Source organism: Dasypus novemcinctus, chromosome 31, assembly GCF_030445035.2.
Source record: "Dasypus novemcinctus isolate mDasNov1 chromosome 31, mDasNov1.1.hap2, whole genome shotgun sequence".
Classification (NCBI taxonomy): Eukaryota; Metazoa; Chordata; class Mammalia; order Cingulata; family Dasypodidae; genus Dasypus; species Dasypus novemcinctus.
Window position 1 is genome coordinate 14,445,946 of NC_080703.1, and position 72,089 is coordinate 14,518,034.

The following is a 72,089-nucleotide window of genomic DNA, read 5'->3' on the forward strand; positions in this document are numbered from 1 at the left end:
CTGTCTCCATAACTTTATTAAAAGGGAAAACTTTCATTTACTTGGAGATAGGTGCAACAGCTGGCCTTTTCTTTGATAAATTGACCCCATTTCTGTCTTGTCCTATAGGACCAATTCCTGCTGTGTGAGATTTCTAGATGGTTTCAAGTGTGGAAGGCATACAAATCTTAATATTCCTTGATTCATTTCAAGGGTTTTAAAGGGCTTAGCACGCACAATAGCCATTTGATTAAAAAGTCTGAATCTCTGAACTCTAAAAATCCTAATTATTTCTGAGTGCATTTTTTAACCAAGTCAGAAATTTCACTCTTCTCTGGTAGACTTTATTTTAGGTGGTATCTGTGCTATAAAGTTTCCCTCTCATAAACTTCACAGCACATCTTTTTTGTGTGATTGGAAATAGTCCCAAAAGACTTCATCACCTTCTGCTTTGTCCTTCAAACTTGACTCAGGATCATATTCTGGTAAAAGGTAAAGAAGTGGAAAGTCGTTACTCTTTTCTTTTAAAACATTTTTAACAATGCCAAGGCATATAAACACTAAAATTAGTTAACCCCAAACACCTCCCTTCCCTGAAATAACAAATTTGTAACTGTGCTTTCTATGCCCAACATACACAAATATATAAACCCATTTTCTTTTCTCTATATGTCCAGTATATCATATAATTTACCATTATGTACAGTATACATAGACCTTCCTCAAGACCAATGTATGTGGAACAAATACGTTCTTCCTCAAAGTGGTGCAGTATTTTATGGGACTTACTCACCAGTTTCACAGCTTATGATCTTTCAGGTTCTTCCCAACTTTGGTCTCTATCAGCAGTGCTGTAGTAAACACCCTTGTGTGTCATTTTACTGCAGCCCATGTTCCTTTAAGCTGCAGACTAGAATGTTAAGAGTGGGACCACTGGTGTAATGTCAGTAGTGACTCTGAATGGTAGATGTCACACCTCCCCAGCAGTGAGTGAATGTGGCTGTGTTTCTTTAGTCCTGTTAGCTTTTGCCACTCAGTTCAGTGGAAAAGGGTGTCTTGTCATGTATTTAAATAGCATTTGAGTGAGCAGTAATGAAGTTGAGCATTTTGTCAAATGTTTTTGGCCATTTGTATTTTCTAGGTATTGCCTTCCTACTCCCTTATTCATCTTTCTATTGCTTTGTGTTTTTAAGTTTTGTGTGACCAAATCTACCTGTCTTTTAATGGTTCCTGACTTTTCCATCATGCATAAGATTATTTCACCAAATATGTGTTAGTGCAAATATTTACTAATTTTTCCCCATTGGATCTTTAATCCACCTGTGATTTATTATATAGGTATACCTCAGACATTTGGCTGGTCGAGTTTCAGGCCACCATAATAAAGTGAGTTACATGCATGTTTTGGTTTCCCAGTGCACGTGTACTATAGCCTTTTAATATGCAAAAGCATTATTTTTATTTTTAAATGTATATACCTCAATTAAAATGTGACACAGATGAAGAAAGCACACATTGTTGGAAAACTGGAACTGATAGACTTGCTTGACCCAGGATTGCCACAAACCCTCAGTTTATTTAAAAAAACAAACAAACACAATATCTGCAAAGTGCAATAAAGCAAAACTCAGTAAAAGGAGATATGCTCATAGTCTGATGTTTGGTAGGAGTTTAACTCTTCTTTACTAGACAGATAACTAATTTTCCAGCACTAGTTGTTCCATTGCAATCCTTTATTTATTGAATTGAGATGTCAGTTTTATCATTTCTTCTTGAATTAAAAATTTTAACTGAGTGTCCTCCTTAAAGCAATTCTGAGAGTTTCAGAGAGGTTTCTTGAATTTGACAGCATTGTCATGATGTTTATTGTTCTTTTTTCAGTGACTACTTTTAAAACACATTTTAAGAATATGTTGAGCTATTAGACTTTAACTATAACAAGAATATTTTTCATTGCTGTGTTAAGAAAGTTATCAGTCCTAAGTCCTAGAAAAATATCATTCATGAAAGGAATTTTGTATCAAACTTTTATACATAGGTAACTCACTACCTTCACTTTATTCTCTGGTTTTGTATCTTATTTTTCTCTCATGTTTGAATATATGATTTTTAGGATCCCAAACTCCTTCCTAAATATAAAATGAAATCATTTTTTACTCCATACCATTCCCTGGAGACCCCTGTGGATTTTCGCTTTCATAAATCTATGGTAATTGAATTGATCGACCTTTTAGGTGCAAGATTCTACTTTGCTTCCAAAATGTTAATAACCTATTGGTATACAGTAGGTAAGTAACAGGGGATTTATTTATAGAACCTTAGTGGTTGTTATCTCTTTGGGAGACAGGTGGAGCTTAGTAGCCACAGAATGCAAAATGGAATCTTCCCTGCCCCACATGAGGCTCTAGAGTGTAGATGGTAGAATATAGTATATAGACTGTATTTGAATCCAGCTTGCCACAGAGTAGCAGAATGTCTTTGCACAGTGTACTTACCCTTTTTAACCTTTTTCTGTTTGCTTCCTCATCTGTAAAATGTGATTAAGAAGAATATTGACCTCAAACACTTATGGTAAGAAGGAATAAATGAGGGAATAACACAGTAAGTGCTCATGTCTGTTTAGCTGCTCTTAGAGTCTAGGCCTGCACTGTCCAGTATAGTAGCCACTAGTGCAGATGGCTACTTAAATTTACATTAAACATAAGTAAAGTTTATAATTCATTTCCCTAATCATATATCACATTTCAAGTGCTCCAAAGCCTCCCATAGCTGGTGGCTACCACATTATCACAGATATAAGCACACATATCCTCCCAGAAATAGCTGCTGAACTATGCTGACTTTGAGTCCAAGTCCTTCCTTTCATCAATTAAAAATCATCTCAAAGAGAACCATCTCTGATAGGCTTCAAATGGTCACATGTTCCACCTTTCCTGCTCTCATGGTCCTTTGTACAGAAGGAATGGCATATACCAGAGGGCTGGGAAGGGAACTCCAGCCACTCCCCTTGGCCACATGTTGCAGTTGTGGGGTGCCACGGTCATGGGCTGCATTAGCTGTCAGGAGACATGGAAGAGAGGGATGTGTTGAGCTGCTTAGTTGTCTAATTTTGCTGAACTTAGAACATTTTCTTCACTGTCTGAATTGAAAGTGTGCTCCCATTTGTAAGGAGAAGGAGGAAGTGTGTGGTTCCTACTGCTCCCCTGTTAATTTGAGGACCTACTCCTTGCTTTAGCCCAGGAAGCCTCCTTAATTTCAGGCTGACAGGCTTGTTCTTGAAGCTGAGTGAGTGAACATCCTCATTTGGTTGTGGTCATTACTTTGCAGCCTTCTGTCCTATTGGTAAATACAGTTTGGAAGAAATCAAAACAGAACAAAGAAGTAAAGGAAGATAGTGTTTGTGAGGGTATCACATGAAGAATTTTTTCCTTCTCTCACTAGATATTGAAATTAAATTAGATAAAGGATTTGTATTACCTTTTACAGTTGATGAAGATGTACACAAAAGATAAAGAAATTGTTCTAGTTTTTATATTAAAAGGCCTGTTGAGGTGAATAGGAAAGGATCATTTTCTTAAAAAGGTGAGAAAAATAGATGATTCCAGAAATTAAAACTACATTTCAGGATATGTTTTCTGGAAATTCCTTGTAATATTTTATAAACAGCATCATTAATTAAGCCAAGTACTTTTTCAGTAGACTAAAGTGTAACACATTCATGATTGATGTGAGAGTACTGGCCATTAGGAAAAGCCACATTTTGAGTAAATTTTGGCCAAAAAAATAATGTTTTGGATTGTTATAAAAACTAAGTTCATTTCTCTTTGATTTTTTTTTCAGAGGAGCACTATGCATTAATGGCCCCAAAAGAGTTTGCTGGGGTAGAGGGCAGACTTGAGTTTTCCACCCACGCCTGGCTGTTGCTGCTGTCAGGGGTAAGGAAAAGGGCAGACTGGATTTTTCTGCCCACACCTGGCTGTTGCTGCTGTCGGGGGAGGGGAAAAGGGCAGACTGGATTTTTCCGCCCACGCCTGGCTGTTGCTGCTGTCAGGGGAGGGGGAAAGGGCAGACTGGAATTTTCCGCCCTGCGTCTGCGCAGGGAGAAAGAAGGCATCTTGCAGCGCTACCCGGGAGGAGGGGCAGCCGCAGAAGCATGGCTGCCGAGAAGGGGAGACCCGAGGACACTCTGCGCCCATGCCGAGCTCCCTTTGGGGGTGGCGGTGAGTCTGACCAGCCACCCTATTATGGGGGCAGCAGCTTGGCCTGCCGTGGCTGCTCCCCCGCCAGACCAGCAAAGCACACTTCAGCCGGAGGGGTGACCGCATTTCCCCCTTCTTTTCAAATAAAGGCCAGGATGGCAGCAGTAGCAAATAGCCAAGGCCCAAGAGGCAGCAAGGAATGAGGGAAGCAGGGCTGAAGAGGGAGATGAGTATGCTGGGGATATAAATGTACAATTTGGGGGGCGGTATCTTGCCATTGCAAGCAAGGGTGGCCAATGTCCAATTCTTGTTGATCTCGGCGGCTATAAGGTCTGTCTGCTGTTAAAAGTCCCGAATGACAGCGCGTTACAGGTAGTTGATCTCTTCTTGGTGGCGAAGAGTGGTAGAGGCAGACTGTGTGATGGGCTTGGCCTGCCGTGGCTGCTCCCCCGCCAGACCAGCAAAGCACACTTCAGCCCGAGGGGTGACCGCAAAGTGCCATGAGTTGGGTGGCTAAAAACACCAGAAACGGCTCTCTCAGCCCAGCAGGCTGAAGCCGCGAGTGCGTGGGCCATGCTGGTGTGTCAGTCCTGGCCACTGGGGCGCCTGTCCCTTGACCAGCAAGCCTTGGGTTTTCAGTGCCTCCTCAGTCACCCTATGGCCTGCTCTGTCTCTTTTCCCATGGTGCTACCGCCCCCCACTTTTGTCTGTGTCCACACCCCCCTCTAAAGACACCAGCCATCCTGGACTAAGGGTCCACCCACTGCAGTCAGCCTCATTCAATTTAAATGATTCTGCTTGCAATAATGCTTTTGCAAAAAGTTCGTGTTCCCAGGTACCCAGGATTAGGACTTCAAGGTATCTTTTTGGGGTACACAGCTCAACCCATAACGTGGAACACAGATTCCATTGGAAAGGAAGTTAATGGTGTATAAAATAATCCCACAAAATGCCTCCTTCCTCTTCTCCTAGCCACCCACAATCAGTGGTGCCCAGGTGAGTCCCCAGTTGAGGTCAACTCTCGCTTGAGTACTGATGGGAGGCCCCTTGAGTCTCATGAGCTTCACTTCACACACAGAAGCGTAGTTTCCGGTTGAAGCAACCATGGCCCTCAGCCTGCCCCATGGGATGTCTCTTGAATCTGAGGTACCCCTCTGCCTGGCTTCTAGTGTGTGGAAGAACTGGAAGGAGGAAGGGAACTTCTGGGGCCATCTGACAAGGTACCTGTCTCTGCTGGCTGTTAAAACAGGAGGGGGGTGGAAAGGAAGGGTTCCTGACCTGTAAACACACACCTCATCTGTTTTCTTCCTGTGAGCAATAGCTTTGAACAACTGTAAATAGTTTCACTACTAAGTGGGGTTTACATTTTGAGTCTACGGTACCTATGATACTGCCAGTGAGTTGATGGCCATCATGAGATAATAGTCAAAAAGCCAAGACTCTTGGTGTATGAAGTTGTTCAAATCTTCTTTATCTAGAGAATATAAACTTCATCTGGATTTTCAGAATAAAAAGACAGTTCACACTACACTGTTTTGTTTGTACCTTTGAGGAGTCCCTTTCCATAAGGTGGACTGTAGACTGCTCCTCGATGGGGTGTCACTGATGGAAGGTACCGCTGAATACTGCACAGTGGGGCTTGTGGATTCTGAAGCTTAAATGTGGTAGAAATGCAGAGCAGAGCCCCTGCCCCCTGCGGGCCAGGCCCAAGAGGGAGAAGGGCAGATTGAGCCTGAAGACTCAGTGTCTCCTTCCAGAATTTGGCAGTCTGATAAATGGCCCCGCCTTCCAGGGCTAACTGAACAAGGGACAGAGAGGGGCCCCGAGGTAAGAAGTGACCAGGGCTCTATCTCTTGGTGGGACATCAGGAATGAGCCATAAGCACACTTTTCTATATGACAGGGTCGGCAAACTAAGGCCTGCAGGCCAAATCTGGCCGCCTGCCTGTTTTGATAAAGTTGTATTAGAACATACCCACACCCATTCATTTCTCTAACATTCCTGTGCAGGATGTTGGGGTTGAGTGATAACGACAGAGCCCACAGGGCCAGAAGAGTTCCCCCCTGGCCCTCCAGAAAGAAAGTCGCTGACTGCTGCTCGAATGCCTTATTGCCTCCTGAAAAATGGGAAATGTCTTTATTTATTTATTTATTTTTGTCTTTACTTTTTTAATATTACATTCAAAAAATATGAGGTCCCCATATACCCCCCACTCCCCTCACCTCTCTCCTCCCCCCATAGCAACATTCTCCTCCATCATCATGAGACATTCATTGTATTTGGTGAATACATTTTGGAGCACTGCTGCACCCCATAGACTAATTGGCTTTGGCTAGTGATGGTCAGTGCCCTTTTGCTAAGGACTGGGTCCACTGGGCCAAGCCTTTCCTTCCTGATCTGACCACTGTCAGAGAGGCACATGATAGAACCTTCAACCTGGGGGCTTAAATAAGCAGTTCTGGGGCATTGTCAGACTAACCCTGGCAAACTGAGACAGTGGCTAAAAGTAAAGATAGACTTCCCATGCCAAAAGGTGTGTGTGTGTGTGTGTGTGTGTGTGTGTGTGTGTGTGGCAGGGAAGCTCTGCCCAGTCCAGTCTCAGGAACCCAGGTGGAGGGCGGGTCACCAGTCAGGCTGTTGTCCTTTCAGTGTAAAGTCTTTGGAGCTCCTGGCCATGGGTGCTTACATGCTTCTGCCTGAAGAGTCACACATGGCTCCTTGGTCACATGCAAGCACCTAGCAGAGGAGCAGGGACGGTTACTCCTGTGGGTGACCAGGAGTGGAGGAGAATTGGCTATTGGTGCCATCTACCACTCAGCCGATCCTGAACAACGCTCTGGGGTTGTGTCTCTGGCTCCACTTCCCACTGTTAGAAAGCCCTTGCTTCTCTACCAAGTGCCCTTTCTCAGCCAGCAGCTCTACCTGCAGTACCAAGGTCTCCTCCACTGTCACGTCTGTTTCCTACCCCCAGCACCAACAACCTCAGCAACCCTCCTTCTGTGTCACTCTGCACTTTGTTCACACCTCAGCTATTTTCTGAGGGAAAACTGATGGTAGACAGCAAGGGCCAAACCAGTATCAGGAAACACTGAATTTCAATAATACTCAAAACACAAAGGGCCAAATGGACATCAAGAGAGAAAAGTAAGTGGGGTTCTTTTTGCTTTGTGTTTTAAAAGCAACATCCTGTGTGAAATAAGAAATCCCTTGAGAAATGGTAATAATGAAATACCAATAAACCCAGAAGCTCCGTTTTGTGGTAGCATGTAAATCTGGGTCGGTTTTATTAATGACATTCTGCTTCAATCCATAAGGTAGTGAAAGAAAAAAAGAGGAAAGAAGAAAAATTGGTGAAACAAATCAAGGAAAAGCAGATTTTTCAGTTTGATTAGTTTTTGGAAATGGATAGTCATGTTACTAACTGAGGCTGGCTGGTGATGAATATTTTTTTCTTTATTTTTCTGTGATAGAAAATTTCATTTTGTTCTGCAAAAGTTCTGAATATGCGAAATCCCCACAAAGAAGAGCTGTCTAAGATTGTGAGAGCATCCACCAGCATTGCTAAGGGAAGTTATTCTGAGCTATGATAGGCTCCTGGTAACTAATCCAGGGCTTGGGGGACAGGCATTGCTGCTTACTCATCATTCTTACTTTAAAGAGAGTTTTAGAACTCATTTGGAAAAGAAATGGGCATTTTTCAATAATGTTGCATATCATACTCTATTATGCTGGTTTTCTCCAGCTTAGGGAACAAAATAAAGTGCCATTAGCTCTTACATTCAGTGTAGGGTAATTGCATGTTCTGTTCTAGAGTCCATCCTTCCCATTTAGGATCTTTCTCTCAGAATAAGAACCCTAGGGGTTAACTCAGCTCAGAAGGGTCAGAGGAAGCACAAGCCCAGCCTTTTCCATGAGGATCTTCTGTTTCCTTGTTCCCCTGCTGTTAGTGCTGCCCCCCTGCTGGCTGCCCTGCTGCCCTGTCCCCTTTGGCACCAGGCTTTCATGTGTGAGAGAGGAAGGTGCCTCACACCTCTCCACCAGGTGTCTGGAGACCTGGTCTATGTGTTGGACCCGTGGCTCTTCTCCAGCCACACATGTGTTCCACTGGTGGGCTGGCCAGGAAGGACTTAAGCCACAGAATGACCAGGGGCCCAGCTTCCTTCTAAGTCCTTAATTTACTAGGCATATGGAGGTGGTGTGAGTGATGGGGACCATGTTATCTTTTTTTCTTTCCAGCTGGCCTCAAGTGGGCTGGGCAGTAACTCTGAACCTCAGAGGAGAGGGTCTGGATTCCAGAACTTTCCCTGACAGGAGACCAAGTTCCTCCTTTGGAGAATTGACCTTGTATCATCCCAGAAGAGTGGGTGAGCTGCTTGGGCTTCCTTGGGTTCCTGAAGGGCCTTCTGATCTGGGGGTTTACCTACAAAGTTTCCTTGAAGAGGACATAACACTGCCAGTAAGAGGTGACTCTCGGCCAATCAACATCCTACGTTATGTATGTTAAAGATAATGTGATCTCTCCATGGTGTATTACATTTCTTAAAATGTTGGATTTTATTTGATTTAATTCAAATATCTTTAATTTTTATATAGTATAGCCATTTGATACTGTTTATGAATTCCAAACATAGATATTGGATTATGTTTGTAAACTGGTCTCTTCCTATGGGCATAATAGATTGTATTAACTTCAGAGGTTTCACTTTTACTTTGTTAAATTATGATCAGGGGTTGAAATGGCCCATGTCAGTAGGACATTGAGACTTCACCCCCTTGGTGGGCAGGGACTCACTAAGAAAAAGACATGGCAAAGGAAGTAGTTGGAGTTTTGATGCTGGATCCCAGGGAAGTAAACACACAGGAGAAGAACACAGAGGAACAGAGATGGCTCTATAGACATGGCAGAGGCCTGGAAAGAGAGAGAAGCTGATGGTCTACTGTTGACCTTGTGGTGACACCAGAGCCGCCAAGCCCATAAAGAAACAAGCCCCAGACAGAGAGACAAGCCTTATGCCAGCCTACAGCTGAGACCAGAAGAAGCTGGGACCATGGAGTCTGAAAAACAAGGCTGAATCATCACAGAGACCAGCAGCCATCTTGCTCCAACATGTGGCAACAGACTTTGGTGAGAGAAATAACTTACACTTTATGGCCTTGTGACTGTAAGCTTCTACCCAAAATAAACCCCCTTTGTCAATGCCAACAGATTTCTGGTACTTTGCATCAGTACCCCTTTTGTTGACTAAGGCATATAGTCAAAGTGTTTGATATTTTCTTTTTGATTTCTCCCCATTGCTTTGATGATTAAAAGGCCCTTAGAGCTGTTTTTTCACTTACCTTTTAAAATCCATCCAGAATTTTCTTTTGTCTGCAATGAAGTGGGAAAATACAAGTTTATTTTTAACCCAAAGAGCTATCCAGTTTTCACAGTACCAAACACTGAAAACTTTATCACTGGCCATGGTTTGGGCTTCTTGTTAACCTAGGTGTGTAGGAGCCATACTGGAGGTGATGCTTTCCACAGAAGTGAAGGCCACAGTGGACCAGGGCACCCTGTGACCATGCCAGAAGTGGACAGGCACAGTGGACCAGGGCACCCTGTGAGCATGCCAGAAGTGGACATGCTTGAAGGCCATAGTGGGAGGAAGATCAGGTGTGGTGGGCTTGTTCTGGCCAGTGGTGGTGTGTGAGCAGGAACCCTGAGCCCATACTGGGAGGTTTTCTGTCCTCCCCATCCTGTAAAGTGACTTGGAGCACAGGCACACCAGATTTTCCAGCAGCTGTGAGACAAGTTCTTTTAGCATGGCACTCCTGGAGTTCTTAAGAACTTTAAGACAATACTAAGGATTACCTTGCTGGCCTTAGCAGGGTGGCTGTGGACAACAACCAGGCTGACTTATCTTCACACCTTTCTCAGAATGATGAGGTGTCTTGCAGAGGATGGAAGGTGTGTGAAGGGTCTGTAGAGACTCAGTTGAAGCTGCTTTCACCCAGTCTGAGTTCCTGGAGTCAGTGAGCTTGGGGGTTACTGGGTTTTCCAACATACTCTGCATATGTGCTGCATTCTCTTAACTGTACTTTCTACCTTGTGCCTTGTAGTTGGTAGAAATGCTTCCTTTTGTTACCCACCTGGAGGAAAAAAGTAAGGCAAAAACAAACTTAGGCAACCTGGCATTAGGTTCGAGACCTGATCCTGCCCAAATCCAGCAAGACCACGTGTCTGAGTTCACTGTCGGGAGGATATAAGCAGCCAAAGTGATATACATGGCTAACCAGGGGAGGATTAAAGAACAGCTAGCAAGTGCATTTCTTCATCTTTTTTAGATAATGAGGCAGACGTACTTTCCCTTTAAGGACAAGCTGGGATGAACAAATGGAGATATTAAAAGATGATAGCTGATGGGTGGGGCAAGATGGCACCTGAGTGAATGCACTTCATAATTGTTCCTGCAAAAGGCCGGCTGAGTACAGTTGGAATCTTGCTGCAGTGGGCTGTTTCGGGGACTTGCAAGGCAGGAAGTGTTTGGACATTGATTTGGAGAGACTGGAACAGAAGTCGTGCTTGCTAAGGGTAGAATTGTGGGTTTCTAACATTGAGGTCAGAAGTTGTGGAGAGGTGGGACTCTTCCCCCTAGGGCATTCCCTGAACTGTTAGTAGTGTGGCAACATTACCAAGCCCTGTGTTCCCCAGAAGAATGGTCCACAGTTCCATGACCCCTAAGCCACCGCAGCCCACATTCCACAGACCCACAGGCCCCAAGTGGACAATATCCCAGACTTCGCGCTCCCAAATCCAGCGCTCTGCCAAATCCAGTGCTCTCTGCGGTAAGGGAATACACTAGCCATTCAGTTTTGGAGTGACTCTGTGAGTTGGAGGGTTTTGTTGGGAGGTGCAGAGGGGCCAAATGAGATGGGGGTTCAATTTTCAGGTCCTGACACCCCCCCCTCTTTCTTTTTTGAACTGGCTTGGGGAAAACTGGGGAAGAAAGGAAAGGCAAATCTGCCGAGAAAGCCCAATTTACCTAAAAGTGCTGGGATCGGAAACTTGGTCTGGGAGAAGGTGGAGTCAGAAAATCAACTAGGCATCAGACTTGGCCAGTTGTTATAGTGTCTGCCTACCACATAGGAGGTCTGCGGTTCAAACCCCCGGGTCTCATTGACCTGTGTGGAGCTGGCCCATGCGCAGTGTTGATGCAGGGAAAGAGTACCCTGCTAAGCAGGAGGGTCCCACACATAGGGGAGCCCCATGTGCAAGGAGTGTGCCCTGTAAGGAGAGCCACCCAGCATGAAAGAAAGTGCAGTCTGCCCAGGATTGATGCCGCACACACAGAGAGCTGACACAACAAGATGATGCAACAAAAAAAAACACAGATTCCCGTGCCCCTGACAACAACAGAAGCGAACAAAGAAGACACAGCAAATAGACACAGAAAACTGGGGGGGGGGGTGGGCGAAGGGGAGAGAAATAAATAAATAAATAAATCTTTAAAAAAAAATTCAAGTAGCCCTCCTGTAGTACAACTATGGGAGATGGACTGTAAGATGTGTTTTGAAAACTTCCATTAGCATATTTGGTTTTCCTGGTGATGTGTGGGCACGCTCTCTTTGGAAATTAAGAGACATTGTTTTCTCTGGTGATTTGGTTCACCAAGGACCCACTTGATTCTCCTACTGGACAACTCACACAGCTTTCCTGTGCCCTGGGAGAGAGAGAAGGGGAAAAGGGAGAAAGGGGGAAGGTCAGACTCCTAAGCATTTTATTTAAATGCAAAGAGGATTCCTTGCTTGAAATGTTGGTCTTTTTTATTGGTTTATTTTTTTGTTTTTCCTTCCTCTTTATAACCCCACAGCCCTTTCCTCCTCCCCCTCCTCCTTCTCCTCCTCCTCCTCCTCTTCTTCTTCATCCCCCTTTTCTTGCTTGAATTTCCACCCCCACTTTTCCCCCTTTTTTCCCTTTCTCTTCTTTTTTTTATTTTTTATATTAGGTGTGGCAGGGAGTGATTCACATTTGCTGTGTTTCCTCATCCTCTATTTCCTCTTTTCTGTGTGTACTGATTTTGGCTACCAATACTTACCCCTTTCCTCTACATCTTTCTATCCTCCACCATTTAGTGTTTCTCTTACATTCCACTGCTCTTAATTTAGCCCCCAATTTTTATTTCTAATACCTTTGTACTGTTTTCTGTCTTTTATTCACTCTCTATATTATTGTCCTTTCCTTTCTCTTCCCACTTTCCTGACCACACTGGTCTTTTAATTAATACGATATTCCTCACCATATTCAGGTTACTGTCTCATTATAGATACTCCATTTTTCTTACTGTTATAACTCTACACAGCTTACATGAGTCTAATACCCATTCTTTTAGATCTCACATGGTTCTTCTTCTAATATTTACTAACAATACTACTATTATACTTTTTTCTTTTCTTACACTTTTTGCTTTCACTTACCCTAATATTTTCCTTCAAGTGAACTTAGCCAACAGGACAGAAATAGAATAAGAAGAACAAAATGGCAAAGAGAAGACTTAACACACATGAAAAGCAGCAACTAATTAAACCCTGACACTAGACAAAGAAGCTAATCAACCCACCAAGATAAAATGATGACCAGACAGCAACAAAAAACTACAAACCAAACCAATAATCAGGAAAACATGACCCAATCCAATGAACAAACTAAAAAGTAGGAAGAAGAGCAGAACATCAAACAAGTAATTAAAGCTCTCAAAACATTTAATAGGGGCCAATTTAATGAGGTGAAGGACGAGATAAGACTATGAAGAAATACTTAGAGAGCATACAGAAGAAATTGCAATCATGCAAAAAAAAAAAAGACAATGGATATGATGGGGAGTAACAGCACAATCCAAGAAATCAAAAATACACTCTCAGCAAATAACAGCAGATTTGAAGAGGGAGAGGAAAGAACTAGTGATGTACTGTCTTCCATTATGGAAGATAGTATATCCTAAATCAAACAGAGAGTAGAATTGATAGATAAAAAGAGAGAAAAAATTCAACAGGGACTTTGGGACCTGAATGACAAAGCAAAATGTGAAAACATACGCATTATAGGCATCCCAGAATAAGAAGAGAAGAGAAAGGGAACAGAAGGGGTGTTGGAGGAAATAATGGGTGAAAACCTCCGAACCTATTGAGGGAGATGAATGTCCACATCCAGAAAGCACAATGCACCCTAAATAGCATAAATCCCAACAGGCCTACCCAAAGACATATACTTGTCAAATTATCCAATGCTCAAGACAAAGAGAAAATTCTAAAAGCAGCAGGAGAAAAGAGAAACATCACATACAAAGGAGGCTTCATAAAACTAAGTGCTGATTTCTCATCTCAAACCAAGGAGGCAAGAAGGCAGTGGTATGATATAGTCAAAGTACTAAAAGAAATAATTTCCAAAAAAGAATACTCTGTCCACCTAAACTGACATTCAATATGATAGAGAGTTCAAATATTCACAGACAAACAGAAATTAATAGATTATACCAACAAGAATACTGCACTTCAAGAAATACTAAAGGAAGTTCTATAGGAGGAAAGATAAAAAACAGGAGAGACAGAGTTGGAGGAGAGTATAAGAACAATAAAAAGACAAAAAAAAGTAAAAAACCAAACAAAATATAACAAACACAAATCCAAAGAAGATATGGCTAATATAAATAATTCCTTGAAAGTGATAACACTGAATGTCAATGGATTAAACTCACCTGTCAAGGGACTCAGACTGGAAGATTGGATAAGAAAGTATGATCCATCTATATGTTGTCTACATGAAAAACATCTTAGACCTAGGGATTCAAGGAGGTTGAAAGTGAATAGCTGGAAAACATCTTACAGGCAAATAATAACCAAAAATGGGCAGGAGTAACTATGTTAATATCAGACAAAATAGACTTTAAATGTAAAATAATTGTGAGAGACAAATATGGACACTACATATTAGTGAAAGGGATAATCATTCAAAAAGGGAAGAACAGGTATGAACATTTATGCTCCTGGGAAGCAGACTTGACTCAGTGATTAGGGCATCTGTCTACCACATGGGAGGTCCACGGTTCAAACCGTGGACCTGCTTGGGGCCTTCTTGACCCATGTGGAGCAGGCCCATGCACAGTGCTAATGCGCACACGGATTGTTGTGGCATGCAGGGGTGTCCCCGTGTAGGGGAGCCCCAAGCGTAAGGAGTGCACCCTGTAAGGAGAGCTGCTCAGTGTGAAAGAAAGTGCAGCCTACTCAGGAATGGCAGTGCACACACAGAGACCTGACACAGCAAGATGATGCAACAAAAAGAAACACAGATTCCAATGCCACTGACAACAGAAGCAGACAAAGAAGATGTAGCAAAAAGACAGAGAACAGACAACTAGTGTGTGGGGGAGGGGAGAGAAATAAATAAATACATCTTTAACAACAAAAACAAAAACAAACAAAAAACATTACACTCCTAACAAGGGTGCCTACAAATATGTAAGACAAACACTGGAGAATCTAAGGGAAGGAATTGATGCCTCTACAGTTATAGTGGGGGACTTTAATACACCACTATCACCTTTGGACAGAACATCTCAAAAGAAAATCAATAAAGAAGAAAAGACTTTGAACAATATATTAGAGGAACTGGACCTAATAGACATATACAGAACATTACATCCAAATAAAGCAGGATAAACATTCTTCTCAAGTGCACATGGATCATTCTCCAAGATAGACAACAGGATAGGTTGCTGAGAAAGTCTCAGTGAATTCAGAAAGTTTGAAATCATACAAAATAATTTCTCTAACTACAGTGGAATGAAGCTGGAAATCTGCAAAGGTCAGAGACCCGGATTTGGCAACAAGATATGAAAGTTAAATAACACACTCTTAGAAAAACAGTGGGTCAAGGAGGAATTCTCAAAAGAAATCAATAACTACCTTGAAACAAATGAAAATGATAATGCACATATCAAAACTTATGGGATGCAGCAAAAGTGGTACTGAGAGGGCAATTTATAGCCATAAATTCACACGTGATAAAAGAAGAGTTAAAATTGAAAAACTAACTTCACAGTTGGAGGATTTAGTAAAAAAAAAAAACAATAACAAACTAAACGCAAAGGAAAAGGAAAGAAATAACAAAGATCAGAGCAGAACTAAATGAAAAAATAAGAAAGCACTTGAAAAAATAAACAGAACCAAGAGCCAGTTCTTTGACAAGATCTATAAAATTGACAAACCCTTAGCTAGACTAACAAGAAAAAAAAAGATGCAAATACAGAAAATAAGAAATGAGAAAGGGGATATCACCACTGACCCCACAGAAAAAAGACTATCATAAGAGGATACTTTGAAAAACTATATTCCAACAAAATTGAAAATTCAGAGAAAATGGACAAATTCCTGGAAACACATAAGCAACCTATATTAATGAAAGAGGAAACTGACAATCTCAATAAATCAACCACAAGTAAAGATATAAAATCAGTCATTAAAAGCCTCCCAACTAATAAGAGTTCTGGGCCAGATGGCTTCAGAGGTGAATTCTACCAAACTTTCCATAAAGAACTAATGCCAATCTTGCTGAAACTCTTCCAAAAAATTGAAACAGAAGAACATTGCTTAACTTATACTATGATGCCAATATTGCCCTAATATCAAAGCTGAACAAAGACGCCACAGTAAAGAAAAATTACAGACCAATCTCTCTAATGAACAAAGATGTGGAAATCCTCAAAAACATACTTACTAATCATATTCAGCAGCACATTAAACGAATTATACACCATGACCAGGAGGAATTCATTCCTCGTATGCAAGGATGGTTCAACATAAGAAAATACACTAATGTAAACACCACAAAAACAGATTGAAGGAAAAAAATCACATGATCATATCTGCAGATGCAGAAAAAGCATTTGACAAAATACAGCACTATTTCTTAATAAAAACTCTGCAAAAGATTGGAGTAGATGGAAACTTTCTGAACATGATAAAAGATATATATGGAAAAACCCCAGTTAACATCATTTACAATTTTGAAATCTGAAAATCTTTTCCTCTAAGATCAAGAAGAAGACAACGATGCCCATTATTACCCCTTCTATTTAATATTGTGTTAGAAGTACTTGCCTGAGCATTGAGGCAAGAACCAGACATAAAAGGCATTCAAATTTGAAAAGAAGAAGTCAAAATTCCACTATTTGCAGATGATATGACCCTATACATAGAAAACCCTGAGAAATCTACAACAAAGCTTCTAGAATTTATAAATGAGTTCAGTAATGTCACAGGTTATGAGATCAATGCGCAAAAATCAGTGGCATGTCTGTAAAACACTAATGAAAAACCTGAGGAGGAAATCAAGAAAAAATACCATTTGCAATAGTAAATTAAAAAATCAAATACCTAGAAATAAATTTAACTAAAGATGTACAAAATTTATACACAGAAAACTACACAACACTGTTCAAGGAAATCAAAGAAGACTTAAATAAATGGAAGAATACTCCCTGTTCATGGACAAGAAGGCTAAATATTATTAAGATGTCTATCCTACCAAAATTGATCGACACATTCAATGTAATCCCAATGAAAATCAACACAACATTCTTTAATGAACTAGAAAAACTCGCTAAGAAATTTATTTGGAAAGGAAAGAGGCCCCGAATAGCCAAAGACATATTGAAAAAGAAAAAACAAAATTGGAGTAATTACACTACCTGACTTCAAAACATAGTACAGTAGTGAAAACAGCATGGTACTGGCACAAGGAGAGACACACTGACGAATGGAACCAATTTGAAAATTCTGATATAGCTCCTCATAGATACAGTCATATGATATTCACAAGACCACCAAACCCATTGAAAGAGGATTACCAACTCACACCTTATAAAAAAATCAACTCAAGATGGATCAAAGACCTGAATATAAGAGCCAAGACCATAAGACCATAAGGACCTTAGAATGCAATGTAGGGAAACACCTACAGGACCTTGTAATAGGAAATGGCTTCATGTACTTCACACCAGAAGCACGAGTAGAAGAACAAATAGATACATGAGACTTCTTCAAAATTAAAGCCTTTTGCACCTCAAAGGACTTTGTCAAGAAAATGAAAAGAGAGGCTACCACATGGGTAAAAATATTTGATAACCATATATCTGATAGGAGACCAATATCCTTCAAATATAAAGAATTCCTATATCTCAAAAATAAAAAGACAACCCACCCATTTTAAAAAGTGGCAAGACTTAAATAGAAACTTCTCGGTTCCACACATTTACCGTCCATTTTCCCTTCCACCTTGGTGCCTACAGTGACAGCCAACCTCCGTTTCCCGAGGAGCCACTTCCAAAGATAGATGGAATAGTGCTCAGGGCCTAACTTGCTCAACTGCCCCAATGCCCTGGGAGCCACCCTTTCCCTCGAGGGGATACAGTTCCCTCTATTTGATGGCATTAGTCCTCCCCAGGATGTGGGTCCACCCCCACTCTCACTACTTGGGTTTCTACCCCATGGTGTCACCCACTCTGGCAGAATGAGAATTTAGACATTCCCCAGGAGCCCGTCCTGCATCAGACCCTCCCCTCCGAGCGTTCTAAACAGGTAAACCTCTTTATTATATTTTGATATGATTTTCTCTGCATTTTACTCTCCACCAACACCTGACCCTCTCCTGTGTTCGTATGCTACTCCTCCCTCCCCCCACTTTTGTGCATTGTTACCAATCCGCCCCTACCCAGCTACCCTCAATCCCGCAAACCAAGATAAATGGAGGGTAAGAGAGGAGTTTCGTGAGAGTACACAAGGATGGATATAAAACATGTAATATTACACCATAACATATAGGAGATGACAGACTGATAATGTAAAGCATAATGTAAAACATAGGATAACTAAGAATGTAAAAAACTGTGTATCCTAAAGTATGCACCACAATGTAAGCACAGATGTCACCTTGTTAGAAAGCTATTGTTTCAGACTCTGTACATCACGTTAAGTAAATATGATATGAATAGGGTGTAAGGGTATCGCTGTGGAAGGGAAAAGGTTTTGTGGTGGATGTATGGGAGTGCTGTATATTATATATATGCATTGCTGTGGTCTAGGGCTCCTGTGAAGAGAAGCTCAATAATTAGGGGGAAAAAAAATAAGAAAAAGATAGGATGTAGAATTTTTTCCAAGTCATCACGTATTCTTTATCTAACCTTTAAACCTATTGCTATATGCCATTTCCTAGTAAGGGACCCTGCATTATATTGGGCTTCAAATTTCAGGGAGTTCTGGATCACAGAGTGGTTCAACAATGGCAATGGAGGGATACTGGTATAGGATACCATTGACAGGTGATATATGGCTGACAGGGAGCTGTACAGAACATATGTCCAGGGTGCATGGTAACAATTAAAAACCACAGCAGGGGGGGTACTGGGTTCCTGGCCACTGGTGCTCTGTCGTGGTCCCTAGGGGAGCAGCAACAGTCTCCCAGGTGCAGCGGCGGGGACCGGGAGGGAGTGAGGGCTCAACAGTGAGCCCCTGATGCTAATGACTATGCTTGTGAGCTGATAAGCCTAAAATAAGAACAAGGCCTAGAGCAGCATTGTGCCTGGGAATTTCCTCCTGTCTGCCTTCATGTTACTCAAATGTGGCCAGTCTCGAAGCCAAACTCAGCATGTATATGCAATGCCTTCCCCCCAGCGTGGGACATAACACCCAGGGATGAGCCTCCCTGGCACCGAGGGACCACAATCAACTGCCAACTGATGATGCAACTGGAAAATGACGTTATATGGAAGGTTCAATGTGCATCAGCAGAATATCCCTGTCTACATAAAATAACATGACTTTAAAATGCTGTTTGACTAATGTAAGGGGGAAATGGAAAGGAGAAATGAGTTTATATGGCTACGAGTCTCTAAAAAAGAGTCTGGAGGCTGGCAGAAGGATTGCCCTTATGCACAACTGAGCAGAGTCAGAGAGACAGATAAAGCAGATACAACCCCCAGGTATTGGTTCCTTTGAGGGCTAAAGAGACCCATGGGAGTTATGGTCAAGGCCAATGGGCTTAACTACCAGGTCAGATGGCCCCTCTTTGGAAATGGTGTTTATGTGTGATGAATCTGGACTCAGATGGGATCTCTCTTCATAAGACTTTCATGCTAATGTGCTGGAGGTGCAGTTAGTTTTGGGGTTTAAGAGATATTTAGGGGATTTGAATCTCTGGACTGACAATGTGATAGCCAGGTCCTGAGCCTCAACAGACTCCAGAACCTACAATCTGATTCATTGGACTCACCACACTCAGCTAAGATGGAGTTGAAGAAGGACAACCACCACACCATGGAGCCTAGAGTGATTACAACTGAAAGTGGGAGGATTGCATCCAGCATCCATGTGGATTCTGAGCCTCCTTTTGACATAGAGGTGCAATGGACACAACCAATCGAATGTCCACATAGAAAAGGTGGCATTGGATTGGGAAAAGTGGACATGGGGGCTGATGGGTATGGGGAAAGGCAGGAAGAGATGAGAGGTGGAGGCATCTTTGGGACATGGAGCTGCCCTGGATGGTGCTTCAGGGGCAATCAACGGATATTGTAAATCCTCACAGGGCCCACTGGATGGAATGGGGGAGAGTATGGGCCATGATGTGGACCACTGACCATTAGGTGCAGAGGTGCCCAAAGATGTACTAACCAAATGCAATGGATGTGACATGATGATGGGAATGAGTGTTGCTGGGGGGGGAGAGGTGGGGTGGGGGTAGTGGGGTTGAATTGGACCTCATATATATATATATATATATATATATATATATATATATATATATATATATATATATACATATACATATATTTTAATGTAATATTATTACAAAGTCAATAAATAAATAAATAAATAAATAAAAAATAAAAATAAAAAAATAAATAGAAACTTCTCCAAATAAGAAATGCAAATGACTAAAAAGCACATGAAAAATGCTCAAAATCACTAGATATTAGGGAAATGCAAATCAAAACTACAATGAGATACCATCTTACTCCCACGAGACTGGCAGCCATCAAAAACACAGAAGACTACAAGTACTGGAGAGGATGTGGAGGAATGGGAACACTCACTCATGCTGGTGGAAATGCAGAAGGATACAGCCATTCTGGAGAACAGTTTGTTGGTTTGTCAAAAAAAAAACTAGCTATAGATTTGCCATATGGCCCAGCAAGTCCACTGGTGGGTATTTACCCAGTAGAACTGAAAACAAGGATACAAACTGATATATGCACACCAATGTTCATAGCAGCATTATTTACTATTGCCAAAAGTTGGAATCAATGCAAATGCCCATCAATAGATGAATGGATAAATAAAATGTAGCATATACATACAATGGACTACTACTCAGCTATAAGATGGAATACAGTACAAACACATGTGACAACATGGATGAATCTTGAAAACCTTATGTTGAGTGAAGCAACCCAGGCATTGAAGCACAAATATTACATGGTAAGTTGTCTCAGAGAGCTACAGACTGGTTGATAGGCTTAAAGAAAGTTTGGAAGAGAGCTAACCAAGAAATCTATGGTAAGCTGTATGTAAATATTTGTAGAGGGAAGGGATAAAATGGGGGCATACGGATGCCTTGGGTGGAGCTTTAATGGCTTGAGGGGAGCTAGGGATGGGAGGAAGGGTCAGATGGCCCTAGAAATTGGGGGGAGGGTAGGGAAATATTTGGACATAGTAGATTGTCAGGTATGTGGTTGAAACTGTGATGTTGAGAAAACTTTTTAGAAAATATAATAAGGAAGTTTACCTGTTTAAGATGCTTAAGGGGGGACATCTTACACAGGTCAGGCTACCAGGGAGTGTGTGAATGCTCATTTTGTCATAGTGGGTTATATCACTTGGTGGCGATCCATACAATTAGTGTGAAGTTATACCGACATCCTGAAGACTGATGTTCTCAAACAGGGAAATGTGTCTCTCAAGAATACTGGTGGCTCTCAATGGGTTAGGACAGTCGAGTATGTCAAGCCATCAACACTGTTGCAAGTATCTCTGAATATGGTCCTTCAAGTAATGAAGACTGATTGTCACTGTGGGTGCTCTGGGGAGGGGGAGAGGAGTATTGAATAGATGGAGTCAGGGTAACTGTAGAGTAATGGAAGTGTTCCACAAGATCATGCAATGATGGATATAGGACATGTTAAATTACACCAAAATTGTATAAAAGTATATAGGTTAAAATGTAAACTATAATGTAAAACATAAGATACCTAAAAATTTAGAAAATTGTATAGTCTAAAATACAGATCATAATGTAAGCCAAAATGGAACCTTGGTTGCAATCTATGTTTCAATATCTGTACATCAAGTGCAGCAAACACAATATGAACATGTAAAAATATCATTGCTAGGGAAGGGACAAATGTTTGATATTGGATATGTGGGAATACCCTATATTATATATGTGAATTACTGTGACCTAAACATTTTGTGAAGACAAAACAAATAATTAGAAAAAAAGAAAGGATGTAGACACTGAGGAAGAAATGAAATTGCCTTGCCACTGCACATACGGGGCAACACCTATTGCATTAATGAAAGACAAAACATCAAAAATGAAGCATTTTCATTTTTTGATACCCCAATTTATTTTTACTTTATTTAGTTTTTCTAAATTACTATGTATTCTATATCTAACCTTTAAATCCATCACTATCTTCCACTTTATTATTTGTGGAAATTGACAATATATTAGGCTTCATTTTTTAAGAAGTTTTTTTTTTGTGTGTGTTGAACAAAATTTTAATATTCTAAATTTCATCAACATCCAGCAGGTTATTTTGACTATATATTGTACATTGGAAGGAAGAATCAATTATTTTCAAAATCACATTTAGATTTCAAAGAGTAAATATTAAAATAGTCTCAGTGTGAACAGAGAGGTTCAACTCTGGCAGGGGAGGAACACTGTGTGGGATGTTATTGATGGGAGCCACATGGTTGGGAGGGAGTTCTCCAGGCATGTACATAAAAATGTTTGGATATTTTCATAGTGGTTACAATTAAAAACTTCAAATAAGGGAATGTTGAGTTCCTAAACTAGGGAGCTCTATCACATTCCCCAATGGAACAGCATCAATCCCCAAATGCAATGACAAAGACTAATAAGGATGGTCCAACAATGAGCCCTTTATACTGATGACTATGCTTATGAGCCTGTGTGCCTAAAATATGAACTAGGCCTAGAGGTGCAGTTTGCCTGAGTTACCTCCTGAGATCCTCCATGTTGGTCAAATGTGGCCACTCTCTAAGCCAAACTCAGCATGAAAATGCATTACTTTCCCCCAGCATGGGACATGACTCCCAGAGATGAGCTTCTCTGGTGCTGAGGGATTACTACCAAGCACCAGCTGATGATGTAACTAGAAGACTTTGAATAAAAGGGTCAAGTCAGACCAGCAGAATATCTCAACCTTCACGTAATAACATAATAACAGTTGTTAAAAACTGTTTTTTGACCTTGAATAAAAGGGGGAAATGGAAAGGAGAAATGAGTTTATATGGCTATGAGTTTCCAAAAAAGAGTCAGGGGGTCATCAGAAGGGTCGTGCTTATGCATGCCTCAGCAGGGTCCCAGAGACAGCCAAAGTAGATAGAAGGCCAGGTACTAGTTCTCCTGAAGGCTGCAGAGACCCACGGGTTCTATGGTCATGGCAGCTGGCTCTGGAGTTCAGCGCCATGTCAGTGGGCCCTACTTTGGAGTTTGTATTCCTGAGTATGATGGAATTTTACTCAGATGTGACCTTTCTGCACATCCCTCATTCATTTTTAATTTTAGTCATTCAACAACCATTTAGTCATCAAACACATCATGGAAGTTACTAAATAATATTTTGTGAATAAAGAGATAAGTAAAATATTCTTCCACATCTTATAGAGATTATGTGCAAGCAAAAATAGTAGTGACTACATGAAATACCCTGAGATGGCACTGACATCCTGGTGAAGTGGATCTAAAAGTTTATGCTCATTCTGTGGAGACAAGTGAAGGCTTCACAAGGGAGATGACTGCACTGACAATGAAAGTAGAGATTGGGGTAACTTCAAGAGGAGAAAGGTGCAGAAGCGCACCAAGAAGAAACAAGAGGGAAACAATCCAATCAAGGTAACCATATGTTGTGGTTAGGTTTTAAAATTAGTTCTTGCTATCTGATGAACAATGAAGGCGTAGGATGTGAAAAGGGGATAAGCAGCCTGACCAGTTTGGCAGTAGCCATAGTATAGAGAGCCTGGTGTTTTGTGCAGAAGATGGATATTTATGTTTTAAATTATTGAGAGTCAGGGCAGGTTTATAGAAGGTGATGGTCGTGAAATTACTTGCCATGATGAAAGCTTACTCTCAGTCAACATGACGATCGCTGTTGCCAAAACCCTACAGAGAGGATGAGGGATGGAAATAGCACAATTGTAGTGGGAAGTGAATCTGTGTGGGCTTGGACTACAAAGAAAAATATTCATTTTTATCCTAAGCACAATGTCAGGCATTTTGTATTCATTATTTCATTTAATTCAATTATTCCATAAAATTGTTTTTCACTATTCTGATTTAAGGGAAGAATAATGTGAGGCAGCAATGCTATATTCTTATCCAAGGTATGTAAATGTAATTGTCATGGATTGAACCTTGGAGTTCAAAGTTTCTAGAATTTTGCACTTAACTAATAATTTATTTATTAATAAAATTAATATTTTAAAACTGTGTTAGATTTACAGAAAAGGTGCAAGGATAGTAGAGAGGATTTTCAAGAACTTCTCACATACTTTCCCAATATCTTAACACCTCCAAGCCAGAATAGCAAATTATATTTATTTTCAAAAATTCTTAAGCCATTCAGGCAGTGAAAACGTCTCAGATTTTCTCCTCATGTTTTATGACTTGTATACTTTTGAGGAGTGTAGGTCGGGTATTTTGTAAAGTGCCCCTCACTCTGAATTTGCCTGATATTCTTCTCATGTTTAGACAGGGTTAATGGGATTTTGGAGGAAGATACCAGGATAATGTGTTATTTTCATTGCATCATATCTAGGGTGCATCCTATCAACATGACTTATCACTCTTGATGTTGACCTTGATCAACAGTGTTTGGAGCTTCCCTAGTTTCCCCAATACTCATCAATTCTCTGCATTTCCATATATGGCTTTTGGAATGAAATTAGTACATGAAGCCCACATTCAGGAGTGTGATGTTTGTGCCACTGCCTTGAGAGAAAAATATCTCCGTATATTATGGAATTCATCTTCACAATAAATATGTATCTTTTAAAAATCAATTATTTATATTAGGATTGCCTCATGACATTTATTTCTTACTTTGTGTTGTGATACAGTACTACTTTATTTTGTTTTTCAGTTTATTCCAGTTTTGACCTTTGGAACCCTTTTGGCTATGTCCTATGTCTATTTTAAATTATCTCCAACATTACCAGTTTTATTTTAACACATACTAACTTTTTGGTACTAAGAGATACTCCCGACTCTTTTTGTATATTTCTTGACCTAGTCCTGCAGGCAGCTATTTCTCCAAGAAAATTCTTCTTGCAAAAATGCTTTTAATATCTAAAGTATGGACACTATATGTGCCTTGCTACTGGGCCATCTCCATGGATATTACAAAAACACACATGTGTACACAATCCTATGTATATATACATATCTGCAAATATTTCTACAAGCAACCCTGTGTAACTATATTTACCTCCACACGAATTCACACTGATGTGTCTGTCCCTAAATCATTAACAGAACAATCTAACATCCTCCCCTTGCTTATCTGAATCCTTCCACACCATGTTGGGAAGCATATTTCCCATATTCCATTCATTTAGTTCATTGCTTAATTCCAGTGTACATGTATAAAAGTAAAATTTGTTAACCCATACCCTGATGGGACACAATATCAAATAGAGTAGCATACCTGTGTACAGTGCCCATTGATTTCATATTACAGACACTGTTCATATCCAATATTACTAATCCAGCATCTTTTCCTCCCATACCCCTCAGATAGGGCATTTAATGCATTTATAATACAGTTAGATTATTTTTGAACTTGGATGTTGTCAAGTTCAATGGGTTTTGAAAAATGCATAATGTCATATGCCTGCAATCCCAGTATAATAGAGAATAATTTCACTGTTCTGAAAATTTCTGAGCTTCACCTACTCAATGTACCTCCCTTTGCCTAAGGCCTGGGCAAACAGTGATCATTCTAATATCTCTGCTGTTTTGTCTTATCCTACTTAGACTGGTTTCTTTTTTAAAAAAATATTTTTTAAAAATTATTTTATAGGTACTTAGATTACATAAATGTTACATAAAAAGTGTAGGAATTTCCATATGCCCTGCTCCTCGTAGCTCCCACATTCTCCCACATAAACAACATCTTTCATTAGGGACATACATTCATTGCAATTGATAAACACATTTCAGGATATTGCTAATGAGCATTGATTATAGTTTACATTGTAGTTGACACTCTTTCCCACATAATTTTGTAGGTTATGGGAAGACATATAATGGCCTTTATCTTTCATTGCAAAGCCATTCAGAACAACTCCAAGTCCCCAAAATGCCCCCGTGTTACAACTGTTTTTCCCTCTCCTTGCCCTCAGATCCTCCAGCGGTCACTGCCTCCACACCAATGTTATAATTTCTTCCATTGCTAGAATTACAATAAGTAACAATAAGTATAGACAATAAGGCTATAGAAGAATACCAGTAAGTCCACTCTAGTCCATAGTTCTTTCCCATTCTTAAGGATTCTGGGATGGTGATGCCCAATCCACCTCTAATTGAGAGGGGAGTTTGATCCCATATATGGATGGGATGCTCTTGCTGGCAGTTGTAGGCTTTCTTATTTCCTTGGTATAGTGGTTGCCCATCCTCACCTCTTTGATAATTGCCCTGGGTGGGTCCAATGAACTGGAGAGTAGGTGTTGCAACTCCACTGAGGCTCAGGGCACAGCTGGCACATGGGCAGTCCAAAGACTTAAGTTTCTTGGGTGTACATCTACTAACACCATCACCAAGTATAAGTTCAAATAGAAGGGACAGATGAGATATGTGTAGGGAAGTCATAACTGAGTCCCAACTCTGTCACAATGGGGAGCACAAACCCAAGGTAGGCCCACTGGGAAGGTACCAAATTCCTGACCTATCTACCATGACCATAGGACCTAGGTGTCTCCAGAGCTCTCAGGAGACTCACTATTTGGGGTAGTATCTATTTTGGCAGTCTATGAGATCCTGCTGAGGTGTGCATAAGTGCTACCTCTGAAATGACCTCCCAATTCACTTTGAAGTCTCTCAGCCTTCTGAACTCGTTTGTTTTTACATTCCCACCCCCCCCCCTTTTCTTTTACATCTTTTTCCAGTTACCCTGCTATTTGATTGGTGATGGTAATCCCTCAGTGTACAGAAGGCTCATTCCTAGGAGTCATGTCCTACTCTGGGGGGAAGACAACGCATTTGTATGCTGAATTTGTCTTAGAAAGAGGCTACATTTGAGCAACAAGGAGGATCTCAGAAGGTAACTTTTAGGCACCCTAAACACAAGGCTAAGTTTCAATTTCAAGAACAAAAGATCATAAGCATAGTCATCAATATCAAGGGTCCATCAATGGACCATTTTTCTTCACTAGTCATTGCCCCTGTACTTGGGGGATTGCTGCTGTTCCATTAGAGAGTGTAGCAGAGCTCTCCAGGATTAGAATTCAATATTCTCTCAGTTATTGTGTGACTCTGCACCCACTGTGGCAATGCCACATGAATATTTGAAAACATTTATATACCTAGAAAAGAACAGTTAAACTCCTACCAAACATCAGACTATGGGCATATCTCCTTTTACTGAGTTTTGCTTTATTGCACTTTGCAGATATTGTGTTTGTTTGTTTTTTTAAATAGACTGAGGGTTTGTGGCAATCCTGTGTCAAGCAATCTATCAGTGCCAGTTTTCCAACAACGTGTGCTTGCCTCATCAGTGTCACATTTTATTTTGCCCGTATTCCAACAACATGTGCTTGCTTCATCTGTGTCACATTTTAATTGAAGTATATGTATTTAAAAATAAAAAATAATGTTATAGCATACTTAAAAGACTATAGTATATGTGCACTGGGAAACCAAAACATGCATGTAACTCACTTTATTATGGTGGTCTGGAACTGAACCTGCCAAATCTCTGAGGTATACCTATATAATAAATCCCAGGTGGATTAAAGATCCAATGGGGAAAAATTAGTAAAATATTTGCAGTAACACATTTAGTGAAATAATCTTATGCATGATGCGAAAGTCAGGAACCATTAAATGACATGTAGATTTGGTCACACAAATCTTAAAAACACAATGCAATAGAAAGATGAGTTGGGGAGCAGGAAGGCAATTCCTAGAAAATACAAATGGCCAATAAACATTTGACAAAATGCTCAACTTCATTATTGCTCACTCAAATGCAATTTAAATACATGACAAGACACCCTTTTCCACTGAATTGAGTGGCAAAAGCTAACAGGACAAAAAAACTGTACGGTGGAGGTGGAGGTGACACAGCCACCTTCACTCTCTGCTGGGGAGGTGTGACATCTATCATTCAGAAACACTATCTACTGACATTACACCAGTAGTCCCACTCTTAACATTCTAGTCTGCCGCTTGAAGGAGCATGGGCCCCAGTAGAATGACATGCAAGGATGTTTACTACAGCATTGTGGATAGAGACCAAAGATGGAAAGAACCTGAAAGATTATAAGCTGGGGAACTGGTGAGTTATTCCCATAACATACACCACTTCGAAAAAGAACGTATTTGATCCACACACATTGGTCTTGAGGAAGGTCTACATATACTGGACATAACGGTAAATTGTATGATACACTGAACATAACAAAGAGAAAAGAAAATTGGTTTCCATATTTGTGTACGTTTTGCATAGAAAGCACAGTTACAAATTTGTTATTTCAGGGAATTGAGGTGGTTGGGGTTAACTAATTTTAGTTCTTATCTTTATAGGCCTTGGCATTGTTAAAATTTTTTTAAAAGAAAAGAGAAATGACTTTTCATATATTTAGCTTTTACCAGAATACGATCCTGAGTCAAGTTTGAAGGACAAAGCAGAAGGTGTTGAAGTCTGTTGAGACTATTTCCAATCACACAAAAAAGGTGTGCTGTGAAATTTATGAGAGTGAATCTTTATAGCTCAGATACCACCTAAACTAAAGTCTCCCAGAAAAGAGTGAAATTTCTGACTTGGTTTAAAAATGCACTCAGAAATAATTTGGATTTGTAGAGTTCAGAGATTCAGACTTTTTAATCAAATGGCTATTGTGCGTGCTAAACCCTTTAAAACCCTTGAAGTGAATCAAGGAATACTAAGACTCATACACCTTCAACACTTGAAACCATCTAGAAATCTCATACAGCAGGAACTGGTCTTATAGGACAAGACAGAAATGGGGTCAATTTAACAAAGAAAAGGCGAGCTATTTCACATAGCTCCTAGTAAATGAAAGTTTTCCCTTTTAATAAAGTTATGGAGACAGGTCAAAAGAGAAGCGACTTAGTTTTCAGAAGGGGCACAGGAAAACTGTTCGCCCTCAGTGAAATAATGCCATACACTATTTGTTTTTACCTTTTAGAAAGGATATTCTAGGACTGAGGATAAGTACAGTTGTGTCAGTTGTGCTAGACTCAGTCTGTCCAGACATGATTCTTCACCTGAAATGAAAAGCATCCCAATCAGTTACATTTCAATTTTCCTACATGTAATGAAAAAAATCATGAACATCCAGCACTAATTCATTCATTCCAGAAGTGTGATGGATTTTTAAGTGACACTAGAAAATGAAGTTGTTAGAATTATGCCCTCATACTTGCTTAACCAGTGACATCTTATTTTGACTTCTACAAACCCAAGCTCCTAACTTCTGCCCCTTGTTGGGAGTCAGGCAGTTACAGCAGCAGACCCCTGCTAATGGGAGCATCTCGATGATCCCCCACAGGAGCATGAATGGCCCATTGAGGTGCTGATGGCTTCCACCTATAGGAAGCACATCCACCAGCCCATCAAGCCACTGAACCACCACCATGACAGCGCCAACCACGTGAGGGCTGACTTCTCAGGAAGAACGACATCCCCAGCATCAAGGCTCCTGGCTTTAGGTACTTTTCTCCAGCCTGAGGGTCACCTCAGGCCCCAAAGGCCCAGGAGCTCTTTCACGGGGGAGGAGGGACACCTGGGGCCTTAAATCCTCATTGTGCTGACATCTCAAAATTGCAGAGATTCCCCCATTTGGCCTTATGGTGGGGAAAATGAACGACAAGCGATACTGGACGATAATGCTGGGGCCATCTGAATTTCCTCATATAGTCTGCCCACCAACCCTGTAGTGGTGTTAGACAAAGCAGGTGACATCTAGTAGCAAGTGAAACCAAGATTCAAACCATTTAATATTCACTGCGTAGCACTGGCCTCTGATGATGACCCTGAAGAATTAGAGGTGACATTCACATAAATGGTTAGAGATTAGCAAAACATTTCCCAGTGTCCCTGTTGGAAGTGTTGGAGCCATGCATATGAAGATAATTTTGAACACAGCATCTTCTTGCCATTAGTCTTCAAAATTAAAGCAGAGAAAGGAAAATGATTAAAAAGAGCTGTACTAAAAAAAAAAAAAAAAAAGAGCTGTACTTGTGAGCATCACCTCTTAACAATGGAGGTATTCTCCGGTCAGTAGGGGGCAGCAAAGCTTAGATTTATTGGCCACCCTTGAAACTCTGGATGGTCCCTGGATCCTGTAATTGCTGGGCAGAGCAGTAGCTGCAGAAGTGTACAGTGACAGTTCCGGCTGAGCAAAAGGGGAGCAGATTCTCTTGCACTGTTTACCTTCCTCCCAGTGAAGAAGCACTTTGCCTGAGCCAGGCCTGGAGGCAGAGGGATGGTGCTGCTGGGAGAGGTACCTGTGGAGTGAGTGGTCCTAAAGTTGCTGCCTTCCAAGCCTTCATAGGCTGGTGCATAAGGAACTTGGGGAATGCTTGTCAGATGAAAGGAAAACTAGGGAGGAGCAGAAATCAGTGTAATTGAGATAGTCCTGGGGAAGAAGAGCAGTCAGTTCCCTCCAAAAATGCTACACCACCACAAGTGCTTGGGCCACAAATCCAGAGGAGATTTTGGCTCATTGGTGAACTGAGCACCTCTGGAGGCTGAGATATTCCCAAAATTTCAAATAAGTGTAGTCTAAATAGTGGAGGATAGTCAACGAAACATGCCATGGAATTGCTTAGGGCAGCACCTGGCAAACAGTGAAGGGAATGCTTAATCAAAGGCAGGTGCTATCGTCGCTTCTCATAGAGGTGCCTAGGGTGCTTTCTTTTCCAGTCAGATTTTATTGACACAGCTTTTGGTGAGGGTATGTGTAAGGAAGGGTAGGAGGAGCACAGACTGGCTTGCTGGGTCATACTTCTAGGGGTGCCATAATTCTAGGGTTCCCTACTGCTAGTGTGCTGTACTTCTAGGAGTGCCATATCTAGGGTCCTCTACTTCTAGGGGTGCCACTGTGAATGTGTGGTTACTGTTTTTGTTAATTAGCATCAAGGACATGGTATTGAAAAATCTCTAAAACCTCTGCCTGCAGCAAGGACCTGCAGGCAAGAAGCCCCCTGAGAGGGGTGCTCGTTGGTCCCGGGCTGAGACCACCCCCTCCCCTGCCTGCCTGTCCACCTGCACCCCCTGCTGCCTTCCCCTTCTGAAAGCTGCACCGTCCTCGTCCCCCCTTTCTGCCGCCTGCACATCAATGGGCTCAGACTCAGGGCCACCACAGACGCTCTTTCCTCTGCCTGGAATGACCCACTGTCCCCCAGATTTCACAAGTCTGGCTCCTCATTATCATTTATGTTTCAAGCCGGTCTTCCTAGAGCCGCCCTGGTTAAAGTATTCCCAAGGCCAGTTTGGTTCCCCTTTTCCTTTTTACTGATACACACACACACATTCGAGGCTTTAGAATTAAGTGAATTTTCGACAAAAGGAACTCACCTCTTGAACCAGCATTTGACTCAAGAAACAGCAGAGCGCTGCGGAACAGTTCAGTTTTGCCAGATATCACTTGGCTGGATTCGATTCGTGCTGCTGCACACTCGCACCTGCCAGTACCATGAGCGGTGACCCCTCGTGGTGACCTAGGCGCTGAAAACTAACTCGTTGCACGTTGACACGATGCTGCTGCGGACACACTGAGTTAATATATGATGGCAGTGAATTCCACCTGTTTCTTCCACTACTGTTCCGCGGCTCCTGGAGGGTTTCAGATGCCGCGCTGGGGTGGCCTGCACTTCTTCCAGACAGCCCGCTTGGGACCCTCTGCGAGCTCAAGGGCAAGGGCAAGGGCAAGCAGGCGGAGGCCCCCAGTCCAGCAGACGCGGCTCCTTCCGTCCCAAGTGGGCGCTCCAGGGACCCGCAGGGAGACGGGAGGGCACGGTCCCATCCCCATCCTGGCAGCGCCCTCGGCCCTGCGCCCCTAGCCCTGCGCCCCAGCCCTGCGCCCCCCGCCCAGCTTTGTGACGCGAGGCTGCGGTTTCCCGGCAACTGCCGAACGCGGGCGCCGGGCAGCCAGGCAGGCGGACTCGGGTGGGCCCCCGGCCGGGTGGGACCGACCTGACCTGGGAGGAGAAGCTGGATGGGGGCGGCCTGGGGGACGAGGAGATCGCCGCTGCCACGCTGCGGGGCAAGCCCCGGCCGCCGCCCACCTCGGCGCTGTCCGCCTTCAGCTACTTCCCCCCGCGGCGCCTGGACCCCAAGGAGCGCAGCTACTTCTCCCGCCAGGCCAGGGTGAGAAGGGAGGGGCGGCAGCGAGAGGCGGGGGTGAGGCGGGGCTGGCGGCATGGCTCCCCTGCCAGGGAGCGTCTGGGGCGGGGTTGTGCCAACCGGAGCGGGGACTGGAGACCCAGCGGCACCGCGTGGAATAGGTCTGGGGGCCAGGCAGGAGGTGGGAGCGGGGCCCGGGCAGTGTGGGGGATGCTTCTGTAGGGGGTGGGAGCAGGACATCATACTGAGAAAGGTCTCCCGGGAAGGTCAAGTGATGGGAGGGGGGAGGGGATTGCTCACCAGGGAGGAAGACTGGATGGGGCGCCCGGGAGTGGAAGGGGCAGGGGCTGCTCGGCGGGGTCGGTGGGACAGGCACCTGGACCCTGAAAAGCAGAGCTTCTATTACTGAGAGACACAGATGCACTCCCCCCCCCCCAGAGCTGGAGGAGCCACGCGGCAATCCGGAGGTGCTCCAAGAGTCTAGAAAGGGAGCCCCGAGGCTATCCAGTGTGCAGGATGCGGCCCCCTGAGCAGTATGTGCGGTGGTTCCCGGGGCTGTGAATAAGCAGCCAGGCTGATGGAAGGTCCTGGGACAAGGGAACCCTCGGGCCGCCTTCCCAACCACCAAGAACCAGGAATAGGTCTGCACCATCTGGCCAGGCCCCTCTGGGAAGGTGTGCGTGGTGGGCAGAGCTCTGGGGTCTAAGCACCTGAAGCACCCAAGAGAGGGCAGCAGGAAGGAAGAGAAGGGTGTTCAGAGTTGTCCAGGTCACCCATTCCTTTCTTTTCAACATTGTTTCTGTCGGTCCCCAGGGCGTTCCTCAGGGCATCTGATTAGATAAAAGCCTTGGTTGGGGACCCTCAGCCTGGCAGACAGCTGGGCACCTGGGCTATCTTTCAGCCCTCCTGGAGGAATGGGACTGCCAGAAGAGGGACACCTCACTTTTCTCAGGCTGCTGTCAAAAAGTGCCACGAACTAGATGGCTAAAAACACCAGAACGGCTCTCTCAGCCCTGCAGGCTGAAGCCGCAGGTGCGTGGGCTGTGCTGGTGGGTCAGTCCTGGCCGCTGGGGCACCTGTCCCTTGGCCAGCAAGCCTTGGGTTTTCAGTGCCTCCTCAGTCACCCTTTGGCCTGCTCTGTCTCTCTTCCCATGGCACACTTCCCTTCTATCTGTGACCACACCCCCTTTCTAAAGACACCAGCCATCCTGGACTAAAGGTCCACCCACTGCAGTCGGCCTCATTCAGTTTAAATGATTCTGCTTGCAATAACGCTTTTGCAAAAATTTCATGTTCCCAGGTACCTGGGATTAGGACTTCAAGGTATCTTTTTGGGGCACACAGCTCAACCCATAACGTGGAACACAGATTCCTTTGGAAAAGAAGTTAATGGTGTGTAAAATAATCCCAAAAAATGCCTCCTTCCTCTTCTCCTAGCCACCCAATATTAGTGGTGCCCAGGTGAGTCCCCAGTTCTGGTCAACTCTCACTGGAGTACTAGTGGGAGACCTCTTGAGTCTCATGAGCTTCACTTCACACATAGAAGCATAGTTTCCAGTTGAAGCAACTATGACCCTCAGTCTGCCCCCTGGGATGTCTCTTGAATCCGAGGTACCCCTCTGCCTGGCTTCTAGCATGTGGAAGGACTGGATGGAGGAAGGAAGGAAGGGGACTTCTGGGGCCATCTGACAAGGTACCTGTCTCTGCTGGCCATTGAAACGGAGAGGGGTGGAAAGGAAGGTTCCTGACCTTCTGCCAACAAACACTTCATATATTTTCTTCCTGTAAACAATAGGTTTTGAACAACTGTAAATAGTTTCACTTATTAAATGGGGTTTACATTTTGAGTCTACGGTACCTATGATACTGCCAGTGAGTTGATGGCCATCATGGGATAATATTGAAAAAGCCAGGACTCTTGGTGCCTGAAGTTGTTCAATGCTTCTTTATTGAGAGAATATAAAATTCATCTGGATTTTCAGAAAACAAAGAGAGTTCATGCTACACCGTTCTGTTTGTACCTTTGAGGAGTCCTTTTCCATAGCACCCTAAGGTGGATTGTAGACTGCTCCTTCATAGGGTGTCACTGATGGAAAGTATTGCTGAGGACTGCACAGTGGGGCTTGTGGCTTCTGAAGCTCAAATGCGGTGAAGAGCAGAGCAGAACCCCTGCCCCCTGCGGGCCAGGCCCAAGACGGAGAAGGGCAGAGTGAGCCTGAAGACTCAGTGTCTCCTTCTTGAATTTGCCGGTCTGATAAGCAGTCCCACCTTCCAGGGCTGACTGAACAAGGGCCGGAGAGGGGCCTGGAGGTAGGAAATGACTGGGGCTCTGCCCCTTGGAGGAAAATCAAGAATGAGCCATAAGCACGCCTTTCTATATGACACTGTAGGCACACTAAGCCCTGTGGGACAAATCTGGCCCCCAGCCAGTTTTGATAAAGTTTTATTAGAACATAGCCACACCCATTCATTTCTCTATCCTCCCTGTGTAGGATGTCGGGGTTGAGTGATAGTGACAGAGCCCCTGGGACAGGAGAGTTCCCACCTGGCCCTTCACAGAGAAAGTCGCTGAATCCTGCTCCAATGCCTTACTGCCACCTGGAAAATGGGAATTGTCTTTAGAATACATTCATTCAAATGGGATTTTATGTGTTTAAAGCATTTCATAGCCATTTTGATTAGCTGGGGTTACAGGCAAATTCAAGTCCTGGAGCTTTGTGTATGCCAAAAGGAAATTATGCAACTGAAATAAATATTAATTAAAATCTAAAGAAAAGAGCTTTAAAAGCAACAAGAACAGCAAAAGGCATTTCAAAGTCCATTTGTACCAATGTTCACACCATGGTATTGGGATTATGGGCACTGGTATTTGATCAACTCCAGGGCTCCAGGCGCAGTTTCTCCAACCTTGGGATCATTGATCATAAAGAGTGTGAATTCTGTACTACAGGTTTGCTGAAGGACCAAACTGCCCCAAAATTCATTGCAGGTACGTTCAGCCCCTAGCAAAGCTGATCAAATTACTTCCTAAGTCAATTTCCTTGGCGCACAGTTAACAGTAGTCAATGTGTTGGTTAGCATCCCAGGCTGAGGAGTCCCGGGTGGAAGTATCAGCGATACGGTGACTAGCTGTGGAGCCTTCACAAGTCACAGCCTCTCTGTCTCACTTTGCCATTCTAGGACAGATCAAACAGAACCGACCTCATGGACCACTTATAAGAATGAATGTAATTAGCATGCATACAGTGGCTCACAGTAAGCCCTGGGGCAGTGGAGCTCTAATTACTGTTTGGTTTTTAATTTTTAATCTTTTAATTATCTTTTTTTAAAGTTAATAGATCACACAAAAAGTTACATTAAAAAACATAAGAGGTTCCCATATACTCCACTCCCCACTCCCATCAATTTTTTAGTTGTATTTTTTAAAGATACATAGATCACAAAAAATGTTACATTCAAAAAATATAAGAGGTTCCCCTATACCCCCACCCCCCTCACTCCACTCCTCCCACATCATCAACCTCTTTCATTAGTGTGGCACATTCATTCTATTTGGTGAATACATTTTGGAGCACTGCTGCACCCCATAGACTAATTGGCTTTGGCTAGTGATGGTCAGTGCCCTTTTGCTAAGGATTGCGTCCACAGGGCCAAGCCTTTCCTTCCTGATCTGATCACTGTCAGAGAGGCACATGATAGAACCTTCAACCTGGGGGATTAAATAAGCAGTTCTGGGGCATTGTCAGACTAGCCCTGGCAAACTGAGACAGTGGCTAAAAGTAAAGATAGACTTCCCATGCCAAGGGGTGTGTGTGTGTGTGTGTGTGTGTGTGTGTGTGTGTGTGTGTGTGTGGCAGGGAGGCTCTGCTCAGTCCAGTCTCAGGAACCCAGGTGGAGGGAGGGTCACCAGTCAGGCTGTTGTCCTTTCAGTGTGAAGTCTTTGGAGCTCCTGGCCACGGGAGCTTACATGCTTCTGCCTGAAGAGTCACACATGGCTCCTTGATCACATGCAAGCACCTAGCAGAGGAGCAGGGACGGTTATTCCTGTGGGTGGCCGGGAGTGGAGGAGAATTGGCTATTGGTGCCATCTACCACTCAGCTGATCCTGAAGTGCCCTCCAGGGTTGGGTCTCTGGCTCCATTTCCCACTGCTGGAAAGCCCTTGCTTCTCCTACCAAGTGCCCTTTCTCAGCCAGCAGCTCTATCTGCAGTACCAAGGTCTCCTCCACTGTCACGTCCATTTCCAAGCCCCAGCACCACGAACATCAGCAACCCTCCTTCTGTGTCACCCTGCACTTTGTTCACACCTCAGCTATTTCCTGAGGGAAAACTGATGGTACACAACAAGGGCCAAACCAGTATCAGGAAACACTCAGTTTCAACAATACTCAAAACACAAAGGGCCAAATGGATATCAAGAGAGAAAGGTAAATGGAGTTTGTTTTGTTTTGTGTTTTTATTTTTTTAATTCATTTTTTAAATATTACATTAAAAAAATATGAGGTCTGCATGTAACCCCCATCCCCCTAACCCCACTACTCCCCTCATAGCAACATTCTCCTCCATAATCATGACACATTCATTGCATTTGGTGAATACATCTCTGAGCATCGCTGCACCTCATGGTCAATGATCCACATCATAGCCCACACTCTCCCACGTTCCATCCAGTGGGCCATGGGAAGATCTACAATGTCCAGTAATTGTCCCTGCAGCACCACCCAGGACAACTCCAAGTCCCGAGAATGCCTCCACATCTCATCTCTTACTCCCATTCCCCAAACCCAGCAGCCACCATGTCCACTTTTTCCATACCAATGCGACATTTTCTTTGAATACTAACCACAATAGTTCATGAATAGAATATCAGTAAATCCACTCTAATCCATATTCTATCCCTCCATCCTGTGGACCTTAGATTGGTTGTGTCCATTCCACATCTATGTCAACAGGGGGCTCAGATTCCACATGGATGCTGGATGCATTCCTCCTGCTTTCAGTTGTAGGTACTCTAGGCTCCATGGTGTGGTGATTGACCTTCTTCATCTCCATGTTATCTGAGTGGGGTAAGTCCAATAAACCAGAGTGTAGGACCTGAAGTCTGTTGAGGCTCAGGGCCTGACTATCACGTGGTCAGTCCAGAGATTTAGATGCCCTAGAAATATCTCAATCCCCAGCACCAACTACAATTCTGATAAAGTAACAGGAAAAGCTTGTGAAAAGAGATCACATCTGAGTCCAGCTCTATCACACAGAAACACAAACTCCAAAGAAGGGCCAACTGACATGGCACTGAACTCCATCTGCCATGACCATAAGACCTGTGGGTCTCTGTAGCCCTCAGAAGAACCAATACCTGGGGTTGTATCTACTTTATCTGTCTCTGAGACTCTGCTCAGGTGTGCATAATGGCAAACTCTCTGATAACCTCCAGGCTCTTTTTTAGAGACTCATAGCCATATAAACTCATTTGTCCTTTCCATTTCCCCCTTGATTTAGGCCAAAAAGCATTTTTAACTCCTGTTATTATATGTAGACAGGGATATTCTGCTGTTCCGAGTTGAACCATTTATTCAAGGTCATTGTCTAGTTACGTCATCAGCTGGTACTCGGTAGTGATCCCTCAGCACCAGGGAGGCTCATCCCCAGGAGTCATGTCCCATGCTGGGGGTGGGGGGGTGGGGAAGGCAATGCATTTACATGCTGAGTTTGGCTTCGAGACTTGCCATATTTGAGCAACACAGAGGCTCTCAGGAGGTAACTCTTAGGCACACTACTGCTTTAGGCCTTGCTCTTATTTCAGGTGCACAGACTCACAAGCATAGTCATTAGTATCAGGGGCTCATTGTTGGAACTTCATTCCTTTTTCGTCTTTGCCGTTGCACTTGGGGGATTGTTGCTGTTCCCTTAGGGACTGTGATAGAGCTCCCTGGTTAGGAATTCAGCACTCCCTCAGTTGTTATTTTTAATTGTTTCCACTAAGAAAATATCCAAACATATATACCCTGTAGAACTCCCTGTCAACCATATGTCCCCTGTCAATAACATACCACACCAGTATTCCTCTGCTGCCATTGTTGAACTACTCTGTGATGCAAAACTTCCTGAAAAGTGAAGCCAATATATTGCCAGGTTCCCTTAATAGTAAAATGGAATATAGCAATGAGTTTAAAGGTTAGATATAGAGTACATACTAATTTGGAAAAATTCAACATCCTATCTTTTTCTTTTCTTTTTTCTAATTATTAAGCTTATCTTCACAAGAGTTTTAGATCACAGTAATTCATATATACAATGTACAGTACTCCCACATATCCAACAGAAAACCTTTTCCCTTCCACAGCAATAATCTTTTAACATAGTCATACCATATTTACTGAAACTGATGTACAGACATTGAGACAATAGCTTTCAAACAAGGTAACATTTGTGTTTACATTGTGGTTTATACTTTAGGCTATACGATTTTCTAAATTTATAGTTATCTTATGTTTTACATTATGATTTACATTTCAGGCTATCAGCCCCTATGTATTTTTGGTGTAATTTTACATGTCTTATATCCATCCTTGCGTACACTTATGAAAAACTTCTATTGCCCTCACAGTTATGTTGGTTCCATCTATTCAATACCTATTTCCCCCTCCCCTTAGGGCCTACAGTGACAGTCCATCTTCATTTCTTGAAGAGCCATGTTCAGAGATACTTGCAACAGTGTTGAGGGCTTGACATGCTCAACTGCCCTAATGCCCTGGGAGCCACCATTTCTCTTGAGAGATACAGGTCCCTCTATTTTATGGCATCAGTCCTCCCCAGGATGTGGGTATACCTTCACTCTCATTATATGGGTCCCTACCCAGTGATATAAACCTCTCTGGCAAAATGAGAATTCACATATTCCCTAGGAGTCTGTCCTGCATCAGATTATCCCCTTTAAGGAAGTTAAACAGGTAACTTTCCTTATTATATTTTTGAAAAGGTTTTCTCAGCATTATACTCTCAACCAAATACCTGACAATCTTCTATGTTCGTATGTTGCCCCAAACTCCCCCCAATTTCTTGGCAATATTACCCATTTGCCTATCCCTAGCCCCCCTAAAGCCCACAAAGCCCCACCCAAAGGTAACCCTATGCCCCAATTTTATCCCTTCTGGGTACACATATTTACCTCCAGCTTATCACAGATTTCACCCATGTAGATGTCAGCTTACATCCTTCCTCTACACCACGATTTCCTGTAAGCCTATCATCCAGTCTCTAGCTCTCTAAGGCACCTTGTGTTTACTTATTTCATATCATTAATGTCATGTAGTATTTGTCCTTCAATTCCTGGGTTGCTTCACACAATATAAGGTTCTCAAGATTCATCCATGTTATCACATGTGTTTGTAGTGTATTTGTTCTTAAAGCCAAGTAATATTCCATTGTATGTATATACCACACTTTCTTGATCCATTCATCTGTTGATGGGCACTAGGGTTGATTCCAACTTTTGGCAATAGTGAACAATGCTGCTATGAACATTGGTGTGCATCTATCAGTTTGTGTCCTTGTTTTCAGTTCTGCTGCGTATATACCCAGCAGCGGAATTGCTGGGTCATATGGCAAATCTATGGTTAGTTTTGAGCAACAGCCAAAATGTCCTCCAGAATGGTTGGATCCTTATGCATTTCCACCAGCAGTGGATGAGTGTTCCCATTCCTCCACATCCTCTCCAGCATTTGTACTCTTCTGTTTTTTTCATAGCTGCCAATTTTATGGGAGTAAGATGGTATCTCATTGTAGTTTTGATTTGCATTTCCCTGATAGCTAGAGATTTGGAGCATTTTTTCATGTCCTTTTTAGCCATTTGTATTTCTTCTTTGGAGAAGTGTCTGTTTAAACCTTTCCCCCATTTTTTAAATGGGTTGTTTATCTTTTTATTTTCAAGATATAGGATTTCTTTATATATGCAAGTTATAAGTCTCCTATCTGATATATGTTTACCAAATATTTTCTCCCATTGTGTAGGCTCCCTTTTTACTTTCTTGACAAACTCCTTTGAGGTCCAGAAGGCTTTAATTTTCAGGAAATCCCATTTATCTATTTGTTCTTTTGCTGCGTGTGCTTTTGGTGTGAAGTTCATGAAGCCATTTCCTATTACTTGACTCTTATATTTAGGTCTTTGATCCATCTTGAGTTGATCTTTGTATAAGGTGTGAGATGGTAATCCTCTTTCATTCTTTTACATATGGATATCCACTTCTCCAGGCACTATTTGTTGAATAGGCCATTCTCTCCCTGTTGAGAGTGTATGGTGGCTTTATCAAATATTATATGGCTATATATATGAGAATCTATGTCAGAACTCTCAGTTCGATTCCATTGGTCTGTGTGTCTCTCCTTATGCCAATACCATGCTGTTTTCACTACTGTAGCTTTGTAGTATGTTTTGAAGTCAGGTAGTGTGATTCCTCCAATTATATTTTTCTTTTTCAATATGTCTTTGGCTATTCCGGGTCTCTTTCCTTTCCAAATAAAAGTCACAATTACTTTTTTCTAGTTCCTTAAAGAATGCTGTGTTGATTTTTATTAGGATTGCGTTGAATGTGTAGATCAGTTTTGGTAGGATAGACATCTTAATAATATTTAGTCTTCCTATCCATGAACAGGGAATATTCTTCTATTTATTTTGGTCTTCTTTGATTTCCTTGAACAATCTTGTGTAGTTCTGTGTGTATAAGTTCTTTACCTCTTTAGTTAAGTTTATTCCTAGGTATTTGATTTTTTTAGTGACTATTGTAAATGGTATTTTTTTCTTGATTTCCTCCTGAGCTTGCTCATTATTGTTGTACAGAAATGCTACTGATTTTTCACATTGATATTATAACCTGCGACTTTACTAAACTCATGAGTTCGAGAAGCATTCTTGGGGACCTCTCAGGGTTTTCTATGTATAGGATCATGTCATCTGCAAATAATGAAATTTTTACGTCCTCGTTTCCAATTTGAATGCCTTTTATATCTGGTTCTTGCCTCAGTCCTTGAGCAAGTACTTCTAAGACAATGTTTAATAGAAGACGTGATAGTGGACATCCTTGTCTTGTTCCTGATCTTAGAGGAAGAATTTTAGGATTTCACCATTGTAAACGATGTTGGCTGTAGGTTTTTCATATATACTCTTTATCATGTTCAAAAAATTTCCTTGTATTCCAATCTTTTGCAGTGTTTTTATCATGAAAGTGTCCTGTATTTTGTCAAATGCTTTTCCTGCATCTATAAATATAATCACGTCATTTTTTTCATTCAATCTGTTTAGATGGTGTACTACTTTCATTGATTTTGTTATGTTGAACCATCCTTGCATACCTGGAATGAATCCCAATTGGTCATGGTGTATAATTCGTTTAATGTGTTGTTGAATATGGTTAGCAAGTATTTGTTAGGTATTTTTGCGTCTAAGTTCATGAGAGAAATTGGTCTGCAATTTTCCTTTTGTGGTGTCTTTGTTTGGCTTTGGTACTAGGGTATTGTTTATTGTTGGCATCATAGAATGAGTTTGAAAATGTTCCTTCTGTTTCAGTTTTTTGGAAGAGTTTTAGCAAGATTGGTGTTAGTTCTTTCTGGAATGTTTTGTAGAATTCACCTGTGAAGCCATCTGGCCCTGGGCTCTTCTTAGTTGGGAGGTTTTTAAAGACTGATTCTATCTCTTTACTTGTGATTGGTTTGTTGAGATCAGTAATTTCTTCTTTTGTCAGTATAGGCTGCTTATATGTTTCTATGAATTTCTCCATTTCCTCTGAATTGTCATTTTTGTTGGAACATACTTTTTCAAAGTATCCTCTTATGATAGTCTTTATTTCCATTATACAGATGGGGCTCACTGCCATGTCAGATGGCCCTTCTTTGGAGTTGGTGTTTCTGCATGATGGAACTGGACTCAGAGAGGATCTCTTTTCACAAGACTCGCATGCTACCTTACTGGAATTGTAGTTGGTGCTGGGGTTTGAAATATATTTGGGGGATTTGAATCTCTGGACTGACAATATGATAGCCAGGCCCTGAGCCTCAACAGACTTCAACTCCTACACTCTGATTTATTAGACTTACCCCACTCAGCTAACATGGAGTTGAAGAAGGTCAACCACCACACCATGGAGCCTAGAGTGTCTACAACTGAAAGCAGGAGGAGTGCATCCAGTATCCATGTGGAATCCAAGCCCCCACTTGAACCAATCCAATGTCCACAGAGAAAATGTGTCATAGGTGTGAGAAGGGTTGCCATGGTGGCTGCTGGGTGCTGGAAATGGGAGGAAGAGATGAGATGGGGAGGCGTTTTCGGGACATGGAGTTGTCCTGGGTGGTGCTTCATGGACAATTACGGGACATTGTAGATCCCCCCAGGGCCCACTGGATGGAATGTGGGAGAGTGTGGGCTATGATGTGGACCATTGACTATGGGGTGCAGTGATGCTCAGGGATGTACTTACCAGGTGCAATGGATGTGTCATGATGATGGGAGAGAGTGTTGCTGTGGGGGGAGTGGGGGGTGGGGGCGGTGGGGTTGAATGGGACCTCAAATTTTTTGAATGTAATATTAAAAAAAAAAGTCTCCCATTATAGTCGTAGAGGCATCTATTCTTTCCCTTAGTTTTTCCAGTGTTTGCCTCACGTATTTGGAGGCGCCCTTGTTAGGAGCATAAATATTTATGATTGTTCATTCTTCTTGAGAGATTGTCCCTTTCACTAATATGTAGTATCCTTCTTTGTCTCTCACAATTGTTTTGCAATTAAAGTCCATTTTGTCTGATAAAAATATAGCTACTGCTGCTTTTTTTGTTTTGTTTTTGTTATTGTTTGCTTGTAAGATTGTTTTCCAACTATTCACTTTCAGCCTCCATGAATCCCTGGGTCTAAGATGTGTTTCTTGTAGACAGCATATAGATGGGTCATATTTCCTTATCCAATGTCTCAGTCTGAAACTTTTGATAGGTGAGCTTAATCCATTGACATTCAGTGTTATTACTTTCAAGGAATTATTTATGTTAGCCATATTTTGATTGGACTTGTGTTTGTCATATTTTGTTTGTTTTTTTCCTTCTCTTTTTGTCTTTTTTGTTGCTCTTACACTCTCCTCAAACTCTGTCTCTCCTGTATTTTCCTTTCTTCCTGCAGAGCTCCCTTTAGTATTTCTTGAAGGGGAGTTTTCTTGTTGGCATACTCTTTCAATTTCTGTTTATCTGTGAATATTTTGAACTCTCCATCATTTTTGAATGCTAGTTTAGCTTGGTAGAGTATTCTGGGTTGGAATTTTTTCTTTTAGTACGTTGACTGTAGCAGACCACTGCCTTCTTGCCTCCATGGTTTCAGATGAGAAATCAGCACTTAATCTTATGGACCCTCCTTGTATGTGATCATTTTCTTTTCTCTTAATGCTTTTAGAATTTTCTCTTTGTCTTGAGCAATGGATAATATGACAAGTATATGTCCTGGGGTGGGCCTGTTGGGATTTATGATGTTTGGGGTGCATTGTGCTTCCTGTATATGTACATCTGTCTCTCTCAGTAGATTTGGGAAATTTTCAGCCATTATTTCCTGCAACACCCCTTCTGACCCCTCTCCCTTCTCTACTCCTTCTGGGATGTCTATAATACGTATGTTTGTGCATTTTGCATTGTCATTCAGGTCCCTAAGTCCTAGCTGGATTTTTTCTATCTTTTTATCGATGAATTCTAATATCTGTTTGATTTCCGATGTACTGCCTTCCACGTTGCTAATTCTCTCCTCTGCCTCTTCTAATCTGCTATTTGCTGCGGGTGTATTTTTGATTTCTTGAACTGTGGTGTTCATTCCCATCATATCTGTTATCTTTTTGTGTATGTCTGCAATTTCCTTTCCAAGTGCTTTCTTCATATTTTTAAACTCTTCCTTTACTTCATTAAGTTGGTCTCTAATATATGTTCTGAGATCTTTAATTACTTGTCCAATGTTCTGCCCCTTCCTGGTTTTTAGTTTGTTCATTGGATTCAGCATGTTTTCCTGATTATTCTTTTGGTTTGTAGCTTTTTTTTCGCTGTCTGGCCATCGTTTTATCTTCATGAGCTTAATCATCCTTAGTTTCTTTGTCTAGTCTAGGTGATTAATTAGTTGATGTTCTTGCATAAGTGTCATATCTTCTCTTTGTAACTTTGTTCTTCTTATTCTAATTTCTTGTTGCTGGATGAGTTCACTTTGAAGGAAAATATTAGGGCCAGGGAAAGGAAATTGTATAAGAAGGGAAAATGTTTAAAGTAGTATTGGTAATAAATGTTAACAGAGCAACAATATGAGATCTGGGAGAATGGATATTAGATTCATGTAAGTTGTGTAGAGTTATAGCAGTAATTAAAGTATCTGTAATGAGAGAGTCAACTGATTATGGGGAGAATATAGTATGAATTAAAAGGCCAGTGTTTTCATGGGAAAGGAAAGAGAAAAGAAAGACAATAGTATCAAGAGTGGATAAAAGACAGAAAACAGAACAAAGGTATTAGAAAATAAAAGTTAGACAATTTGGGGAACAAAGAAATGGAGGTGGAATGTAAGAAAAACAGTAGATGGTGGTGGATAGAAAGATGTGGGGGAAAGAGGTTAGTGTAGGTGACCAAAATCAATTCACACAGAACTGAGTAAATGGAGGATGAGGAAACACAGCAAATGTGAGGTGCTCCCTGCAGCACCTATTGTATAAATAAAATAATATAAAATAGGAAGAAAAAGAGAGAAAAGAAAAAAAGAGAAGGAAAAAATGGGGTGGGCAAAGAAAAGAGAGGGAAACAAGCAAGAAAAAGAAAAGAAGAAAGAAAAAAAAACCCAATAAACAAAAAGGACCTTGGGGGATACAATGGAAGAAAAGACCAGGAGATAATGCAATATTAGTAACCAAGACAGTTAAAAAAAAAAAAAAGGAAAAAAAAAACCCACAAATGCCAAGTGCTAGGACAGTCAAGGACCTTGATGGCCCTCAGGGCATGGAGGATTCAGGGATAGGAAGTCTGTGATATTGCAGACTCAAGAGGTGTGAGTCTCTGGGGTGTAAGCCACCAGGGTTTATGGGGCACAGACCTGGGAACCACAAATCCAGTTAACAGGGAGCCTGGGAGCACCACAGTGTAACACAGCCTTCAGGGATCCCCACAGTTGGGCACCAGCCCTATGGGGAGGGGTCACACCCACAAACTCTGACCTCTATGTCAGAAACCCAAAATTCCCCCTCTCACAAGAGTCTCTTCTGTCACTGTCTCACCAAGTCAACTTCAGGACACCTCCTGCCCTGCAAGCCCCTGAAACAGCCTGCTGGGGATGCCACTGTACTATGGACAATTCAGGGACTGCTGCAGATGGGCCGCCAGCCCTACGAGAAGGGGCTCTAGCTAGAAGCTCTGAGCTCCATCTCAGAAATCCAAAATTCCAAATTTCGCATAAATCTCCGTCTTTGTCTAATTGGCTTCCAGACACCTCCCATCCTGCAAGTCCCTGAAACAGCCTGCTGGGGGCACCACTGTACTACAAGCAGTTTGGGGATGCAGTAGATGGGCTGTCTGCTCTAGTGGGAGGGGCTCTAGCTGGAAGCTCTGATCTCTGTGTCAGAAACCAAAAATTCCACGTCTCGCAAGAATCTCTGTCTCACCAAATCGACTTCCAGACACCTCCCACCCTGCAAGCCCCCAAATAGCCCACTCAGGTCTTGGGAATTCCCTGGTTCAGCAAAGTCTCCAGGACTGCCCACCCCAGGGGGAAGCTTCGTATGAGCAGCTCCAATCTCCATGAAAGAGACCCAAAATTCTACATTATGCACGAATCTTCTTTTTCACCGTGACACTAATTTGATATCCAGACACCTCCTGCCCTGCAAATGCCTGAAACAGCCCAGTCCAGCAACATTCCAACCCTATTCAGCTGCTTCTTTGCAGGAGAGGTTATAAGGTGCACTCACTCAGATGCCGTCTTGCCTGAGTATAGCCTTGCTTTGTGTTTTAAAAGCAACATCCTTTGTGAAACAAGAACTCCCTTGAGAAATGGTAATAATGAAATACCAATAAACCCAGAAGCTCCGTTTTGTGGTAGCATCTAAATTTGGATCAGTTTTATTAATGACATTCTGCTTCAATCCATAAAATAGTGAAAGAAAAAAAAAAGAGGAAAGAAGAAAAATTGATGACACAAATCAAGGAAAAGCAGATTTTTCAGTTTGATTAGTTGTTGGAAATGGATAACCATGTTATTAACTGAGGTTGACTGGTGATGAATATTATTTTCTTTATTTTTCTGTGATAAAAAAATTTCATTTTGTTCTGCAAAAGTTCTGAAGACACGAAATCCCCACAAAGAAGAGCTGTCTAAGATTCTGATAACATCCACCAACATTGTTAAGGAAGGTTATTCTGAGCTATGATAGGCTCCTGGTAACTAATCCAGGGTTTGGGAGGCAGGCATTGCTGCTTTCTTATCATTCGTACATTAAAGAGAGTTTTAGAACTAATTAGAAGGAGAAGAAATGGGCATTTTTCTGTCATGTTGCATATCATACTCTATTATGCTGATTTTCTCCAGCTTAGGGAACAAAATAAAGTGCCATTTGCCCTCAAATTCAGTGTAGGGTCATTGCATGTTCTGTTCTTGAGTCCCTTCTTCCCCTTTAGGATATTCCCCTCAGAATAAGAACCCTAGGGACTTACTCAGCCTAGAAGGATCAGAGGAAAGCACAAGCCCAGCCTCTTCCATGAGGATCTTCCCTTTCCCTGTTCCCCTGCTGTTAGTGCTGCCCCCAGCTGGCTGACCTACTGCCCTATCCACTCTGGCACCAGGCTTTCAGGTGTAAGAGAGGAAGGTGCCTCCCACCTCTCCACCAGGTGTCTGGAGGCCTGGTCTATGTGTTCTCCAGCCACATATGTGTTCCACGGGTGGGCTGGCCAGGAGTGACTTAAGCCACAGAATGACCAGGAACCCAGCTCCCTTCTAAGTCCTTAATTTACTGGGCATATGGAAGTGGTGTGAGTGATGGAGAGCATGTTATCTTTCTTTCTTGCCAGCTGGCCTCAAGTGGGCTGGGCAGTAACTCTGAACCTCTGGATTCCAGAACTTTGCCTGACAGGAGACCAAGTTCCTTCTTTGGAGAATTGACCTTCCATCATCCCAGGAGTGTGGGTGGGGTGCTTGGGCTTCCTTGGGTTCCTGAAGGGCCTTCTGGTCTAGGGGCTTACCTACAAAGTTTCCTTCTAGAGGACATAACACTGCTAGCTAGAGGTGACTCTCAGCCAATCAACATCCTACGTTATGTATGTTAAAGATAATGTGATCTCTCCATGGTGCATTACGTTTTTTAAACTGTTGGATTTTATTTGATTTAATTCAAATATCTTTAATTTTTATATAGTGTAGCCATTTGATATTGTTTATGAATTCCAAACATAGATATTGGATTATGTTTGTAAACTGGTCTGTTCCTCTGGGCATGATAGATTGTATTAACTTCATAGGTTTAATTTTTACGTATTAAATTATGATCAGGGGTTTGAATGGCCCATGTCAGTAGGACATTGAGTCTTCACCCCCTTTGTGGGCAGGGACTCACTAAGAAAAAGACATGGCAAAGGAAGTAGTTGGAGTTTTGATGCTGGAACTTGGGGAAGTAAACACAAAGGAGAAGAACAAGGAGAAATAGAGATGGCTCCTTAGACATGGCAGAGGCCTGGGAAGAGAGATAACCTGAGGGTCTACAGCTGACCATGTGGAGAGACCAGAGAAGCCAAGCCCATAAAGTAACAAGTGCCAGACAGAGAGACAAGCCTTATGCCAGTCTACATCTGAGACCAGAAGAAGCTGGGACCATGGAGTGTGAAGAAGAAGCCTGAATCCTCACAGAGACCAGCAGCCATCTTGCTCCAACATGTGGCAACAGACTTTGGTAAGGGAAGTAACTTACACTTTATGATCATGTGACTGTAAGCTTCTACCCAAAATAAACCCTCTTTGTAAATACCAACAACTTTCTGGTACTTTGCATCAGTACCCCTTTAGTTGACTAATACAGATAGTCAAAGTGGTTGATTTTTTTTGTGATTTCTCCCCATTGCTTTGAAGATTAGAAGACCCTTAGAGCTGTTTTTCACCTTTTAAAATCCATACAGAATTTTCTTTTGTCTACAATGAAGTGGGAAGATACAAGTTTATTTTTAGCCTAAAGAGCTATTCAACTTTCACAGTACCAAACACTGAAAACTTTATCACTGGCCATTGTTTGGGCTTCTTGTTAACCTAGGAGTGTAGGAGCCATACTGGAGGTGATGCTTTCCACAGAAGTGAAGGCCACAGTGGACCAGGGCACCCTGTGACCATCCCAGAAGTGGACAAGCTTGTAGGCAGCTGTGGGAGGAAGCTCGGGTATGGTTGGCTGGTTCTGGCTAGCCGTGGTGTGGGAGCAGGAGCCCTGACCCCATGCTGGGAGGTTTTCTGTCCTCCCCGTCCTGTAAAGTGACTTGGAGCACAGGCACACCAGGATTTCCAGCAGCCGTGGGACAAGTTCCTTTAGTATGGCACCCCTGGAATTCTCAAGAACTTTAAGAAAATACTAAGGATTGCCTTGTTGGCCTTAACAGGTGGCTGTGGATAACAACCAGGCTGACTTATCTTCACACCGCTCCCAGAATGACCAGGTGTCTTGCACAGGATGGAAGGTGTGTGAAGGGTCTGTAGAGACTCAATTGAAGCTGCTTTCACCCAATCTGAGTTCCTGGAGTCAGTGAGCATGGGGGTTACTGGGTTTTCCAACATACTCTGCATATGTGCTGCATTCTCTTCACTGTACTTTCTGCCTTGTGCCTTGCAGTTGGTAGAAATGCTTCCTAGCATTACTACCCAGAGGAAAAAAGTAATGCAAAAACAAACTTAGGTAACCTGGCATCGAGACCTGATACTTCCCAAATCCAGCAAGAACAAGTGTCTGAGTTCACTGTTGGGAGTATCTAAGCAGCCAGAGTGATATACATGGCTAACCAGGAGTGGATTAAAGAACAGCTAGCATATGCATTTCTTCATCTTTTATTAGATAATGAGGCAGATGTACTTTCCCTTTAAGGACAAGCTGGGGTGAACAAATGGAGATATTAAAAGATGATAGCTGATGGGTGGGGCAAGATGGCATCTGAGTGAATGCACTTCATAATTGCGCCCTCAGAAGAGCAGCTGAGTAGGGTTGGAATCTTGCTGCAGTGGGCTGTTTTGGGAACTTGCAAGGCAGGAGGTGTTTGGACATTGATTTGGAGAGACAGAAATCATGCTTGCTAAGGTAGAATTGTAGGTTTCTAGCACCGAGTTCGGAAAGTTGTGGAGAGGTGGGACTCTTCCCCCTTAGGCATTCCCTGGACTGTCAGTAGTGTGGTGGCATTCCTAGGCCCTGTGTTCCCCAGAAGCATGGTCTCCAGATCCATGTCCCCTAAGCCACCACAGCGGACGTTCCACAGACCTACATACCCTAAGTCTACAATATCCCAGACTTCCCACTCCCAAATCCAGAGCTCCCTGCAGTAAAAGAATACACTAGCCATTCAGTTTTGGACTGACTCTGTTAGTTGGAGTGTTTGGGTGGGAGGTGCAGAGGGGCAAAATGAGTGCGGGTTCATTTTCAGGTCCTGACCCCCCTTTTTTTTTTGAACTTGGAGGAGCATACCAGCTGGCTTGGGGAAAGCTGGGGAAGAAAGGAGAGGCAAATCTGCCAAGAAAGCCCTATATACCTAAAAATGCTGGGTTAGGAAACTTGGTCTGGAAGAAGGTGGAGTCAGAAAATCAACTGCCCCTCCTGTAGCACACCTAAGGGAGATAGCTGTAAGATGTGTTTTGAAAACTTCCATTAGCATATTTGGGGTTCCTGCTGAGGTGAGGGCACTCTGTCTTTGGAAATTAAGACACATTGTTTTCTCTGGTGATTTGGTACACCAAGGACCCACTTGAATCTCCTACTGGACACCTCACACAGCTTCCCTTCTGCCCTGGGAGAGAGGGAAGTGAGAAAGGGAGAAAGGGGGAAGGTCAGACTCCTAAGCATTTTATTTAAATACAGAAAGGATTCCTTGCTTGAAATTTTGGTCATTTTTATTGGTTTACTTTCTTATTTTTTCCTTCCTCTTTATACCCCCACAGCCCTTTCCTCCTCCTCCTCCTACTCCTCCTCTTCTTCTTTTTCTTCATCTTCCTGTTTTTCTTGCTTGCATTTCCACCCCCGTTTCCCCCCTTCCCTCCCTTTTTTCCTTCTTTTCTTTTTTTAATATTAGGTGTTCCAGGAAGTGATTCACATTTGCTGTGTTTCCTCATCCTCGATTTCCTCTTTTCTGTGTGTACTGATTTTAGCTACCAATGCTAACCCCTTTCCTCTACATCTTTTTATCCTCCATCATTTAGTGTCTCTCTTACATTCCACTGCTCTTAATTTAGCCCTCAATTTTCATTTCTAATACCTTTGTGTGGTTTTGTCTTTTATTCGCTCTCCATATTATTGTCTTTTCCTTTCTCTTTCCCACTTTCCTGACCACACTGGTCTTTTAATTCATACCATATTCCTCCCCATATTCAGTTTACTGTCTCATTATAGATACTCCATTTTTCTTACTGTTCTAACTCTACACAGCTTATATGAGTCTAATACCCATTGTCCTAGATCTCACATGGTTCTTCTGCTAACATTTACTATCAATACTACTATTCTACTTTTTTCTTTTCTTACTTGTTTTGTTTTCACTTGCCCTAATATTTTACTTCAAGTGAACTTAGCCAACAGCAAGGAAATAGAATAAGAACAAAGTGGCAAAGAGAAGACTTAACACACACGCAAAATCAACTAGTTATCCCTGAGACTAGACAAAGAAGTTAATCAAGCCAGCAAGATAAAATGATGACCAGACAGCAACAAGAAACTATAAGCCAAACCAATAATCAGGAAAACATGACCCAATCCAGTGAACAAACTAAAATTAGGAAGAAGAGCAGAACATCAAGCAAGTAATTAAACCTCTCAAAACATTTAATAAGGGCCAATTTAATGAGGTGAAGTAAGAGATAAGAATATGAAGAAAACACTTGGAGAGCATGCAGGAGAAATTGCAATCATGCAAAAAAAAAAAAAGACAACGGATATGATGGGAAGGAACAGCATAATCCAAGAAATCAAAAATACACTCTCAGCAAATAACAGTACATTTGAAGAGGGAGAGGAACTAGTGATGTGGAAGACAGTACATCTGAAATCAAACAGTTAGGAGAATTGATAGATAAAAAGAGAGAAAAAATTCAACAGGGACTTTGAGACCTGAATGACAATGTAAAATGTGAAAACATATGCATTATAAGCATCCCAGAAAAAGAAGAGAAGGGAAAGGGAACAGAAGGGGTGTTGGAGGAAATAATGGATAAAAACTTCCCACACCTAGTGAGGGAGATGAACATCCACATCCAGGAAGCACAATGCACCCTAAATAGCATAAATACCAACAGGCCTACCCAAAGACATATACTTGTCAAACTATCCAATGCTCAAGACAAAGAGAAAATTCTAAAAGCAGCAAGAGAAAAAAAACACACATACAAAGGAGGCTTCATAAGATTGAGTGCTGATTTCTAATCTGAAACCATGGAGGCAAGAAGGCAGTCTTACGACATAGTCAAGATACTAAATGAAAAAAAAATTCCGAAAAAGAATACTCTTTCCAGCTAAACTAACAATCAAATATGATAGAGAGTTCAAATACTCACAGATAAACAGAAATTAATAGAGTATGCCAACAAGAATCCTGCCCTTCAAGAAATACTAAAGGAAATTCTATAGGAGGAAAGAAAAAAACAGGAGAGACAGAGTTGGAGGAGAGTGTAAGAACAACTAAAAAGACTAAAAAAATCAACAAAATATAACAAACACAAATCCAAAGAAAAAATTGCTAATATAAATAATTCCTTGAAAGTGATAACACTGAATGTCAATGAATTAAACTCACCTGTCCAGAGTCTCAGACTGGAAAATTGGATAAGAAAGTATGATCCATCTATATGTTGTCTACATGAAAAACATCTTAGACCCAGGGATTCAAGGAGGTTGAAAATGAATGGCTGGAAAAGAATCTTACAAGCAAATAATAAACAAAAAAAGGGCAGGAGTAACTATGTTAATATCAGACAAAACAGACTTTAAATGCAAAACATTTGTGAGAGACAAATATGGACACTACATATTAGTGAAAGGGATAATCATTCAAACAGAAAGAACAGTTATAAACATTTATGCTCCTAACAAGGGTACCTCCAAATATCTGAGGCAAACACTGGAGAAACTAAGGGAAGGAATAGATGTCTCTACAATTACAGTGGGGGACTTTAATACACCACTATCAAGCTGAAAATCTGCAAGGGCCAGAGGCCCAGATTTCACACCAAGATATGGAAATTAAACAGCACACTCTTAGAAATACAGTGGGTCAAAGAGGAAATCTCAAAAGAAATTAATAACTGCCTTGAAACTAATGAAAATGATAACACAACATACCAAAACTTATGGGATGCAGCAAAGCAGTACTGAGAGTGAAACTTAGAACCATAAATTCATACATCAAAAAAGAAGAAAGAGGAAAAATTGAGGCACTAACTGCAAATTTGGAGGAATTAGGAAAAAAACAACAAAGTAACCCTGCCGGAAGAAGAAAGAAAGAAAGAACAAAGATAAGAGCAGAACTAAGTGAAATAGAAAATAAGAAAGCACTTGAAAAGATAAACAAAACCAAGAGATGGGTCTTTGAGAAGATCAATAAAATTGACAAACCCTTAGCTAGACTAACAAAGAAAAAAATAGAGAAGATGCAAATACACAAAATAAGAAATAACAAAGGAGATATCACCACTGGCCCCACAGAAATTAAGACTATCATAAGAGGATACTTTGAAAAACTATATTCCAACAAAAATGACAATTCAGAGGAAATGGACAAATTTCTAGAAATACATAACCAGCCTATATTGATGAAAGAAGAAATTGATGATCTCAACAAACTAATCACAAGTAAAGAGATAGAATCAGTCATTAAAAACCTCCCAACTAAGAGCCCTGGGCCAAATGGCTTCACAGGTGAATTCTACCAAACTTTCCATAAAGAACTAACACCAATCTTGCTGAAACTCTTCCAAAAATTTGAAACAGAAGAACATTGCATAACTCATACTATGATGCAAAAATTACCCTAATATGAAAGCCAAACAAAGACACCACAGGAAAGGAAAATTACAGACCAATCTCTCTAATGAACATAGATGTGGAAATCCTCAACAAAATACCTACTAATCATATTCAACAGCACCATAAATCAATTATACTCCATGACCAAGTGGAATTCATTCCTGGTGTGCAAGGATTGGTCACCATAAGAAAATACATTAATGTAAAAACCACATAAACAGATTGAAGGAAAAAAATCACATGATCATATCTATAGATGCAGAAACAGCATTTGACAAAATGCAGCACTATTTCTTAATAAAAACACTGCAAAAATTGGAGTAGAGGGAAACTTTCTGAACATAATAAAAGATATATATGAAAACCTCCAGTTAACATCATTTACAATTTTGAAATCTGAAAATCTTTCCCTCTAAAATCAGGGACAAGGAAGGAACCCATTATCACCTCTTCTATTTAATATTTGTTAGAAGTACTTGGGTGAGCATTGAAGCAAGAATCAGACATAAAAGGCATTCAAATTGGAAAGGAAGAAGTCAAAATTTACTATTTGCAGATGATATGATCCTATACATAGAAAACCCTGAGAAGTCTACAACGAAACTTCTAAAACTTATATATGAGTTCAGTAATGTTGAAGGTTATAAAATCAATGTGCAAAAATCAGGAGCATGTCTGTACACCAATAATGAAAAATGTGAGGAGGCAATCAAGAAAAAAATACCATTTACAATAGTAAATAGTAAATTTACTATTTACTATTTACAATAGTAAATTTAATACCTAGGATTAAATTTAACTAAAGATGTAAAAAATTTATACACAGAAAACTACACAACACTATTCAACGAAACCAAAGAAAACTTAAACAAGAGGAAGAATATTCCCCGTTCATGGATAGGAAGGCTAAATATTCGTATGATGTCTATCCTACCAAAACTGATCTACACATTCAATACAATCCCAATAAAAATCAACACAGCATTCTTTAAGGAACTAGAAAAACTAGCTATGAAATTTATTTGGAAATGAAAGAGGCCACGAATATCCAAAGATATATTGAAAAAGAAAAATGAAATTGGAGGAATCACACTACCTGACTTCAAAACATAGTACGCTAGTGAAAACGGCATGGTATTGGCACAAGGAGAGGCACACTGATCAATATAACCAATTTGAAAATTCTGATATAGATCCTCATAGATACAGACACATGATATTCCGAAGGCCACCAAACACACTGAAAGGGAATTACCAACTCACACCTTATACAAAAACCAACTCAAGGTGAATCAAAGACCTAAATATAAGAGTCAAGACTATAAGGACCTTAGAAAGCAATGTAGGGAAACATCTACAGGACCTTGTAATAGGAAATGACTTCATGAATTTCACACCCAAAACACGAGTAGCAAAAGAACAAATAGATAAATGAGACTTCTTCAAAATTAGAGCCTTTTGAACCTCAAAAGACTTTGTCAAGAAAATGAAAAGAGAGCCTACCCAATGGGAAAAAAATATTTGGTAACCATGTATATGATAGGAGACTAATATCCTTCAAATATAAAGAACTCCTATATCTCAAAAAATAAAAAGACAACCTACACATCTTAAAAAGTGGCAAGACTTAAACAGATACTTCTCCAAATAAAAAATACAAATGGCTAAAAAGCATATGAAAAATACTCAAAATCACTAGATGTTATGGAAACGCAAATCAAAATTACAATGAGATATCGTCTTACTCCCATGAGACTGGCAGCTGTCAAAAACACAGAGGACTACAAGTGCTGGAAAGGATGTGGAGGAATGGGGACATTCAGCCATTGCTGGTGGAAATGCAGAAGGATCCAGCCATTCTGGAGGACAGTTTGGCAGTTTCTCAAAAAACTAGCTATAGATTTGCCATATGACCCAGCAATTCCACTGCTGGGTATATACCCAGTAGAACTGAAAACAAGGACACAAACCGATATATGCACACCAATGTTCATAGCAGCATTGTTCACTATTGCCAAAAGTTGGAATCAACCCAAATGCCCACCAACAGATGAATGGATAAATAAATAAATAAAATGTGGTATATCCATACAATGGAATACTACTCTGCTTTAAGAATGAATACACTACAAACACAAGTGATAACATGGATGAATCTTGAGACCCTTATACTGAGTGAAACAACCCAAGCATTGAAGGACAAATACTACATGATCTCAATGATATGAAATAAGTAAACCAAGCTGCCTCAGAGAGCTAGAGACTGGATGATAGGTAAAGAATATTGGGGGGTAGAGGAAAGATGTAAGCTGACACCTACATGGGAGAAATCTATATAAGCTGAAGGTATTTGCACAAAGAAGGGGTAAAATGGGACATAGGGCTAAATTTGGGTAGGGCTTTGTGGACTTGAGGGGGGCTAGCAATGGGAGGATGGGTAATATTGCCCAAGAAATTAGGAGGACGGTGGGGGAACATAGGAACATAGGAGATTCTCAGTTATTTGGTTGAGAATACAATGCTGAGAAAACTTTTTCAAAAATATAAGGAAAGTTACCTATTTAAGATGCTCAAAGGTAATAATCTGATGCAGAACAGGCTTCTAGGGAGTGTGTGAGTGCTCATTTTGCCATAGCGGGTTATATAATTGGATAGAGACCCATATAATGAGAGCAAAGTTATACCCATTTCCTGGGGAGGACTGATGTTCTCAATTAGAGGAAATTGTATCTCTTGAGAGAAATGGTGGCACCCAATGCATTAGGGCAGTTGACCATGTCAAGCCCTCAACACTGTTGCAAGTATCTCTGTACATGGCCCTTCAAGCAGTGAAGATTGGCTGTCACTGTGGGCCCTGATGGGAGGGGGAAAGAAGTATTGAATAGATGGAACCAATATAACTGTGTGGGCAATAGAAGTGTTCCACAAGGTTTTGCAAGGATGGATATAAGACATGTTAAATTTCACCAAAAATGTATAGGGGCTGATAGGCTAAAATGTAAATCATAATGTAAAACGTAAGATAACTAAAAATTTAGAAAATTGTATAGTCTAAAATATAAACCACAATGTAAACAGAAATGTTACCTTGTTTGAAAGCTATTGTGTCAATGTTGTACATCAGTTTCAGTAAATATAGTATGAATATGTAAAAAAATTATTGCTGTGGAAGGGAAAAGAGTTTAATGTTGGATATGTGAGAGTACTGTATATTGTATATGTGAATTACAGTGCCCTAAAACTTTTGTGAAGGTAAGCTTAATAATTAGGAAATAAAAGAAAAAAAAGGACATAGACAGTGAGGAAAAGACGGAAGAAGTTGCCTTGCCAATGTGCATACAGGGCAACATTTATTGCAGTGATGGAAGACAGAGCATCAAAAACAAAGCTTTGAATTTTTTAATTTTTTGATTCCCCAATTTATTTGTACGTTATTTTTTCTAAATTAATATGTATTCTATATCTAACCTTTACACTCATCACTATGTTCCTTTTTACTATTAATGGACCTGGCAATATATTTGACTTCATTTTTGAAGTTTTGGATCACAGAGAAGCTCAACAATTGCAGGGTAGGAATACTGGTGTGGGATGTTATGGACAGGTGATGCACGTTTGGGAGGGAGTTTTCTAGGGCATATATCCAGGGTACATAAAAATGTTTGGATATTTTCATAGTGCTTACAATTAAAAACAACTAAGGGAGTGCTGAGTTCCTAGCCAGGGGAGCTCTATCACAATCCTGAAACGAACAGTAACAATCCCCCAAGTGCAATGGCAAAGACCAAAAAAGAAGGAAGGTCCAACAATGAGCCCTTGAAACTAATAACTATGCTCTTAAGCCTGTGCACCTGAAATAAAAACAAGGCCTAGAGCTGCAGGGTGCCTAAGAGTTACCTCCTGAGAGCCTCCGTGTTGCTACAATGTGGCCAGTCTCAAAGCCAAACTCAGCACGTAAATGTGTTGTCTTCCCCCCAGCGTGTGAAATGACTCCTGGGGATGAGCCTTCCTGGCACCGAGGGATTACTACGAAGTACCAGCTGATGATGTAACTAGAAAATGACCTTGAATAAAAGGGTCAACTCAGACCAGCAGAATATCTCAGTCTCCATAGAATACCAGGAGTTAAAATGTTTTTTGACCTGAATAAAAGGGGAAAATTGAAAGGACAAATGAGTTTATATGGCTTTGAGTCTCCAAAATAGCTGAGAGCTTATTAGAGGGGTTGCCCTTACGCACACCTCAGCAGAGTCCCAGAGACAGATAAAGTAGATACAACCCCAGGTATTGGTTCTTCTGAGGGCTACAGAGACCCACAGGTTTTATGGTAATGGAAGATGGAGTTCAGTGCCATGTCAGATGGCCCTACTTTGGAGTTTGTGTTTCTGTGTGATGGAGCTGACCTCAGATGTGTTCTTTGTCCACAAGCCTCTCCTGTTGCTTTTACTGGATCTGTAGTTGGTGCTAGGGTTTAGTGTATACCCAGAGGACCTGAACTCTGGACTGATGATCTGATAGCCAGGCCCTGAGCCCCAACAGACTTGCAACCCCTGTACTCTGGTTTATTGGACTTACCCCACTCAGATAACATGAAGGTCAAGAAGGTCAACCACCACACCAGGAAGCCAAGAGAGCCTACAACTGAAAGCAGGAGAAGTGCATCCGGCATCTATGTGGACTCTAAGCCCCCTCTTGATATATATGTGGAGTGGACACAACCATTCTAAGGTCCACAGGATGGAGGAATAGAGTATGGATTAGAGTGGACTTACTGATATTCTATTCATGAACTATTGTGATTAGTAATCGAAGAAAATATGGCATTGGTGTAGAGAAAGTGGCCATGGTGGCTTCTGGGGGTAGGGAGTGGGAGGAGATGAGATGTGGGGGTGATTTTTGGGCTTGGAGTTGTCCTGGATGGTGCTGCAGGGACAGTTACCAGACATTGTATGTCCTCCCATGGCCCACTGGGTGGAATGTGGGAGTGTGCGCTATGGTGTGGACCACTGACCATGAGGAGCAGTGGTGCTCAGAGATGTATTCATCAAATGCAATGAATGTCTCATGATGATGGAGGAGATTGTTGTTATGGGGGGAGGAGTGTGGTGAGGGTGTGGGGGGTATATGGAGACCTCATATAGAGGGGGTATATGAGGACCTCATATAAAGAAAACAAAAATGAATTTTTTTATAATTTTTTTAAGGTTTTGCCTTTTATCACTCTAATAGGTGTTGTCTTGTATATATAGTGGCAAGGCAATCTCTTTCATTTCTTCCTCAGTGTCTTGTCTTTTTTATTTTTCATTATATCTTCAAAAAAGTTTAAGGTCACAGTAAAATCATGCACAGAATATAGGTATCTCCCATATACCCAACATCATCCCTCTTCCTCACCAATGATGTTTTTACTTGTGGATGTTACATTTGCTACAACTGATGTACAAATATTGGATAGCTACCAACCATGCTCAGTAGTACACAATATGGTTTACAATTTAGACCATACGCTTTTATAAATTTTTGTTGAAATTTATCATGGCCTGTATCCATCATTGAAAGATCATACGGAACACTTCCATTTACCCCCATTTACCCCCTCTTCCATCTATTTTCTCTCTCTCTCCCTCTCCTTGGGGCCCACATTGGCAACCAAGCTTCATTGTTTGAAGGACAAGATTCATAGATACTTGCAACAATGCTGAGGGCTTGACAAACTGGTCTATCCTCTCCCATTAGGAGCAAGCCTTGCTCTTGAGAGATACTCTCCCCTCTATTTGAGAACATCTAAGTGTCCTCTCCATTATCGGTGTACAACAATTGTTGCTCATTGTATTGCTCTACACTCACGAATATAACACACTGGGTCAGTTGGTCCATGGAATTCTGGGTATGTTCGGTGTGGAAAGGTGAACACGCAGGATTGATGTGTGCGTGGTTGAAATTATAATGTTGAGAAAACACTTTTTTTTCCCACTATAATCCTGATTCTGCATCTTTAATTTATTTTCACTTTTTTGGTCTTTATTCATTTTTTTAATATTACATTCAAAAAATACGAGGTCCCCATATATCCCCTACTCCCCTCACCCCACTACTCCCCCCATAGCAACATTCTCCTCCATCATCATGACACGTTCATTGCATTTGGTGAATACATCTCTGAGTATCGCTGCACCTCATGGTCAGTGGTCCACATCATACCCCACACTCTCCCATGTTCCATCCAGTGGGCCATGGGAGGGCCCACAATGTCTGGTAATTGTCCCTGCAGCACCACCCAGGACAACTCCAAGTCCCGAAAACATCTCCAAATCTCATCTCTTCACCCCATTCCCCACACCCAGCTGCCACCCTGGCCAATTTCTCCCCACCAATGCCACATTTTCTTTGATTACTATTCACAATAGTTCATGAGTAGAATATCAGTAAGTCCACTCTAATCCATATTCTATTCCTACATCCTGTGGACCTTGGATTGGTTGTGTCCATTCCACGTCTATGTCAACAGGGGGCTTAGATTCCTCATGGATGCTGGATGCAATTCTCCTGCTTTCAGTTGTAGGCACTCTTGACTCCATGGTGTGGTGGTTGACCTTCTTCAACTCCATGTTCTCTGAGTAGGGTAAGTCCAATAAACCAGTGTAGGAGCTGAAGTCTGTTGAGGCTCAGGGCCTGGCTATCATATGGTCAGTCCAGAGATTCAGATTCCCTGGGTATATATTAATCCCCATCACCAACTACAATTCTGGTAAAGTAACAGGAAAGACTTGTGAAAAGTGATCACATCTGAGTCCAGCTCCATCACACAGAAACACAAACACCAAAGAAGGGCCAACTGACATGGCACTGAACTCCATCTGCCATGACCATAAAACCTGTGGGTCTCTGTAGCCCTCAGAAGAACAAATACCTGGGGTTCTATCTACTTTATCTGTCTCTAAGACTCTGCTGAGTTGTGCATGAGGGCAACCCCTCTGATAAACTCCCAGCTCTTTTTTGGACTCATAGCCATATAAACTCATTTGCCCTTTCCATTTGCCCATTGATTTAGGTCAAAAAGCATTTTTAACTCCTTTTATTATATGTAGACAGAGATATTCTGCTGGTCCGAGTTGAACCTTTTATTCAAGATCATTTTCTAGTTACATCATCAGCTTGTACTTGGTATTAATCCCTCGGCACCAGGGAGGCTTATCCCTGGGATTCATGTCCCATGCTGGGGGGAAGGCAACAAATTTACATGCTGAGTTTGGCTTCAAGCCTGGCCATATTTGCGTAACACGGAGGCTCTCAGGAGGTAACTTTTAGGCACATTGCTGCTCTAGCCCTTGTTCTTATTTCAGGTGCACAGGCTCACAAGCATAGTCATTAGTATCAGGGGCTCATTGTTGGACCTTCATTCTTATTTGTCTTTGTTGTTGCACTTGGGGGATTGTTGCTATTCCTTTAGGGACTGTGGTAGAGCTTCCCTGGCTAGGAACTCAGCACTCCCTCAGTTGTTTTTAATTGTTTCCACTATGAAAATATCCAAACATTTTTATGTACCTTGGATATATGCCCTGTAGAACTCCCTGTCAACCATGTGTCCCCTGTCAATAACATCCCACACCAGTATTCCTCCCCTCCCATTGTTGAACCTCTCTGTGATCCAAAACTTCCTGAAAAGTGAAGCCCAATATATTGCCAGGTTCCCTTAATAGTAAAATGGAATATAGCGATGAGTTTAAAGGTTAGATATACAGTACATATTAATTTGGAAAAATTCAACATCCTATCTTTTCCTTTTCTTTTTTCTAATTATTAAGCTTATCTTCACAAGAGTTTTAGATCCCAGTAATTCATATATACAATATACAGTAATCCCACATATCCAACATAATATCTTTTCCCTTCCACAGCAGTAATCTTTTAACATTCATACCATATTTACTAAAACTGATGTACAGATATGAGACAATAGCTTTCAAATAAGGTAACATTTGTGTTGACATTGTGGTTTATTTTTTAGACTATACAATTTTCTATATGTTTAGTAATCTTATGTTTTACATTATGATTTATATTTAGCCTGTCACCCCCTATATATTTTTTGTGTAATTTTAAATGTCTTATATCCATCCTTGAGAAAACACTGTTGATGATATAATAAGGAAGGGTTACTGTTTTAGGGTATTGGATGGTGGACATCTGGCACAAGGTGCACCAGGGGCCGGCTTCTAAGGATTGTGTGAGTGCTCATTTCTTGGCTTTTTAAAACTGTGAACAGTTTGTTAGGAAACACAGTACCTTTGTCTTCTCTTCATTCGTAGAATGTACTTTAGGATTTACCATACAGTATTGCTGAATAAATATTGTTGAATGACTGAGAAACCAGATGGTTGTGTGGGTTGAACAGATATTGCTAATTATGGGGGAGAAAGGAGAAGCAGTGAGACAAGAGGAAATTCACTTGTGAGTGGGTGTCTCCATTCATGACAGCCAACTCCAGAGGAGAAAAATTGGGAAATAAGATAGTTTAGTGTATTCAGAATCTTACTCCAGAAGCAACAAGAGGGAAATCAGTATGGGAAACCTTACAAGACTAGAGCCCACACCTTAATAAGGGTGACCTCCTCCTGGGAGGTAGGTGTCCACAGGGCTAAGAGATGAACATGGAGCTCCAAAGCTGTCACAAGGGACTAAACTGGTGCAAATTTGCATTGTGTTTTCCTTTCTTATCTCCAGAGAAATAATTCATTAATGTGGTTCATGGGAATGGAATCCCTAATTGCTCAGATACTCTATGTGTTTCTCCTTCACTGTATCAAAGAAAGCACAATTTGTCTTCTACAGACCTTATGACTCATTCCATCTCACTTCACTTCTTGGGAACAGAGTTTCCAACTTCATTCATCTGTCAAGGAAGAACCTGCATTGGTGAACGTAGACCCTGACTTGATAATTTCAGAGCGACTTACAGAATCTTCACAGGTACTGGGGGAATATATTTTTGACTCCATGGACACCTTTTATTGGTAGAAGCTTTAAGGAAATCAGCAGATTATGACCACAGAGAAAACTTAAAACACAAAGTTCTGTCTTATTAAAAAGCCTGAGTGAAAATAGCAGATAAACTAAAATAGATTTTTTTTCCCAATCTCTTTCCTCTGATCTCTTACTCTTGGGTCTTCCCTCTGTCAGAAGCATTGTTTCCTTGTTTCACTCATTCTTCTTTCTCTATACTTGTAGAAATTATCTGTTTACCTGTGTTTATTCATTTTTTTCCTTTTAGTCATTCAATATATGTGGCTCTGGAATTCTGGTGAAGTGGATCAGAAATTACCGACTCATCCTGGGGAGGTTAGTAAAGGCATCACAAGGGAGATTTTAATTGCAATAAGGCTTGAAGGAGGATTTAGAGTAATTTCAGAAGGAGAAAAGGCTAGAAGTACATGAAGAAGAGATGACATGGACACAAATATGGAGTCTATATTATATGGTGTGGTGAGGTTTTAAAAATAGTTCTTTTTAAAAAAGAAATCAACTTTATTGATACATATTAAAAAGCATACAATTCCTGTGACATGTAAAATTTGTTGTATTTGCCTTAATGACATAATTGTGCATTTATTACTTCAGTCATTATTAGAGTATGTTCACTGAGATGTAAAGATTTTTCTTGTTTGTTTTTATAAATTTGCTATGAGATTTCTTTAGCAAAAATTATTATGGTCTTCTTTTTTTAAGATACATAGATCACACTAAATTTTACATTTTAAAATATGACATTCCCATATACCCCACTCCCTAAATTCCCCATCCTCCCACATTAACAACCTTTCATCAGTGTGGCACATTCCTTTTATTTAATGAATACATTTTGGATCATTGCTACAAAGCTTGGATTATTGTTTACATGTTAGTTTACACTCTCTTCCAGTCCATTCAGTGTGATATGGCAAGATATATAATATCTTGCATCTGTCCATGAGATATATTTCAGGGCAACTCCAAGTCCCCAAAAAAGCCACCACATCACACCCTCTTCTTCCCTCTCCCTGCACTCAACAACTCCAGTGGTCACTGTCTCCATGACAGTGACACAATTTCTTCCATTGCTAGAGTCACAATAAGTCTATAGTAGAATACCACTAAGCCCACTCTAATTCTAATTTTATTCCTCTATCTTGAGGATCTTGGGATGGTGATGATCACTCCACCTCTAAATCAAGAGGGGCCTTAGATCCCACATGTCTGATGAATGGAATTCTGCTTGCAGTTGTGGACTCTCTCTGTTCCCTGGTGTGGTGGTTGACCAACAATTTGTTTGCTTTCAGATTTGGAGTTTAAAAATATAGCTGCTGTAAACGTTCATGTGTGGACTTTTGTGTGGACTCTAATTTTCATATCATATATATATATATGATATGGTGTGTATATATATATACCTAAAAGCAAAACTGCTGGATTGTATGGTAAGACAATGTTTAGTTTTAAAAGAAACTGTCTTCTGGATGAACCATTTTGTGTTCTCACTAGCAGTGAATGAGAGATGTATAGCTCCATATACTCAACAGAAATTGGTATTCTCAGTTTTTAGGTTTTTATCTCTTCTAATAAACATGTGGTCATATATTATTGTGTTCATAGTCTTCCAAGTCCCTAATGACAGATGATGTTTAATTTTTAAAAGAGTTTTAATGAGTTTATTTATTCATTTATTTATTTAAATTTTAAAAATTTTAAAACAGTTTTAGATTACATAAATGTTACATAAAATATAGAGGGGACCCATATGCCCCACCCCTTCACCCTCCCACTCTTTCCCATAGTAACAACTTTCATTGGTATAGTACATTTGCTACAATTGATGAATGCATATAGAAACAATGCTGCTAACCATGAATTATAGTTTATATTATAGTTAAGAGCCTGTCCTGCACAATTTTAGGTAATGATAAAACATATAATGGCCTGTATCCGTCATTGCAATGTCATGCAGAACAATCCCAATGTCCTGAAAATGCCCTGATATAACACCTATTCTGCCTGCTCCCTCCTCTCAGAATCTCTGGTGGCCATGGCCTTTATATCAATGATAAACATTCTTCCATTGCTAGAATAGTAAGTCTATAATATAAAAATAATGTCTACTTTAGTCCATTGTTCATTCCCCAATCTTCAGGATTTTGTGATGGTGATGCCCTCTGTTTCTAATTGAGAGGGGGCTTAGATCCCTTGGGATATATGGGTGGAACTAGCTTGCTTAGAGGTGCAGACATTCTTTGCTCCTTGGGATAGGTGTTGTCCATTACCATCTCCTTATTAGTTGTTCTACATAGGTCCAATGAACTGGAGAGTAAGTGTTGAAACTGCTTAGATTAAGGGTTCAACTGGCACATGAACAGACCAAAAACATAATGCTCTGGCTCATGTATTTAACAAGGATAGTGCCAACACATGGCTTTATGTAAATAACATTTAGAGAAGAGCCACATGTTGGGTATCTACAAATGAGGCTTACTCTTTTACACTGGGGAGCATAAATTCCAAAGTAAGGTCTACTGACAGGGTGCCAAATTCCTGAGATTCCCTGCACTATTTACAGTGTCTAGATATCTCTAGAACCATCAGGATCCCTACTGTTTGAGGCTCTGTTTACTGTAACAGATAGTGAGATTCTGCTGAGATGAGCATAAGCATAACCTCTGGAATGACCACCAAACTCACTTTAAAATCTCTTAATCATAAAATTTCATCTGCACTGAATATTTCCCCTTTTTGGCCAAGGTCTTTTTCAGAGACATTGCTAGTTGGCATTTGGTCATAATACCTAGGTGCCAGTGAAGTTGAATTTCTTTTTATATATTGTATTTTGTATTTGTATTTTGAATTTCTTCCTAAGTTAGGATTCTGTTTATATCTTTTGCAGATTTTTAAATTCAGCTTATGCTTTCTTATTTTGTGGTGTTAATATTAATTTCTACATTTGTATACAAATCTTTTATCAGATGTGTTTTGTAAGTATTTTTCCAAATCTGCATGTTTTCTTACAACCCCTTATCAATGTCTTTCACAGAGTAGATATTTTACATTTGAATAAAAACTGACTTATAAATTTTAATCTCTCATGAATCATGCTTCCATTACTATATCTAAAAACTCTTTTCCAACCTATGGGCCCTTAGGTTTTCTTCACATTTTAGTCTAGCACTTTCACAATGCATTTTACTTTAACATGGTATGATTCATTTTGATTTAATTTTTGTGAAATGAATTCAATCAGTGCCTAGGTTCCTTTTTTATTTGGCATGAGTGCATCCTATTGTTACCATATTCTAACTAAGTTCTTGGCTATGCTGCAGAAGTGAATTTCAAGAACACGCCATGTGAGTTAGGCCAGTAATTAATTCAGGTAGGAAGGGAAGAGAAATGGGAGAAAATAACAGAGCAGGGCCCCAGCAGGTAGTGAGGAAGAGGCTGAAAAGGGATGAAGAGGGCTAATTTACAAGCTACAATTCCCCATTTTAGATTATAAGTCCCGAGGGTAACTTGCATGGCCACATGGCAGAGGAAAAATGATGAAAGTGACATGCAGAAGGCAAGACGGGTCAATAGGCAAAAAGCTAGGCAAGAGCAAGCTCAAACCTCATGGTTTGCTTTTAAACTGCTAGTTATCCACCCCTTTGCTAATGGCAGGGGAGGGGGTTTCAGCTGTTTGCTCTTTGGATTGATTACCCTGCCCATCAATTCCTTAGTGAGGACCCAGTGAGAAAGTTCCTAGGGAAGATCCAGGCTTTTCCATATTCTCAGGAAGGAGGCTTTGTTCTGGGTAGCAAATCCCAGGTTGAGATTCCTCCAGCAGCCATCGTTAGGGGGTTTTGATGTCCATGTGGACTCTGTCAGGCTCTAGATCCATCTATTCCCTATCTTACTAGCCTGCTTCACTTTTGTTCCAACACCACTTCTTGAAAAGATCATACTTTCTACACTGAATTACCCTTGTCCTCTGTGAAACATCAGTGGAACACATTTGTGTGGGGTCATTTGTCCATTTCACCAAAAAGATTTTTTAAATTATTGTGTTTTTATAATAACTGTTACAACCAAATAACATGGTTCCTAATACTTTGTTCTTCTTTTCTATTTTGTCACAGGGTACAAAAACATGGTCATAATGTTTGTTGCTTAAAATAAAGTCTGAGAGAATTTATCATGGAAATTATTGCCTTGGCAAAGTGTATTCTATTATGACCAAGGGTTTCTAGCCATCACAACTGTCAAGGAGAAGCAGGAACATATGTTACCCTATTTTCAGAAAAGGGTACTAGATCTCTATAAAATCCATAAAAATATTAACTTAATGTAATTACAATACAAACAGTACCATTTATTATATTTTTCTGATTATGGCTTGAGGCTAAATTGCATTGTATTGAATATCTCCTCAGGAAATTCATCATCCACATGGAAACAGAAAACCAAACATATGCTTTAGAATTCATCCTCCTGGGGCTCTCCGAAAATACAGAGGTGCAGCCCCTCCTCTTTGGAATGTTCTTGTCCATGTACCTGGTTACATTCATTGGCAGCCTGCTCATCATCCTGGCCATCATCTTGGACTCCCATCTCCACACACCCATGTACTTCTTCCTCTCCAACCTGTCTTTTACTGATATCTGTTTCACCTCCACCACAAAACCAAAGATGCTTCTGAACATCCAGGCAGGCAACAAAATCATAACTTTTGAAAACCGTCTCATCCAGATGTATTTTTTCATGCTTTTTGGACAATTAGATAACTCCTTCTTGACTGCAATGGCCTATGGCCGCTTCGTGGCCATCTGTCACCCCCTGCACTACACAGTCATCATGAACCCCTGGCTCTGTGGCCTCCTACTGCTGGTATCCTGGTTATTGAGTGTTTTGGACTCTCTTTTGCATAACTTAATGGTTTTACAATTGTCTTTTTGTACAGAGATGGAAATGCCCTACTTTTTCTGTGAACTTAATCAGGTAGTCAGACATGCTTGTTCTGACACCTTCCTCAATGACCTTGTGATGTATTTTGCAGGTGGACTTCTGGGGGTTATACCACTCACTGGGATCTTTTTCTCTTACTATAAAATTATATCCTCAATTTTGAGAATCTCAACAGCTCGTGGTAAATATAAAGCATTTTCTACTTGTGGATCTCACCTCTCAGTAGTGACCTTGTTTTATGGTAGGTATTGGAGTGTATCTTAGCTCTGCTGCTACCAAAAACTCAAAGGCAAATGCAATAGCCTCAGTGATGTACACAGTGATTACTCCCATGTTGAACCCCTTTATTTACATTCTTAGAAACAAGGACATAAAGCAGGCCTTTAAAAAGCTGGGAAACATTCTGTCTATAAAAGGATACTTTGTCTCAAGTTTACAAAAGTGCTCATGATTAACAGAGATCAAACACTAGAAGATTCTTTTTTTGAAAATGAAATATTTTGTTGTCTTTTTTTGAAGATACATAGATAACGCAAAATGTAACATTAAAAATATGAGGTTCCCATATATACCACTCCCCACCCCACCCCCACTCTCTCACACCAACAACTTATGGATGTGTGGATTATCATTTGCATTGTAGTTTGCAACTCCCCACAGTCCGTTCAATGGCTTATGGCATGATATGTAATGTCCTTCATCTATCCGTACTATATCATTCAGGACAACTTCAAGTCCTAAAAATGCCTCCATGTCACACATCTTCCCTCTCCCAGCACTCAGCAACTCCCACAGCCACTGTCTCCAGACAGACTAGTGTGTCAAATCCTCAGCATTGTTGCAAGTATCTGTGAATCGTGTATTTCAGGCAGTGAAGCTTGGTTGTCACTGTGGGCCCCAAGGGGTGGGGGAGAGAGGAATAGAATAGATGGAAGATGGGACAACTGGGGGCAGTGGAAGTGTTCCACAAGATTATGCAGTGATGGATATAGGCCTTGTTAAATTTCACCAAAAAATTAAATGTAAACCATAGTACAACAAAATTTTTATAAAATTGTACAATCTAAAATACAAACCATAATGTAAGCCATAGTGAAACCATGGTTTGTATCTATGTTTCAATATCTGTTCATCAGCTATAACAAATATATGCACATTAAAAAGATAATTGCAGGGGGAAGAGAGAAAAGTGTTTGATGTTGGCATATCAGATTCCCTTATATTGTATATGTGACTTTATTGTGATCTAAAACTTTTTTGAAGACATTATAATTTTTTTTAAACAAAGGATGAAGACCCTGAGAAAAGAATGGTTAGAGAGCTTTTCTACTGTACATACACAGCAACACCTATTACAGTGATGAAGGCAAAATGTAAAATATATTTTATGATATTTTGCATTTTAATACCCTGATTTATTTTTTACCTTTAGTTTTTCTTAAATATAGAATAAAAATATTCTATTTTTTATCTTTAAACCTATCACTAATATTTCATTTTCCTGTTAATTGAGTTTAGAAATATATTAGCATATAGTTTTGAAGAAGTTTTGGATCACAGAGTGTTTCAACAATTGCAGGGCAGGAGCACTGGTGTGGGATGTCATTGATGGTGGATGCATGGGCAGGGGGCAGTTCTCCAGGGCATTCATGCAGGGTATATAAATATATTTTGGATATTAATTGTCATATTAGGTAGAGTTTGACATGACAACTGAGGAAGTGCTGAGTTCCTATTCTGGGAAACTATGTTGCACTCCCCAGTTGAGGAGCAACTATCCCCCAAGTGCAAGAACAAAGACCAGTGAAGAAGGATGGTCCAATGATGGGCCCTTGATACTGATGACAATGCTTATGAGCCTGTGTGCTTGAAATTTCAACTAGGTCTAGAGATGCAAGGTGCCTAAGAGTAACCTCCTGAGAGCCTCCATGTTGCTCAAATGTGGCCACTCCCTAAGTCAACTCAACATTACTTTCCTCCAGCATGGGACATATCCGCTGGGTTGAGAATCCCTGGTGCTGAGGAATTACTACCAACCACCAGCTCATGATACAATTAGAAAAATACCTTGAATAAAAAGGGGAAATAGGAATGACAAATGAGTTCATATGGCTAAGAGACTTCAAAATGAGTCAGGTCTTCAGATGAGTTGGACTGATGCATCTTTCAGCAGGATCTCAGAGACAGCCTAAGTAGGTACTACCCCAGGTAGTGGTTCTCCTGAGGACTACAGATACACCTCATTCCTATGGTCATGGAAGATGATTCTGGAGTTCGGTGCCTTGCCAGAAGATACTACTTTGGAATTTGTACCCTGAAGTGTGATGGAGTTGGACTCAGATGTGATCTTTCTACATGTGCCTCTCTGTCACTTTTACTCAACCTTTTGTTGGTGCTGGGGTTGTTGTATGGTCAGGAGACTTGAATGAGCTTCAGGAGAGTTGCAACACCTGCTCTCAAATTCATTGGATTTGCCAGTGTCAGCTAACAGGGAGGTGAGGATGTTCAACCACCATACCAGGGAACCGAGAGAGTCTACAAGTGCAAGCAGGAGAATTCCACCCATCAGCCATGTGGGATCTAAGCCAACTTTCAATTTAGAGGTGGAGTGGAAATCACCATCCCAGGGTACACAAGGTGGAGGAATAAAATATGGATTAGAGGAGATCTTAATCTAGGTACTTTGTAAGTGTATAGAGAGATAATCTTGCATTTGCCTAATAAAAACTTACATTTGTTTCATTTTGGTATATCACGGATTCCTATTTCTTTTGTATTATTTTACATCATGTGTTCCCTCATTGTATTCCTGGATTCAGGATTGAAGATAGAAACTGCTGCCTGGATTTTCAGCAGTAAAATATTTCATTCAGTTTATTCTGTATATATAAAATTATAGCAGGTGCTGGAGGGATGAAAGTGTATCCCTCCCAGAGTTTCAGTCACTCCCAGATGAAAGAAACTGCTTGTGTTTTATGGTGTTAGTGAAAAATAAGCTCTCCTAGCAAAGGCTCTGTACCACCTACCAGGGCTTGTTCATTAGTTCCTGAAAGAGGTCACATCCTGAAATGGAGATGTCATCTGAATGCTTTATAGTAATCCACATTCTATCTCCAATATGTGCCTTTCTCCTGCACCTTCAAAATCATAATTCAAGTGAGGTTGTAATCAACAACACATTCCCTGATTTTTCAAACAATGATGGTTTCAATAATTTCTATCATTCTTCCAGCGATGTAAGTTTGCCCTTTAAAAAATATTTCCATATTGAAGGATATTTTCTGGAAATTTCTTTCAGCACTCCCTACAATAATAGTCCTCATTTATGGGTCATAAAAAGCAAATATGTGTTTTTCTGCCTTTCCTACTATATCTTATTCTTATATTAAACCCAGATATTAAGACATAATTTCAGACTTTTATGTAAGCTTGCTGTTTTCTTCTGGGTAGACTAAGGTGAATGCCTCATTCATCAACTGGTTTCCTTGCCATCACTACAAATGGCAAACCAGAGTGGCATTTTGGAGGTAATGATTTCTCTGAGCTAATGGTCATATTTGAAGATGTTAATAATTGCTTACATATTTGTATTCACTTCAAATTCTTTGGCAAAGCTGTGAATTCATTTTCACTTGTAATTTATTGACACACAGGTTCAGTCTCTGATGTGAGTCATACACTTATCAGAACTGAAATTTTCAGGAAAAGATATTTCATTCATGCAGTTTTATAAAATGTCTATGTTTTGATTACACCTTAATCTGAAAATTAAAAATCCTCACCTTGTCACTTTTTTCTGGAATTCTCTCCAGTGCAAGTAAGAGCCCCACCTTATTCCACATTAACTTGAATTAGGATTCTCAGTAAAATCATTTTTCACATAAACCAGTTTGTCAATACCTTTCCTAGGTGCTTTCATTAAATGTTACTGCAAACAATATATTGTGAATCATTTTTTCCGAGCTATACAAGAGCAATTATGTACATTTACCACATGGAAATAGTGTCAGTGGTCTTCTCACTCCCAACAATTTGATGTATCAGTTCCCAATTGCTACCCTGCAAGACTGCTATTTTGTAATCAGTTCTGGTACAAAATAGTTTACATGAAAGGCTTATTTTTGAGCAGAAATCTCTTTCCAAATAAAAGCTTTTAAGAATTTTTACTTCAGTCCATTGTACATTATAATAACTAGATATTATTATTCTATTGTAGATGTGTTATTATAGTAATTAAAGAATTTTATCATTGAAATAAAGGCATTGGCCACCAGAGGTTCTGAGGGGAGGGAAGGGAAGAATAAGGAGTAATATGGAGACATTTTGGAGACATAAGAATTCTCCTACATGACCTTTCAATGATGGAAACAAGGCCATTATACATTTTGTCACAGCCTATAAAATTGTCTGAGACTGCGGGTAAACTATAATCTACAGTGTAGTCCATGGTTAGAAGCAATGCTTCAATATGTGTCCTTCAATGTTAACAAATGTACAACTCTAATGAAACAAGTTGTTAATGTGGTAAAGTGTGGGATCTTGAGGGGCTGGAGCATATGGGAATCTCCTGTATTTTTAATGTAACATTTATGTAATCTAAAGCTTCTTTAAAAATAAAAACATTAAGAAAATTTTGAAAAAGAATCTTGAGAAAAAACGTGGTAGTCATGAACACTCATGTTACTGAAGAAACTAGAGTTATGTCTTTCAATATTTGGAAGTATGGAAAAGAGTGAAAAACAGTCCAGCTAAGAAAGGTGATACTTCTGTTATAATCAGGAACACTGTATAATCAAGAAGACTCCACTGGAATTATTGACCACACAAATATGCCCCCTTTCTGCAGTCAGGG

At 40.9% G+C, this 72,089-nt stretch overlaps 1 long non-coding RNA gene across 1 annotated transcript; it reads right to left on the reverse strand.

The window, feature by feature from the left end:
* Positions 1-10,041: 10,041 nt before the first annotated feature.
* On the reverse strand, positions 10,042-31,720 carry LOC131277050 (uncharacterized). The gene is made up of 3 exons (XR_009184239.2): positions 31,280-31,720; positions 28,880-28,965; positions 10,042-10,307 (listed from the first exon to the last, which is right to left on the reverse strand). It is a non-coding gene; the product is annotated as an uncharacterized lncRNA (long non-coding RNA).
* Positions 31,721-72,089: the final 40,369 nt, after the last annotated feature.